The sequence below is a fragment of the Megascapheus bottae genome, chromosome 2 (assembly GCF_031878675.1).
Source record: "Megascapheus bottae isolate mThoBot1 chromosome 2, mThoBot2.hap1, whole genome shotgun sequence".
Taxonomy (NCBI): Eukaryota; Metazoa; Chordata; class Mammalia; order Rodentia; family Geomyidae; genus Megascapheus; species Megascapheus bottae.
In genome coordinates, this window is record NC_143510.1 from 36330422 (window position 1) to 36402510 (window position 72089).

Below are 72089 nucleotides of genomic sequence, written 5' to 3' on the forward strand. Positions count from 1 at the left end.
ACTTGCATATATGCTAGGGGACTTTAAATTATGTGAATACCTTTATATCTTAGTTAAGGGGCTTTAAATTCTTTTTTTTTTTCAACCGGGGATCAGTTTTCTCTGAAAGCCAGTATGTCTCTTCACTGCCTGAACTTTGACCCAAAGGTAGAGCCAAGTTGAAATAAGTTAGTCCTCACATATCTGCCTTATATGCAAGAAGACCTCTGTATCCTGTTTGTTACTCTCTTCTGGTTTGATGAACAGATTCACTATGTATCTAAGTACATTCTCAGTTCCCAAATTTGAGTTTAGTTAAAAGGGAAAAAAATCAGAGCACAGATCCATATTGAGATAGATGGTAAGACAGAGGAAAGAGTTTGTTGCACACCATGAGAGAGAAAGAGGAAAAGGGTGGGGGGGGGGGAGAGGAGCAAATGTGTCGCTGGTTCCCCATGGCACAATCACAGTCTTCTTTCGGATGTCATGTTGACAAGATTCCCAATTCTTAGTTCTGTGAGTTAAAGCAGATGGCTCTCCATGTTGGTACAGATTCTTATTTGAGGCAGTGTGGTTGCAAAGATGGGGTTTGGGTCATTGGATTTTCTCTGAAAACTGTCTTGTGTAACTGTCTTCACAGAATTTATAATATCCAGTAAAATAGATCAATTTCCATGCACCAGAATGGAAAATAAATAAGGATGCTGGTGTTTTAGATATGTTTTTCTGGATTAATACACCATGTATTTGGTCTGAGAGGTGTGCATTTGGCAGAAATGGACAAGGTTTGGTTTGTGAGTCTTCAGAAAGGAGTGGTACTGTACTGATTGGCCATTGAATGTTTTTGTTTTTGTTTTTTTTACAGAATCTATTTGGAACTACTGTGCAGCCAAATAGCTTTATGAAAATTCTACAATACCGTGGCTTGGCTAAAGGCAGGTTGCACTTGTTAACTCTGTTTAGGATGATTACAATCAACCTTCCACTTACATGTAAGTTCATATGGGAGTGACTTTTAACAGTGAACCCTCCATTTTAATCCTTTTTGCTTGTTGCAGTGTGGCACTCCTAAGAGTTAAAATTAGATTTTAGATTAGATTTTTAGGCAATTGTAAATTAAAGATGTAAAAGAAGAGTGAAACACTGGATGAGGAAAAGTTGAAATTTGAAGTATTGGCTTTTACTGAATTACTGATTTGGGACGATTTGCTAGAGTAACTGCACTCAGTTACATTACCTTCACGAAGAATATTTACTTATTTATTTGGTGCCAATCCTTGGGCTTGAATTCAGGGCTTAGGTGCTGTCCCTAAGCTTTTTGTTCCAAGGTTAGTGCTCTAACACTTGAGCCACAGCTCCACTTTTGGCTTTTGGGAGTGTTAATTGGAGATAAGTCTCACAGACTTTCCTGCTTAAGCTAACTTTGAATTACTTTGAATTATGATATTCAGTCTCAGCCTCCTGAGCATTTAGGATTACGTGTGTGAGGCACCAATACCACCTAAAACAAACTTTTGATGTACCATATTATACCTCTAACTCAGCTGATCAGAAGAGATGAGTGAATGATGTGTTATAGAACCTGGCAGACTAGATTCTCAGTGCCCTTTTCCTGTCCCTTCTAAGGAGAATGGTCACATTTGCAGATTCTATGTGGCAACCTCCTCTAACTAGATAGAAACATCCTGGTACTTTCGTTTCCCTAAAAAATTACAAACAAATTTATTTTTATTGTTTTGTCTTTGGCAGTGCTTGAGTTTCTGCTCACATCCTTGCATTTGTTAGGCAAGTAAACTACTATTTGAGCTGGTAACCCACCCTCCGCCTGTTTGTGCTTTCATTTATTTTTCAGATAGGGTCTTGTGCTTTTTATACAGGAAAAACCTCTGACTGCAATCTACCCATCTTTCTTGCAGCTACATGGGTGATGCCACGTCTGGCCCAAATTCATTCTATTGCACTCCAAAAATAAATGATGCATCATAAAACTATAACGTTTAAGTTTCCAGATGCTTCATTTATGCTGTGATCTTTTCAAAATAATAGTATATTTTTAATAAAATTGCAAACTGAAAATAATTGTGCCATCTTGGAAAGGTTCAGATCTTAAGCATCAGGTATCAAAACCCTTGGACTTGTTCTGATTCCCCAAAAAAGTCTTATTTGGATTTTTTTTGGGTCAGTTTTAGGACTTGAACTCTGGGCCTGGGTGCTGTCCCTGAGCTCTTCAGCTCAAGGATACTGTCCTACCATTTGAGCAGTACACTTCAGGTTTTCTGGTGGTTAATTGTAGATAGTAGTTTTTATTGACTTTAATGCCTGGGTTGGCTTTGAACGGTGATCCTCAGATGTTAGCCTCCTGAGTAGCTAGGATTGCAAATGTGAGCCACTATGCCCAGTTTTATTTTGATTTTCACAGAAGGGTATACCGTATTAAAATTCCATCCTCTGGCATACATGTTTGCACCTGATAAAAATAATAAAAAGGCCCAGGAAATCCTTTCCACATGATGAAATGTTTACCTGAAGCCTTCATACAGGTACTTAGCTGTACCTGAGGGTGAGTCTCTTTAGATCAAGGGTCATGAGGCTGAGAACTCCAGAGATTAGATTTCCCCCATCATCTACTAAGAAGAAGTGGACAGTGTTGCAGGGAATATCTGAATATCAATTAAACTTTAAAGAAAATAAAGGGCATGACTCATCCTTGGGTTTTCTCTCAAAAAAATTTATTTTGAAACTTTCCTCTTAGGGTGAGAAAAAGAATGAGAGGATTACCATAGGTGTGACAGATGCAGAATGTACCCCTGAAAGTTGCCTTCCATCTTTTACTGAAACTCTTCCACAGAACATTTAAAAAGATTATATCCCTCATACTCACTACCCATGTGCCAGAAACTCTCCACACAGCCTAAGGAGATCTATTCATCTCACAACACCAGAATTCACACACCTAAAACAGACCCTGTTCTCATTATGGTGTAAGTCACACCAAGCTTTGCCTAGTGTGTGAAGATTTATTACAATTAGAAGATTTATTAAAATTATAGTTTTCCATATAGGACTATATAAACATCTGTTTTTAAGAATAACTCAAAACACCCTTATACTCTCCCATTTTCAAGTTCAAGTTTCCACTCTACCCACGTATTGCTTTGGAGTTTAGTAAATTAGTTGTTAAGCTCTCCAAGCCTCAGTTTTCCTCATAAGTAGAAAGGGAATCACAACACCTTCCTGGGAAGTTGGTGAGTTGTTCAAAGAGGTAATGAATACACCAATAACTTTTTACACTGTGCATGGCACATGATGGATTCTCATTACAATTACCTCATCATGGGCTGAAGTGTGGTATTAGTAAAAGTAAAAGAGCTATTAGAATTACAGGGTAATATAAGCCTGAGATTCCAGCACTTGGGTAGTAGAGACAGGTGGATCATGAGTTCCAAGCCAGTCTGGGCTACATAATGAGACACAACCTCAAAGAACAGACAAAAATGATGGAGACTAAAATTCTCATTTTCTCATTTTCTGGAGAAGTAACTAGGAATCATGCAAATAACAACAACAATAATAATAATAATAGTGTACAAATGAGTCTCAAAATTTGATGTTAGAATATTATAGAAATGAAGTCTAGATGTCTTTCATATGTATGGAAACCAAAGAACTGGATGTTGGCATGATCTTACTGGTTAAAACTATGATTTAGTGAGTATGCTAAAACTACACTGTGGCCTGACTGAATTATCTTCTTTTCTGATCCTGGAGACCCACTGGAGTAGAGACAGATGGACTACATTGATCACTGAGGCACCTCAGAGAGGTTTAATTGCTACCTCCACTTGTAAATGACATCAGTACTTGAACCCATGTCTGTATCCAGCCTATAATCTTCTTGTGCTATTGCATGGCTAAGAGGACACCTTTCATGGAATGTATCCGCTTTGTAACAGAGCATTGGAGAGCAGACACTTTATCATCACTGAAGAAGATGAAAATCCAAACAAATGTTTACTTGGAACTGTGGACCTGTAGAATGAACCTTGGATTCCTTTTATTTCATAGTATTGATCTCCTACCTACAGAGCAGTGGACCTTCCTAAGGTAGTTTTAAACCACGGGAGAGCCTCCATTCCCCACTTGTCTTAACTGCTAAAGCAATCTTGCCTTAGCAGTACTTGCTGTAATGACAGTGGATGAAACCTGAAGAGTCCATGAATTTTGTTTTCTATGCAAGTCATATGAGTATAAAATGTCTGTACAGCCAACAGTTTCACAGGACACCCAGACTATGGCAGAACTGTTTCCTTCAGGTAGAAATGTCCAGCAAGGACTAGAGATGTAAATTTCCGGCTGGACCAATAATATAGACACTGAATTCTGTGCCCCTTCAAATGCACTACAGCTTCTCCACTGATGATTCCTGCTGAACCAATTCAGAGATGGAGAAATCTCTTTCTATTACTCTTCCCAGGCAGAAGTTGCCAGGCCTCTGGATTACAATTTAGAGTACAGTCAGATGGGATTTGCACTTCATCCAACCTTGCAAAAGTCTCTTCTTGACTATTATTTGTCATTCTATTGTAAATAGCAAGAGGCAGATGAAAAGATAAAAAATATGTTGGTTGGAAGATACTTATTCTTGCCTACCTAGGGGTAATCAAGAAGAAACATCAGCTTCAGATTTGGTAAGTAATAACTCACATTTGACTTTAATACACCATGATAAACTTTGAGGAATATATCTTTTAAAGCATAAAATGCTTTACCTCTGATTTAAAGTTTGGGGGATTGGTCTTGCTCTGTAGGCAGGTTAGATTTAGCATCTCTGGAAATTCCAGAGCAATTTTAAAATACTCCTTTTTTTTTGATCACTTGCTGGAGCTGCAGCTTTCAAAGAGAATGAGATGTTTGGGGAATGAATTGTGATGGACTTATATGAAAATTTATATGACCAAGAATTGGATTTGTTCCCCTGGAATATTATAGATTATGTTTTATGTTGGAATTACATCAGTGTGCTGAGCAGCAGAAGGCTGGCTTAATGTAGCTAAAAATATACCTTGACTTTCCACTTGGAATAGAACTCCACCCCGCTCCCCAACCCGCTCCTTCCCTAATGAAAATAATGGCTTCATGACTCATATATGTGATAGACAGTAGGGAATATTTGAGTCTTAAAATAAGAAGAGTTTCAAAGAGGACTAATGGTCCTTTTCTAATTTCTTTCTCATCCATCTCTTACCTGCTGTTTTCCCTGTCACTATCCTATTTTAAACCTTGAGTACCCCAGGCCTTATTGCAATGGCTCTTTTCTCAGTTTCCTTTGCTTTAATTCCTGTTCATTGTTACAAGGCCAATGGCTAGTACTCTGTCTTCCAGGACTCTTTTCACATTATCCTCTGCCATTTTTTAAATGCCAGCTTAGGTCTTGACCTCAGGGCTCAGACACTGTCCCTTAGTGTTTTTTGTTCAAGGCTGCCACACTACCACATGTGCCACAGCTCCACTTGTAGCTTTCTAGTGGTGAATTAAAGATAAGAGTCTCATAGGCTTTTCTGCTGGGCTGGCTTTGAACCCAAATTCTTAGATTTCAGGCAGCTCCTCTGTCAGTTTTTCCTTTTGTGCCAATCCCAAGGCTTGAATTTAGGGCATGGGTGCTATCCCTGAGGGTTATTTATTTATTTATTGCCTCTTCTGAAGCTTGAACTCTGGGCCTGGGAACTATCCCAAAGCTCCTTTTGCTCAAAGCAAGTGCTCTACCACTTGAGCCACAGTGCCACTCCCAGACTTTTCTGTGATTTAATTGGAGATAAGAGTCTCACAGACTTTCTTGCCAGGATGACTTCAAATTGAGATCCTCAGGTCTCAGCCTCTGAAGTAGTTAGGTTTGCAGATGTGAGCCACCAGTGCCTGTTTTCCCTGCAATTCTTTAGTATAGTTTCTTCTACTAATCAATAAATTATGAACTCATTTCACAACTGCCATCTTATCCAGGACTTTATGAGAAGGTAGTAGCAGCTAACTGGCTCCCTACATGTTTTCACTCTCACTTTGACTTAACCTATTGTTTCCATCATTGGTAGAGTACAGGGGGATTTTTGGTGCTACATGGACACTTAATTCTCTAAATTACATTATTGCAAAATGTAATTTGTAAATCAAAGCTATATCTTCATGCACATTGCTCTTTAGAGTGAAAAACAGTCATGCAGATTCATTGCGACCCTTGTGTCCATCTAGGCCTATAAATAATTTAACTCCATTTCCACCTTCTGTCCTTGTAGATAGTTCTACAAAGACATCTGGTTGTCCTGATGCCCACGGTTGGATGACAACCCTGGGCTGGTAATGATGGTAGAAAGCCATCTTGGTACTTTTCTGGTTTCTTGCCTTCCTTCCAGTTGCAAGGCTCTGCATCTTGCATTTCAAAGCTTTACAGTCACTTGAAATATTAATGTGGCTTTTTGAAGAGCCTCGATGACAAATGAGCAGTAGCTCAGCTACTGAATCTTGCTCAATATTCCTATTTTATTAAATTTTTTTTCAAACATTACGGGAACTTGCTATTAAGTGAGTATCTGCAGACATAAGGCGCTGAAAGAGAAAACAAGGAGGGTGGTAGGGAGTGCTGAACCTAATGAAAGCTCTGTATCCACAAAATAAGTTGTGGCTTTGTAAATTCACTCTAAGTACATTTGAGGAACAATAAACTATAAAAGAGGTTACCATGACCTTGGATTCTGCACAGCTTTTGAGATAAAAGGTCCAAGTATCAGAATGCATTTGGTCGACTATAGTGTTGTTCACTGATTAAAAACCATCGGGGCCCTGGAATCTTCTGCTGGAATACTGATGAGAGGCTGGTCTGGATGCTGTGTAGAAGAGTTCTCTTGCAGCAGAGAAGTAAAGTTGCTTTGCTAAAATGGAACACTAAAAGGTAAGTTTTCGTAACCCTAGCCCAGTGAGACAAAGCCACTGACATAAGGATTAAATTGCAATACATTGACTTTGCATTTAGTACTTCTTGGATACATGTCTTAAAAGCATTTTGAAGAGGTTCCAAATTCTAATCATTGCCTGGGGTAACAACACTTAAGATACTCACTACTGGTGAGTGTCCCCCAGTCCCTTGGGTAAATGCCATTATGTTTTTCTGATTGTGTTATAAGTGAATACTTGAGCTTGGCTTTGATTTGGATATTTTTCCCCCCACAGGTTATAAAAAAAGAAAACTTTTAGTCTGAGTAATTCCTGGGACAGTCTTTGGAACTGAAGACCTTGGTTCAATTTATGGCAATTGTTCATTTGCTGTGTGATCTTGGACAAATAGCTTAATCTCTTTTAGGCTCTTTTTTTTTTGTAAGAAAAAGCAAATAATAAGATAACCTATTTCAAGGGCTGGTCATAGAAGAGAATGATGTTTACAAAGCATTTGTCTTTGCGATTGTTGTTCTTAATGTACTGTTATTTGTTTTCTCTTTGTTTTCCCCTAATGGTTAAGCTTATGTGGTTACTGTATCTGACTGTTACCTGGTATATTGTATATTCGTTTATTTGATAATTTGAAATTGGGAAGGGAAGGGGGAAAACAATTGGGAGAGGGTGGGGGGAGAGAAACAGGAACAAAAACATGAGAAGGGTATCAATGTGTGAGAAGTAATGCACCTACTACCTGACAATGTAACTGTAATCCCTCTATACATTACCCCAACAATTAAAAAAAGCATGTAAATATTATGATAATTTTCTCACATAAAATAAGTAAATGTGAGTAAGAATAATATAAGAAGGGAACACATGAAGCCCCTCTGATCCATCCCTGACTATTTATTAAGAGAACAATGTAAATTTATAATGTTAGTAGATAAATTGTAGTCTCTGACCAGGAAATGTCTCCATCTCACCCTGTCACTCACTCTTCTGACACAGGTATGTGATGGAAAGGAAAACAGCTGTTTTATTGTGACCATCAGCTGCATTTCCAGGCTTATCACCCCCAGTGGAGAAGCACCCAAGGCTAAAGCCTTTAGTTGGAGATCTTCCTATCAATGGGGTCATGCCCTTGAAAAGGGTCAATTTCTGGTCATGATGGAAACAATTCCACTTGTAGCAGACCCTGATGGGACTGCCATATTCCAGGTCCACAAGTAATGGAGCCAACTACTTCTGCACCAGCACCTTCAAAACTATGAGCCTCAATAAACCTTTTCTCCTTAGAAGCTGATTATTTCAGGATATTTGATATAGTGACAAAAGTTACCCAAGTAATTATGATTCTTTCCCTCCAGTTTGTGGAATAAAAGACATATTGGTAGTAATTAAATCCGATTTTCCACCATTTTCTGTCTAATATTTATCCTTGAAGAATAGTCTTCCTCATATAATGTTTCCTATTTCTGAAGTTTCCCTGACTGTGTTTTCTTATTCTCTTGGAGAATAAAAGAAAAACAGAAGTGACTTTTACTCTATTAACTTTGATTGTCCCACCATTGATAATTAATTTTGTAGGCCTATCAGTTCATGGGAAGATTCCATTAGCACGTTAAATGGAGTTGGGTTTCTCCACTGCTTTCTGTATCATGTTGGCTTTTAGGGAAGCAATGGTTTTATGATAATCCATTGAGCCAAGTGAGGACAATGTACCTTTATAATTATACCACTGTGGGGACCAGCGTGGGGGAAGAAATCTCTGTTCTTCATTCTCTAGAAGAGTTCTATATCCTCAAATCCTGTTTTTTGATATGCATCCATAAATCAGAATTCTCTGTGATGTAAGTTGCTCCATTTTTTATTTATTTACTTGTGGGTTTTAAGGCTTGAACTGGCCTGGGTGCTGTCCCTGAGCTCTCCAGCTCAAGGCTACCACTCTACCCCTGGGCCTGGATGTTGTCCCTGAGCTCTTCAGCTCAAGGCTACCATCCTACCCTTGAGCCAAGCCCCACTTCCTGTTTTCTAGAGATTAATTGGAGATAAGAGTCTCAGGTCCTTTTGTGCCAGGGCTGGTTTTGAACCTTGATCCTCAGATCTCCTGAGTAGTTAGGATTACATCACGAGCCACTGCACCTGGTTAAGCGGCCCTATTTTTAATGAACGATATTATCTTTATTTGTAATCACATGCCCTTATTATGTAAAACACCAAAGCTTGCAGACCCTGATATTCATAATTAATTGATAATTACATTTATGTTTCATCTGTCCTACCCCTGTGACTGTATTTTCCCAGCTATGTATGTTTTATTGTGTAAGAATTCAATTGAAACATCCGTTCATGTTTGCAAAAAGGGTGATGTTTTATTATTGGTTATAAAGAAAAGAAATTTCACACTGTATAACTATCTTTTTCTGTTACAGCACAGTAACTTTTGAAAGTGAGGAACAAGTTAACACACTGTGTAAAGCAAGGCCACAGAAAGAACTTGGAGTTTTCTGACCACATTATAAAACAAGACTTGGTGTAAACTGATAAGCTTCAAATTCACATTTGAAATGTACTATCTTTGGATTACTTTAGCATTAGAGAGTCAAAAGGATAAGGTGATGATGATCAAAATATTTAATATTAATAGAACATGGCTAGATCAATGACTGCAGGCATAAGGTTATTGAGAGAGGTTAGACCCACCAGGTCATTAACAAAGTATTTGGATAGAGGCTTAGTGATTGGTGTGGAAAAACACAAGTTCCAATTTTCCTATACTTAGGAATCAGTCTGATAGGGTGTGTGTGTGTGTGTGTGTGTGTGTGTGTGTGTGTGTGTGTGTGTGTGTGTGTGTGATGGTAGTGGGGCTTGAATTTGGGGTCTGACTATTGACTTTGAACTTTTTTCACTCAAGGTCAGTTCTCTTCTACTTGAACCACCCTTCTCCTTCTGGATCTTTGGTAGTTCATAGGAGACAACAGTCTCATGTACTTTACTATCCAGCTAGAATTTTAGCTTGTAATGGTTGGGTGTTGAACCATTGTGCATGCCTTAAGACAAAGAAATGGAAACAGTGCAATCAGAAAACTAGAGCCCAAGGTAGAGTCCTGATGCTGCCATTAGCTTGCCGTGCGGTCTTGAAGCAGTCAGATATTGGGCCTCCATTTCTTCTTATGTGAACTCTGAGGATCTTGAAGGTTAATGTTAGGTTTCCTTTCCAGTTCTCTGAATCTATTTTACCTTTGTGAAAAATGATCTTCAAGTTGTATGTACAGAGTGTACATGCAGATCAATGTCTGCGTTTCTGAAAAGTAGAGAGGATGAGAGGTTTCAAAAGACATGTGTAAAAGGCCCTCCCATGCCCCATGGTTAAGGAATAACTTGACAGTCAAACAGGAAGAAAGTGGGCATTACCCATGATGCATTGCATTCTCAGAAGGAAACCAAGAGCAGCCTTGTAGAAACAGCTTAATTTTTTTTTAAAAAAAGCTAAAACATTATTTCAAATTTGGGGATGTTCATTGCAGATTGGAAAAATTTGCCTGTTTTACTATACAAATAAGCTTTTATCTCAAATTACATGAGGGAGCAAAAAAAAAAAGGAAAGGAAATAAACACCAAGTGTTTTATATTTCATTACTGTTAATCCTTTCCTAGATTGTAAAAATTCCCTCTCAACTTTTCTTTCCACTTCTCTGTCTATTGTCTGGTAATTGATATCCCTTTTCTCCACCCAGGTACCACTGGTTTATGCCTGTAATACTAACTGCTCAAGAGTCTTTGATCTGAGGATAACAGTTCGAAGCCAGTCCAGACAGAAATGCATGTGACACTTTTATCTCCGGTTAACTAGCAAAGCTGGAAGTGGAGCTGCTTCTCAAGTGGTAAGAGTTCCAGGCTTGAGTGAAAAAGCCACATGAGGGCACAAAGCCGTAAGTTCAAGCCCCATTATCATCACACACACACACACACACACACACACACACACACACACACACACACACACAAAACCAACTCTGAATATACTGACTTAACACCATAGGAATACATAAACACAAACTAATGAGCAATGTATTTATTTCCTGGCTATGGCACTATTCCTATAGAAACTAAAGATTCCAAAAGAACATCAGCCTAGTTTAGTTTTCCTAAAAGTTACTCATTATTAAACTTGAAAATTGTCTTTTAGTTTCTACCCTATTGTATTCAAATAATTTATGCATACAGAAATGCTCAGCGTAGTTCTTACTTGCTTTAATTATGAGAAAAAAGAAAAATTACAAAGCACATGCTGTATTAGGGCTGAATAAGTATGTATATGTGAATTTATTTTGAATGCCTATATGAATGGTAGTTTATAAAATGAATGGGTTCTCTCAATATCCTGTTGCTATTTGTACTTGACATACAGAAATGAAGAAAACGAAGAATGGATTATCAGAGATCATTTGCTTGAAACTTGTGCATTATTCCCATTTATGCTTATTAGAATAAAGGGAACCCTTTCTATAAAAAGTTGAGAATATGTATAACTGGTTATGACATAGTCATAGACATATATAGTAGACTGTAGAATTATAGTCCTCTCTTGAAATATACCAGATTCAAAATTCACTGGAGAGGATTTAGAGACATCTGTTGTAATTACAGGAACATGGTTTCTAATTCATTTAATTCCCTTTCCTACCTAAACTGTACATATAAGTGAATTTTAAGAGACTGTATAAATAAATTTTTAATTACAAAATGATGTTATACAATACATTATTAATAATAACCAACAATGCATAATGTTTATGCATGAGTCCATTAGAAAGACAAGCTAATGTATGTCAATTCTAAAAGAAAGCACTAATTTATCCTGAATTTGTGAATGAGGTTGAATTCACAAGGCAAGCTGCTGAGTGCAAGCCGTTTTAGCATGCTATTTGGTAGTCAAGAAACATCTTGTACCTGTGGCATTTAGGAGGTATTTATGAATTGGTTCATCATGTGTGATGATCAAGAAGCATATCATTTTTTTTTCTTTTTAGCGAGCCATGCGGTTGGGAAATTTGGAATACGACCATTAAGTTGACAATGTGAGCTTTCCAAGACAGGTGCGGAATAAAATGGCCTAGAGCATCCAAGAAATGTGTGTAGACCTTGCATTTGGGCCCATGGAAACCACAGTTGCATTGTAATAGAATTTCCCAGCATGGCCAACAGGCCTGCTATCTTCACGTGATGCCTTTTCCACACTAGCGGTAACAGATTTCTGAGATCTCCATAGCCAGCTCCAGGCACTCACTAGTCTCGTGGCAGGATTCAAACAGGCTGCAGTCCATGTCACAGTTGCAGGAGCAGTCACTGCGAGGGTGGTTTTCATCTGAGGTGTGATAGTACCAGTGGGAAGGGCAGCACAGGTTGGTACATACTGTTTCACAGGTATCAGGAAGCATTAGGAGACAGTCCCAAAACTGGCAAAACAGACAGGTGAGGATAAGGGAGGCGCACACCTCTGCATAGAGAAAAAGAAGGTATTACAATGTGGGCATCCACACCACGTGGGAAGCTATTTATAAAGAGATGAAATAGATTAGGTCGCAAGTGGTTAGATTGCTAAGGATGTGGAATCACTGTGACGCTTTGATTAACCTGTACCAGATTATCATGCCCTATCCTAGAAATACATACAGTTCAAGTAATCATGGAAATGATTATGAGTGAGAATGTAACCCATGGGACAACTGGAAAGGGCAGGTAGGCGTAGCTGTGTACCTGATAAGTTTATAGCCAACCCTTAAAGATGAATCTGCAGCAGAGGTAATGCACACTGTTACTGTCTCCAGCTCTTCCATCCCCACGCCACTCCTCACTCTACTTAAGTAATTGCTTTATTAACTTCCTGAGCATTTCCTATTGATTCCACTAATCTGGTTATTTAAAGTGCTGTCACTTCTCTAAACCCCTTTATTTACTTTGCCCGTGGAGGTGTGCTGGGAAGGCATATGATGAGCTACCTCTCTGGAAACCTTACAGCTCTCTGAGTAATAGTGGGGCCTTCCCAAATGTAGCAGCCTCAAGAGCAATTAGAGTTGGGAATATGAGAGGGAAGGGAAACAAGAAGAGACTGCAAATGTCCTGCTTCTTGTCACTAGGCTTTGTTATTTTGTGCATCATGGTTTCCCATCAATGTGCCACGCCCATATTCAAATGAAAGTGAAAAGCACATTTCCAAACTTAATATACTTGCTTTTTAAAATAAGCCCGTTTTTTTGGTTGTGTTTTATTTTTAATTGCTGCCTTCCTTTTCCCCCCTTCCAGTTATGCAAAGCTTTGATTTTTATATTAAGTGAAATACGTCATCACATGCCTAAAAGGTTTTAAATCTTATCAGTCTTCTTTAAGAAAATTGGTTTAAAAATTTACTATGCAGACTTGTAAAAATCTGGAAAGTATCTGTAAGGCATTGAAAGTAATTGGTAATTCCAGCCAAGCAGCTGGGATGGGTTATAGATTATTATATTTTTTGCTTCTATAAAGGGAATTAGTTCGAAGACGTAGCAGTTTTCTTGTTATAATTATAACTTATTTTCAGGTTTAAAAGCTTATAAAAAAGTGGGAGTTTTTTTGTAAAAAAAAGTAGGTAAGTATTCATAGAATATGCCATATAATTAATTGGAATAAGCAATTTGAATATTGCTGTTGTTTGAAAGCAACCATTCTAACATGAATTAGGGGGAAAATCCCTCCTACACGGCCTTATCGATTGATTCAGATTTGACTTTCATGAAGATCTTTTTTTTTCTAATAGAAAAATGTTAATAACTTCTTGATTTATAGAATTTTTAGACCCCAGTATTTGGAGTCAGTCATGGGTTTTGAACTCAAGAGCCTGGGTGCTTTCCTTTACCTTTTGCTCAAGGCTAGTGCACTATCACTTTGAGCTACCTTGCCACTTCCAGTTTTCTGGTGGTTAGTTGGAGATAAAAGGCTCAGTCTTTCTTTTCCAGGCTGGCTTTGAACCATGATCCTCAGATCTGAACCTTCTTAAATAGCTAGGATTACAGGCATGAAACATCCATGCCAGGTCATAATTTTTTTTCTTTTATCACGCAATCTTTAAAAGAAAGGAAAACTTGGAAAAGACTGAAAAAAGAGCAAATATTTTAAGGAAAGTTGTTTTAATTGGTTATAAGAACACTGACTTTCCGAAGTGACTCTTCAATACAGGTAAGCAGCAGTCTTCTCTCCTTCTTTCCTCCCCTCTTACTCTCCCTTTCATTTTTCCCAGTAGGAGGGTAGTACACACACACACACACACACACACACACACACACACACACATGCGCGCGCGTGTGCGCGCACGCGCGCATGTGCACACACATGTGCATATGCACACACGTGACTTTTATGATAACTTTAATCACTATATATTTTTGCAGGTGCTGTGGCCCATTAGTCAGTATTTATAGTTTAGGCAGCATATCCCATAATTCCTCTGTGGTATACATACTCATCTCTTTGCCACACTGGGTATATTTTTATTCACTTAACGCCAGCTTCTAGCATATGGCCAACTCACTCATATCTTCTAAGTCACCACAGAACACCCACAGAAATTCAAGAGTGAGTTAGTACAGACTCTATTTCATGCAGGCTTTTCTGAAGAGGACATGTTGTTGGTTAAAATGTGGGCTCTACAACTTCATCGAGTTTTACCAGTGTCAAGACTGCTTCTGAAGCAGCTCCAGGCAAAGAAGTTCTTCATAGGAAATATTCTAAGGGGTCACTCTTGGGTGGGGGCTCAGGAGACTGACTCAGACTTACGGCCATATGACAATGACCCCAGTGGATGCTTTATACATGAAAGGCTGGAAGTCTTCACTGGCCACAAGATAACTGTAGGTAGAACCTGTTTATAAAATGGCCTTACAATTTTTTGAGGGCATATCTAATTGTAATTGCCAAATTTTCCTACAAGTGGCAGACTCTAGAGATCTCAGCCAGTTGTAGATTTTTAGGCATATAAAAAAAATAAAGTTTTGGCATAATTCTTTGGTCAAATTTGTATTTTTTTTGTCACCTCTCTATTTTTTACTTGAGAATAGAGCTCATTATCTCCTGTTTCTAAGTCAGTCCTTTTTATTTGGTTATCAAAGGCAGACTTTTTCCACCCATTATCCCCCCCAAATCCATGATAACATTAGTGAATTAAAGACAGATTTTATTTCCCCTGAACTTTTCAAGTGTGTTCCATACTTTTCCTAAGAGGCATATATTGAAGAATGCTACCCAAGCAGGCATAACTATTTTACATATGGACAATTTTTGCTTTTGTTTTGTACCAGAAAGCAGTTAGGGGACAGGAAGGATTTTTGCAACTGTTTGCAAAGAGCTGTGAACTTCCCCTTTTGAACAGGTTTATTTTCTCCTTGTCTTCCCTGTATCCTAGGACTATAACAATAAACGTCGTAGTTTGATTTTGTCACGGGATCAACATTCCTCTTCTGTATTCAGTCTCCAGCTTCCTACCTTATCTCTTCTGGGAGAACTTTAAGGATTATGTTGCAATCTAGGCTGGCCAGCCTCACCCCACCCTCCCCCACCCTTGTCTTTTCTCACTGTTCTGACTTATGACTCTTCAACATTCAGATAAATTCACCAGTACTTGAGGTCTTGCTTTTCATTCATTTCCTTTTTCCTCATCCTCCTCTGTCTACCCAGTTCATCTTTGAGTCCAGCGGACCCTACTTGTGCTCAGATGAATTTCAGTATTTGGAGCAAACCTAGCTCACGATTTAACCTACATGCTGTGCCTGCTGCTTGAAATGCACAAGCTCCCCCACTTTATTCCCCCTTCCCATCTTCCCCAACTTCTATTCAAATCCTTAAGTCTTCAGCAGCTTCCCCCATCATACCACGGTAGCGAGCTTTATTTTTAATTCATATCATTAATCACAGAATGGCAATGGCCTAGTTAATTTTTCCTCCAGCTAGAATCTAAGTCATGGGAGGTAGTGAACCTGTATCTCTTGTTCAATGAATCAGTGAATGATTCAGTCATCCCCACTTGCTCAGATGAAAGGTTTAAGGCTGAGAGACTAGTTGTCCCTAGCTGTCCTCATGTCTTCCTGGCTGTGAGGTAGTTGAGCCAGGACTCCTCACTGACCCTTTCATCACCCATAGCCTACGTACTGTGTCCTCCCCTGTTGTATGTGCCCCAAATCTATGTGTTTATCTAAAACCTGTTTCAGTGCTATTTATTTGCATTGTACAAAGGCCTGGAAAGAATGCACAGCTCAGGATTCTTATAAACTTTGCTTATAGATGAAGAAACTGGAGCTTGGAGAGGACTACTCCAGGACATGTGGCAAGGGGCAGAGCTATTACATGAACCCAGATTGTCACCTATACCATCTGGCTCCTTTGTCACATGCTTACAGTTGCTTTCTGCTGGATGTTTTAGTGCTGGACACTGTCAGCCTACTAATGACCTGCCTTCCCCTGTCCCTGTGTCAACCCTGCTCTATTTTGTAATCCCAAGGCTGGCAAAATCCACCGTCCAGGGTCCCTTCTTTAGTGATTTCTGTCTGGCTTCAGTCACAGGTGACAGTAGTGGCTTTTACAAGGCTGGGAGGAAGGGAAACTTGGGATCTTTGTTCCGTCTTATCTCTACTATGGGTGACGTGGGTCTTCTCTTAGATTTGTGTGTCTCTGGACAACCCTTCTGACTCATGCCAGGAATACTCTCTCTTTAATGGGTGTTTGCTTAGTGGGCTAGGAGCTAAAGGCAGCATTGGCTACTCTGAAGTGTTCTGGAGGGACATGGGTATAGATAGGTAAAGCCTTTCTCTTATAGCTCATTCTGGGGTCGCCTCTCTGTCACTGTGTTTGAGTTCTCAGCTTTCTCCCACCATCCTTAACAAGTTCCCCATGAGGGGACTATCTCCACAGAGTGTCCTGGCTTCCACTGCCCAGCTAGCTGTCTCACACTTCTTACACCTGGAATAAAGGTGAGTTAGATGGAACAGAGACCCACAAGCCTTCCATCCCACAGTGATGCTTAGCTGAGAGCTAGAAGCTGTGACAGAATATCTCTTAAGGTTGTGCCATTACTATTCTTTAAATATCTCTTGGGTATCTTTTGGACACCTAGATGCTAAGTGACAATTCCGTTATGACACTGAAGAACCAATGTGGCTTCCAGAGGTGCTAAATACCCTACTAGGGACTGAGTAATTAAGAGGGAGACTGTCTCATTAGAAAGGATCACGTTTAATTATAGCATAAAAGATACCAATGAAAGGAAGTTCTACAAATAGATGTGAGGTCAGGCTCTCAGTCATGGTGGCACATTCCTTTGCCTTTGTTTCTCAGCTTTATGTCTTGTCACATGGTACCCATGGTTACAGAGAGGACCAGAGGTATTTCTAGCTGCCAAATGCAGTTCCTGAAACATTTTTTCCAATGTCTAAAACATACCCTTTTATTTCCTTGCACATCATTATACAAAGCAGCAAGAATTTGGTTCCTGCAGATGTAACCCTAGATACCTAAAAACTCTTCTTTCTCTTCTATAATAAAGTAAGATTTAAAATAATAAAAATGGTAAGCAGAAAGAGGAGGAGCCAGATCAATTTGTTCCCAACCCCATCTTCTAATGCATTTTTGTGCCATCACAGGAAATGCACTGTATCATAAGATTCGTGGTCCAGTGGCTCTGATGGATTATTGTATGATTTTGGTCCTAAAGTATCAAAAATTAGATCTCCTGCCCCAAGTTCTTAAGACAAATACATCTGTAATATAGAATGGGAATAAATAAAGTGTGACTGAATGCTTGTCTCTAGTGAGGCTATCATCTCTGATGTTATCAATTTTAATAGCTACTTAAATATGTCAAGATCTATTTAAGCTCAGACAAGCACAGCTAACATCTTAAGTCAGTTCTTTAGAAAGTAGAATGACTGGATTTGGGTGATACTTAGGAAATTTGTGCTTATGTGTATTTTTTTTTCTGAGCAAATGAACTGAAATAATTACAAAATTGAAACATTTTATAAGGTGACACCACGGCATTTAATTGTGTGAGATTTACAGAGTAGGAAAATGTAATCATTTTATTCAGTAGTCCATGGTGTAATTAAGACTATTCTTTGAGGTAGCTCATATTTATGATTTTCCTTTTCTATCTGGGTGACAGGTCTCAAATTCAGAGTTATACATCAATTAGGCATATTGTCAGGGTTCTTCCTCTTCTTTTTTTTGGATTCTTGTTTTCCAATGTGATATATATTCTTTGCTTTTTTTTTATCCATAGAGATGCTTTTGCAATCAGAAGCAGGTGTACAGCTAGTTCTCTGGACTTTTTCCATGTTACTGGAGGAATGGGCCACACAGGATGAACCACAATTCAGTAATAAAGTAATGTGGTAGCACATGGCATGTGATGTTCAGCAAAGATCCTTTTAAATTCCCATCAGAGCACACACCATGAACTGTGTTAATGGATGCCACATATTTTACAAAATCTGCATGTGTGAGCCTTTTCCATCCTGTTTTAAGTGGGGAGATGTATATAAATAATAGATATTAGCAATTAAGCATCCGTTTTTATGCACTCATTTATACATTTGAAAATAAATTAGCCACAAACTACATAAAAGTGGATGCAATCTTCGCTTTTCCCTTCTGTTTTCCCTGCTGTTCCTAAAAGATATTTCTGTATTTATCTCAGTACGAACAATGACCCCAGTTCTCAATTTCTGCATCCTTAAATTAATTACTATCAAAAAAATCTCTAGAATGAATTGAGTAGGACTTAACTCTTGATTTCCTTCATTTTTGCTTTTCTGGATAATGAATGTTTCTTGGCATTATGTGTGGGTATTTCTTTGGATTTTCTACTTTCTATTTTATCCAGGTAGGGAAAGCTCTTATCCTGGGAGGGGATTTTGCAGAAGGGGGTTTAGCATGGGTGGGCTATGATCAATACTTGCAGCTTAAAACCTGAACTTCCTGGAGTACACTGGCTTCTGGCTGCTTCATTTGAAAACAATACGAGAGGTGTTTAGAACGAACACTAAATAATTTTGAAAAGAAAGAAGATAAAGAAATCAACTCAATTCACCCAGGCTTGTGGCTCTCCTTTGATCCACAGAACAAAGAGTAATCTGTCACTTTTTTTGCATGAGGCACCTGAGCAGTGGTTACCATTTTAATGGAGTAGTCATTTGGGATTCTTCTTTTGAAACTTGCTGCTTTGTTTGCCCTTCTCCCAGCATTACTGAGGAAATAGATGGAAGTGATACAGGGGACACATTTGTTTTCCTCTATGTGATGGCAAATCATAGTTTAAGGGTCCTGACTCTTCAGCACAGATGAGTGCCACTGGAGAATTTCTAGTATTTTTTTCCATGAAATGCTCTATTGTCAAGACGTCTCTGCAGAGAATTGCTACATTGCTCCATTCTTGGATTTAGTGTTCATTGTTACCAAAGCTAGAAATTTGAACATCATCCTAGATTTAGGCCTAAAGTTGCATTGTTGGGTATATTTTGAGATCCCTAAAAATAAATAGGAATAGTTACCAACACCAGGAATTTTAGATATTTCACATAATAATCTGTGTTGTGTGTGTGTGTGTGTGTGTGTGTGTGTATGTGTGTGTGTGTGTGTGTGTGTGTGCGCGCGCGCGCGTGTGTGTGTGTGTGTCTGTCTGTCTGTCTGTCTATGTGTATGTGTGCTGGCTTTGAATTTCAATCTCCAATCCTGTGATTACAGGTGCAAGCCACCTGGACCTAACTCACATATGAATCTCAACCTTTGGCTATTCTTGAAAAACTTTTAAGATCTGAGAATTGGTATGGAAACCATTCTATAAAGCTGGACAGGAGCAGTGACCTTCAGACGAGACAGGTGTTCTTCTGGTTGCCATGTTCCTCACCATTCCCTCTGCGTATTCTCCCAGCTTGTTATTCTTCACAACCTCTTCTGGCAATGGCAGACAATTGAGTCTGTAGTTTCTAGTCTAGGGCACCCATGTCAACATTTGCTCACAGAACCACATTTTATGCCATGTGTTAGAAGTCTTCTCTCTCCTTGCTGTTTAAAACCATAAGCATAATAAAAGCTAAATTGAGTTTTGACTCTGTAACAGACTTCCTATTAGGTTCTTATATGTGCAATTTCATGTGATCCTTTCAATGCCTCCTGGTGTGGTATTGTCCTATTAGATAAATGAGAGATGGATTTTTAAAAAAAGGGATCCAAACCAAATTTTTCCAATTTTATGTATTCATAAAAAAGCAAGGGTTAAACTAATGTGATTCCAAAGCTGATATTATACAAAATTAACTATTTTCCTCATGTTTAAAAGTCAAGTATGAGTGTCAATGCCCAATGAAGAACAATGCCCTAATAGTACAAATCTCTTTGAGAAATGCTAACCTTTCCTTCTACGTGCTTGTAGATACTGAATGTTCCAAAACTCTTGCGTGGCATATATTTCCTGTACATATCATTGCAAAATAGTCCACCTGAGTTAAACTCTACATGCTGTCCTGGACACTCTTTCAACTTGACTGTAACTTGGCCTCATGTCAAACAAATAAGAATGGCCCGGAAGTTGGGCCGGGAGTTTGGCCTAGTGGTTAAAGTGCTTGCCTAGCATGCATGAAGACCCGGGTTCGATTCCTCGGTACCACATACATAGAAAAAAGCCAGAAGTGGTGCTGGGGCTCAAGTGGTAGAGCTCTAGCCTTGAGAAAGTCCAAGGACAGTGCTCAGGCCCTGAGCTCAAGCCCAGGACTGGCAAAAAAAAAAAAAAAAGAATGGCCCGGAAGGAACCTTACCCGGAAGAGCCAGTCTTTCTACAGATTGCTGAGGGAAGCATCTCGATATTTTGTACAGATTGTCTCAGCAATACTTTAGTATTCTCCCAATCTGCCTCTTTCTTACTGTCTGTCTAGAGCCCCAGGCTGAATAGCCCAATAGATGAAAAAGAGAGGCTTTACTATTGTCTTCATAGTCCCACACAGAAATGGTGACACTCCACCCCAGCTATTTAAAACACATTGCTGCTGATTCCCAGCTTCGAGAGCAAACAATCTGTCAAGCACCTCATAATTGCAAAGTGACCTTGACACATGTCATTCAGCAGGGTTTTTAAATCTAAATCATCCTGTTTAATATTCATAAAGATTTTTTTCCCTACCAGCATATGTGATGCTTTTACAGGGGTTGGGGGTTTGGGAGCTTTATTTAGAGATGGGTTGAATTCTGAGAAACATACCATCCGTGTCTCTCTGATGAGCTGAAGTATCAGTTTGGAGGTAGGAAAATTTTGTTTGGCATTCTTCAAGGGAGGACAGTGATGTGCTGGACTCTGACAGATTTTTTTCCGTGGGGCTTTCCTTGGCTGATCCATCTGTGATATTGAATTCGGATACTGAATTTATAACCATAGCATTAATAGGTTTCTCGTCTGCATACTTTTCATTTGTGAGTTGCGTATCTAGATGAAAAAAAAGGAAGAAAACACACATGCACAAACCCACTGTAATTTTACCTAGGGATCTGAGAATAGACATTGGCAGCAAAATGCACACTTGTAGACTCTGATAAGAATAAAACTACGGAAAAAGAGCTAAGTATTACTGAGCAGGGTGCTTTTGAAAACTAAAGGAGGAATAGCAGAACATACTCATAAAATTTTGAACATGCTGCAAGTTTCACCTATTACAATCATTTGCAGTGGAAATCTCTGCTATAGAAGAAATAATGAGAAGATAAAGAATTCCTTCAGTTGGGTTTATAAGACCTCATAGTATGTTGTTATTATACTTTCATAGTATGTTACAATTCTGATAAGCAAGAGTAAGGTTTTATCTTTGTCAGTTTTGGGCTTGAACTCAGGGCCTGGGCACTGTCCCCGAGCCTCTTTGTGCTCGAGGCTAGCACTCTACCACTTGAGCCACAGTGCCACTTTTGGTTTTTGAGTGGTTAAATGAGACTCTTTTCTGCCTGATCTGGCTTCAGACAGAAATCCTCATATCTCAGCCTCCTGAATAGTTAGGATTGCAGGTGTGAGCTACCACTGTCCAGTAAGAGCAAATGTTTAAATGCTGGGTAGTTCCACTGAAAGATTTACCTTGGTTCAATCAAATTACAACTTATTTCTACATTCTTTCCGCAAAGATGATCAGTTGCTGCCTTTTCTCTGACTTGGCTTTTTCTTAAGCTCCCTACTCTTGGTGTTGGTGATGTTTTTCTCAGGAACGTGTGCTTTATTCCATAGATCCAACTGACATACTTGTTAGAGATGTTCAAACAACTTCTGCAACAAGGTCAATGATGAATGTTCTGCTTTATAGAGCCATAGAGAAGGCTGAGAAGGTCAGGCAGTTTCTGTATTTGATAGCTCCTGTGTTTCTTCACTCATTCCATATAATTATCAGGGAAGTGTCTCACAGAGCAGGCATGGTGGTACATATTATGGTGCAGTGGTTACCAAAACATGCGTGGTCCCTGGTTTTCCCACTCACCAAACCAACTAGCAAACATCAGATTGATTAGAGTCTTGTAGGAGCATCTGGAAGAAAAGTATCTCAAGTCTTCCTGGGCAAGAGAGGAAGTCGGAATGATGGTACCATTAATCCATCACTTAACTAATTTCATTAAGCAAAGCTTTAAGATAAAAAAAAATAGTAAAAAGAAAAGAAGTAAACATTCTGAAATAGCAGCAATGTTTAGTTTTTATTCCCTCTTAGTTCCGATTTAATGCACCCTGACTAGAAATGGCAGAAATGGGGGCTTAGGCAAGTATCCATTATAGACATTAGCAAGTATCGCAATTAGCATAATATTGAATATTGAAATAGAATTTGGAACCAATTCAGAAACTCCATGTTTCCTCTAACCCAAGAGGGAGTCTACAGAATAGTTATATTAATTATATATTATTATTGTTAATCAATATCACAACCTGATGGATATTGAAATAACCATTTAGACCACCTAGAACAATAGTGTATGTAGAACATCTAGCATGCACACACACTGACCTGCATGAACTTTGAATTTTATGTCAAGGTTTGTATTACCATTTGTATACCTTACTGTACTTAAGAATCTCAAAGACTCAACAAAATAGATATTATTACTATACTTGAACAGATGGAAATATTAGAAATTGTTATTATCTTCAATGCACAACAGATGAATGTATAATAAAGACTTAGAAAATTCACTCAGGTCAGTTATCTAAGGTCAGTCTGAGAGCAGGGATTTCAATGGAGGGTTAGTGGATTTACAAAGCCTTGCTCTTATCCTGGTCCTGACTCTATTACGCAACACATCTCTGAATTGTGCTTTGATTTTATTTGGCAGCTGCAGTGCACCAGACCCACCTTTCCCTGCACAGGACTTGTGAACCAGCTTCTTACACACCTGTGTGTTCAATTCCAGCTGCTTTGTAATATAGGTTGGAGAAAAGCAAAGACAGAGCTAATACTAGGCAAACCCCTGAGGAGCAAAGAGCTTACCACAGCCTTTTATTTAACAGAATTAATTAACAATCGGTTCAAATGATCACACATAGTCAGGCTGCATGTAATTGAAATTGTTTTTGTACAAAGTAATTCTGTCACAGCAAAAAGAAATTGGGTACAAGTTACTGGAATGTAAGACCATGCTGAGATTATGTTATATAGTCAAGTGATATATGTGTGTGGGGGGGTTCTTTTTAGTTTTGCAGTAACTTTACATATATCATTTAAAATGTAGGTGATGTGCAACCTTAAACAACCATTTGGAAGGACACAGAGCTTTTACTGAGAAACGTTATGGAGAAGTTAAGCTTCCATTCATAAAGTTATTTTAATTCTACATTTCTGTTTATACTTTTATTTAATTTGTATTCCCCAGTGGGAACTATCTGTTGCTCATTAAAAAAAAAAACCACCTGATATACACGCACACATTTGGGAACCCGGTCTGTTCAATTCTGAATTCTGACAATTTGAAGGGAATCACAGTTTGGGGTGAATGTTACTGACATCTCACCCTACTTTTTAATAGATAAAATACTGACAATAATTCCCCAGATCTTGTCCTCTATGGCGTTCCTTGACATTGTACCCGAGGTATTATAAAGTAAGCATAAGCTGCAAGGAGACACATATAAAAAGTGGTATCACATCTTCTGTAGAGAGAACTATTTTGGAATTAAATAAGGAACTCGTGAAACTATATTTGGGATGTTATACATAGTTCTTGACATTAACTTGTAGAAAATAGGTTAAAAAGAAACAAAATTGAGAAAAAATAGGAGCTCATCAATAGTTCTTCGAAAAAATTAAAGTGTATCTTCAAAGTCAGTGAAATAGAAAATTCATGTTTGAGTTAGAAGTAATTTCGAGAATCAGTAGGCATAAACTAAGGAACAGAAAGATAGACAGTTAATTAATTTTTATTACCATTGAGTAAATGTTATTAATTTAATTCAATTAACATTTATTGAGTACCCACATGCAATAGATGAATCAATGTGACAGGAGCGATTAATTTATTTACTTTAAGTTATTAAAGAAACATCTTAATGCTTTTCAATTTTGTTCACTAAATATGACTTGGTAATTTTCATATATATATTTTCACTTTGAGTCTTAGAGATACAGATATGAGAATTAGAACTAAGCATCATCTCTTCTGTGTTGGATCTTCTCATTCTGCTATTATTTATGCTTTTTCTTTTCTCTTTTTCTTCCTTCCCTTCCTCTACCTCCTCTCTTCTCTTCTACAATTCTTTCCATTCCTTTATCCTTTTTCTTTCACTTTTAAATTTCTACTCTTTTCCTCTTTAATATCAAATTCTTTGACACGTTTTCCTGTTTCTTTTAATTCTTCCTTCCTCCCTGTCTGGCCTTCCCTCAAAAACCACATTTGTCCATATTCTGACTCAATTAATTTTTGTGAAGTTGACCTCTACATCTCAATACACATTGCCTTCCAGCCAGCCACCAACTGGGCCACTTTTACGAAGCATCAACTCCTTGTCTAGCTCTGTCCTAACAAACCACTGGGGGATTCACAGAAAAATGACTAAGTCTTCTTTGGTTCTTAAGAAGCCCACTCGCAGCACGAATACTGCTCTCACATTTGCTACTGGCTATTGGATATTATCTTTAGGATACCAGCCAAGTCCTTTCAATTTCATGTCTCTTTAAATAAGTTCTTATTTCTCTCTCCAAACTGGGTAGCTTTGGTTATCACTTAGGAATACAAAATCTGAGGGTTTTTTTATTCTATTGTCATTTCTTTTCCAATCCATAAGGCTCAAAACAGTTATTTGGCTTGCCTCAATCCTCTAGTCAGTTATTATTTTTCCTGGTAAATAATCCTCCAGCCTACTGATGGCATGAGTTTGATTCTCCTCTGTGCTGTCGTATCTCCTTAGGGATTCTTGTTCTGCACCTGGTAACTACTCTTTAAGATACCTTCTACAATATAATAAAAAAATGCTTTGATAAACTCTTATCTTCTCATCACATCAAGCATGAAACAAAGGCGAACATAGTGAAAATTTTCTTGTGAGTGGTAAACTCCATAAAACTTGATGGAAATTTTTTAATTCAAGGGAGAGTGATTTTAACTTCAGTTCTAGATTCAAATGCTTAAACTGAGTATTTCAGATGTATAGACCATTTTAAAGCTATAATGGTGAATTACATTTTTCTTTGGATTTGAACTGTAAGGTGGCTTAGAATTTAGTATGGCAATTTTCTGTGGTTGAAATCAGATCAAGGCAAATGAGTGACATTTCAAGGTATAAGCCACCAACCCATTAACAAATTACTGTGGTTGGTAAAATAGTAAGTGAAGTGACATTGTACAGAAAAAAATGATAAAAATTCTATGAAGTTACCACAAATGTTAGAATGTTTTAAGGAATATGTGACCATAGTTTTCAAAGCTTGGTCGATAAAATACAATATATAAAATAAATGACATTAACATATCAAAAATGATGAATATTACATTTGGAATAAAAGTTTCAGCATGTATAGATCACTATTCTGGATTTTGTTTTTGTTTTTGTTGATTGTGGGGCTTGAACTCTGGGCATGGGCGCTGTCCCTGAGCTCTTCAGTTCAAGGCTAGTGATCTTCCACTTGAGCCACAGTGCCACTTCCAGTTTTCAGTCTTATGGACTTTAGTGCCTGGGCTGGCTTTGAAAGCTGGCTTTGAGACCTGATGAGGTCTCAGCCTCCTGAGTAGTTTGGATTACAGCCATGAGCCACTGGCCCCTGGCTTACTATTCTTACTTATTTCATTTTTTGAAGAAATATCTTACTATATTTATTGCCCATGATGCCATCAAATCTTCAGCCTCTTAAGAAGCTTATGTCACAAGCCTAGGCCACCACACCCATTACTATAATTCTTATATTGATTAAAATTGGAAAACAGCTAAAGACAGGACTGTGTTAGGAAGATAAGGATTTGTTGGCAATAATAAAAGCCAAATAAAAAGTGATGGATTCTCAAAGAGACTTGGTTTGCAAGAAAAATCAAACTTTTATTTGGAAGCTAAGTGGAGAACTGTTTTTCCATCTGAAGGATAAAGTCTTCCTAAAATATTGTCACTTTTTGAAGTTGAATGAGCATAAGGAGGCCTGGAATATTCAATGGCTATGGCCTGCTAAACTGGATAAAACAGAGCCTTGGGATTCATTAAATCTAACTTCTTAGGGGAAATAAGTGAGATACATATATCTGAAGTTTTTCCTCTTTAATTTTCAAATGTCAGTGCTGGGTAGTAGATGTCCTTTAAAAACTTTCAATTCAAAGAAGCAGATTTATACATCATTGTTTTATTTTGTCTTTGGCAGCAAATGTAACTCAGTCTTAAACACATTAGACAAAATGTTTATTGAGGGCTATGGCAAGAAGACATTTTAAAGCTTTTCCATCAGCCTTACAAAAATCTTTTCAAAAAATCAACAAAGAGCAGAAGTATATTATTTCCCCAGAAACTGTAGTAGTGAGTGTTCCAGGTGAAAAGGATTATGGACTGAGGAAAGTTGAACATAACTCCTTCCCTTCTCCCCTTCCCAAGCTTTCTGGACTTCAGAGCGAATTGTTTTGTTTTTCAGTTGACATGTTTTGTTGTTGTTTGTTTGCTTCTTGTTTAAGATTTCTAGATAATAACTTGTTTTCTGGTTATTACCACACTTTGGACATATACTGAAGACATTAGCTAAGTGATAATATTTTCATAATCAGATCATAAGCTGGTAAAAAGTGCCATTCAATCCTAAGAGGTAGTTGAATCGTCTCCAGACATGAAAACATCTTGCAATTACGAGTCTCTGTGTCATTTTTATGCAGTTACATTGAGTTTAATGTTTGTCTTAGGAAATAAAGATTATGTTACCCAGGGGGGGAAGGAAAAATTGGTTAGCAATTTTTATAGTTGGATGCCCTTGGATGAAATGGGGAATAAATGAAGCCACAGAGCCTGTAAACTTCTGCATAATTGGAATCACAGTTGATTTTGCATAGCTATTAGGATTGCATTATAAATGCTAAAAATTAAATTCTAAATGGTTGAAAATACTTTCTATTGTGTTCAATCTATCACTGTCCATTCATTCCCACCATTTGAATATCACTTACAGTTTCTCATGTGTACTATCACATTTGAAGTTGACCACAGTATAGCAAAGGTTTGCCCCAGTTGACATGAGTTAGGAAGTTCCATGAGGCTTAGTGGTTTACAGGTAAGAGGCAAAGCTGGAGCTTGAATTTACCTGTTTTCCAGTTCCTATGGCTGCCAAAGCTTGCATTCACAAACTGCTTTAGAATCCAAGTACTGTGCTATGAGGTTGAGCTGTGGCTCTGAAGTTGAACTCTTATCTCTGTAGACTATCCTCTTTCCTAGTTAACTGATCTTGTTCAAATGTATTGTGGGTGAGACTAGTAAGCACATTCTGCCTATGTTCAAGCCAGAACCCCCATTTACTAACTAATGATTTCATTGTCCAAACTTAACCCTAAAACTCCATGCATGAATCTTCCTACACATGTATCCCTAGCCCAAGGAAAGCTGCAAAGATGTAGGTTGATATTCTTATTAAAGCTCTTTCTTGAGTTTGTATTGTGATTCATTTTTGTGGTTAGATTTCCTTCCCTTTCTGTGGTGAGTGCCTTGAAGAAATGCATGTCCTATCCATATACTACTTCCCAGAGGTTGGCACAGCATCTGGCAAAAAGCAAGTGTTAATACTTTGCATTTGGCTGATGAGCTGACTGACAGATTAAGGTAGGGCATCTCAGGATTCTGAAAGGCTCTTCCTCAGGAGACATACTTTAAACACATTCCATTGGCCTTTCTCTTCTACTAATTGTATCCCAGTTGTTTCCGATAAAAAAGAATCTTCATATTTCTCTCTTATGCTAAAATACTTACCAAAATCTACTTTGATTTAAAAGCAATATTGAAAGTAAATTTACATCTTCCTATGTATGAAAGACTTTAAAAAGTGGCGCTGTTGCTCAATGGGTAGGGCAGTATCCCTGGAGCTGAGAGCTCAGGGACAGCGCCCAGGCCCAGAGTTCAAGCCCCAAGACTGACCAAAAAAAAAAGACTTTCAAGAACCTAAAAATATACAAAGCAAATAATGCTATTTTATATGCATTGTTGTATATTTCTGTTACAAAAATGTATATGCATATATATATGTGTGTGCGTTAATTAGAATTAAAGTATATGAATTAGAATGGATACTATAATCTTATTAGTAAATATTAGCATACTAAGTAGAATACAAGTATATTAATATATTTGAAAATCTAATTAGTATTAAACATTCCACTTTTAATATGTAGATAAAATAATTCTCAGATATATCACTTATTCTTTTAAGAGTTTTACATGTGTTATCCCACTTAATATCCAGCACTCCTACATGGTAGATGTACTAATGTCATCTTCTGTTCCCACGAAGGCTCAGGAACACCAGGATATAAAATAAGTTACCCAAGGTCACACTATTCCTAAGTGATAGTTCTGAGATTTTAACTAAGGCTGCCAAGCTCTCAGACCAGGCAGTTAACCAATATGTTTTATCATCTACCTAAATAGATAAATGAAAACATGTATTGGGATTTACTATATACATTATTTTAGAAGCATATTATAAATATTACCCTACATTCTAAAAAAAAGTTGAGAAACATACTCAGGTCAAGTATCAGCTTTTAAAAGAAGTTTTTCCTTTGGCTAAGATTGAGACAGTCAGTCTCTGCTGAAGTAGATTTGTTCCCTATAGAGACATGCAGCAATGGCCAGGGACATTTTTTATTGTCATGACTGGAATGGGCTCTACTACCATGATATAGTCAAAGGCCAAGAAGGCTGCTAAGCATTCTAGCGTGCAAAGGCAATGCCTCTTCTTAATACAAAATGCAGAGTATGCAAATACCAGTAGAGCCAACAGTAAGATATTCTTATAGAAAGGCACTGCTGGTGCATTTGTCTGTTTCATATTCCTCAAAGGGCTTTTCAACATCCTGAAAATGTTTATTCATTTGTTTACTTGCCAAGGTTTGCTTGTTTACTTGAGAAAGGATGGGTAAACTTTTAGGAAAGCCTTACCTGTGTAACTTAATTACTGTATGAGGACCTCGAGTATAGTAAGTACTTCCATACATGTGTAACATTTCTTACATGATATAATTTACTTCTCAATTCCCCATATCATAAGAAATGTAGATTGTTTCCAAGTTTTGCTATTATAAATAATCTGGAAGCAAACATTATTTTTTTGTGACACTTGTCACCTATTTGTTTCCATAGGTTAAGATACACAGGGAAGGGCTTATTGAATTTCTAAAGCTCTTAATATAATTTGCTAATTGCCTTCCAGAAAAATGGTGTCAATTTTTACTCATACCAACAGTGACTGGAAAGAGCTTGTCTGCTGATCTCAAGCCAATTCTAGATTTCACCATTAAAAGAATTTATTTTTATCAATTTGGAAGGAATTTGGATTCAAGTGCCCCATTTCTTACAGCTGAACAGTCTTTCACTACAAACCAGGGTAGTTGTGAATTTTTCCCCCCTATATCCACTGCTTTTTTGTAATATTTTTGTACCTGGACTCTACCCTGGGCAATTTAGAGAACTCCTGAATTTTATGTAACTGGGTACTTTAAAACATTCATTATATATTTATAGATCATTAAGTTCTTGTCGAAACTATTTCTTGCATTCCGATGATTGAATTTTTTTTTTGGTAGCTGATTCTTTGAATCATGAGGGTTAGGGGGTGATGTTTCAGTTAATGGACTTAGAAGACTCCCTAATAAAGCCTAGCCCTTGACTGGTTAAGCTCCATCTATAATGTATCTACATAAGTACAGACTCAAAGAAAGATCTATACAGAGGGTCTGAAAAGGCCAGAAGTCATGCCACACTGGCATAAGGGCAAGAGATAATGGGAGGGAGGGAGAAATGGCTTAGTGAACCACGCTATTCACAAGTCCTGTTGCCCATTCTGGACCCCATTGTATTATGAAGTTGATTAAATATAGAAACTGAGAACTTAAAATCTATTTTCTTGGTATCCCCGCTGGTAAAATTTTTAACCCAGTGGTTTCCACAGTGATATATGTGTCTCTGAGACAGGCACACATCTCTCCAATTAGAGGAAAGCATCTATGACCCTTTTTAAAACTTTAATAGCTATTTTGAATGTTTTATTACTATCGGTATGGTTACATACACATCCATTGTGGTTGTCTGTGTGTGTGTGTGTGTGTGTGTGTACGTGCACGCCAATACTGGGGCTTGAACTCAGAATCTCACACTCTCACTTGGACTTTTGCTCATGGCTGGCACTGTGCAACTTGATCCACACCTGTGCTTCCAGATTTTTGCTGGGTAATTGGAGATAAGATCTCATAAATTCGTCTGCCCAACATAAATCTGTGAATGGCGATCCACAGATCTCAGCCTCCTGAGTATCTAGGGTGATAGGCATGAGCAATCAATACCAGATGTGTTTGAGTATGGTGTGTGTACATATATACTGTGTGGGCTTGCTATCATTCCCAAACATTATTATTATTGTAGTTGTTGTTGTTGTTAGCTATTAAAGTTTTGTAGTATTTGCAAAAAAAGTTTTGGAAATCACTGCCCTCAGTGGAAAACCGGGGTCAGTAACTTCTTATCTAAGGGATTCTGTTTTCCCAGCTTCCTTTCAGTACCCAGGGTGTGTCTGCTGGAGCATGTGCAGCCACCACAGCTGCAGCAGTGGCCTGGGTAGACTTTTCCTCTGCGTTTCTATAGTGGTAACAGGATTAACAGACTCTATTCTGGAAGTACTTGGGTGGCATAACACCTCCCAGCAGAACTATTCCTGACAAGTTTGTGCAGATGGAAATGCATATTTATGTCACTTAAAGCCTACAAGAGACACAAGGATTTGAGCTATAACAATAAATAGAAAAAAATTCTTCAGCATTTTTGGTAACCCATACTCAAGTACATTGACTGTGCTTGGCGAAAGACCTACAGTTTGCTCTTTGTCCAAGCATAAAATATTCAGCATTTAAGCATGTCGAGGTGAACTCTTTCTGAATATATTTTAGAGTGTTAAAATAAGCTATCACAAAGTTTTAAAAATTCAGGTCTTAAAAATAACAGGACAATTTTATGAAGTGTTTGGGCCATTTCAAGAGAAATGGGGGAAAAAGAGTCTCCTTTTAAAAAGAATTCTCATATGTTCCATTATTAATCACGACAAGTTTAAAGAATCATTTCTAAAAGCCAAAGCCATCATTGTTCAGGTTTCTAAGTTTAAGGTCTTAGCAACAGTTGATACAGCTTCAACTTCTAAACAACTCTGATTGTTCGCCTCCATGAAATTTGGGATTAAGATGTAGGAAAATTTTACATGTATTTTTTAAGCCCATTAGAATTGAATGAAGGGTGCAGTCAGTCTAGACCTTATCTTAGAGATTCTATTGAAAGTAAAATGCACTGATTTCTACTTTCTCTGAACTCAGGAATCTTAATTTGTGGCAACTAGATTGTCATCTCAGCTGGCCAAGATAGATCTACTGCTGTTTGACATAACCAAGCCAAACATGAATAGAAGAAAATTTCCAAAAATGTTACATGGTTTTCATTAGATTATGAGAAGAATTTTATATCTAAAAAGAGAGAAATAACCATAAAGAGCAAAGAAATTGAGATGAAAATGAATATGTCCACAGGGACATGTGCAAAAAAGACAGGATAAGAGATCAAAAGTATTACAAAGTTTAAATCTGTTTTAGAAAATATAAAGAATAGTAATGAAAACACAGAAAACGTAATGAGTAGTACAGGGAACAAATACCAAACATTCTCCCATAGTTCCAAAGATAAGATTAATAATTAAAGTACCAAAGGTTAAAAAAGTTAAATGCACTCCTCAGAACAAATAAACCTCACTTGAGTGGTTAACCATTTAGGTGGCTCATACCTGTTATCCTAGCTATTCAGGAACCTGAGATCTGAGAATCCTAGTTCAAAGCCTGCCCAGGTAGAAAAATCCATGAGACTCTTACCTCTGGTTAATGAATGAAAAGCCAGAAGTGGAAATTTGGCTCAAGTGGTGAGGTGCCAGCTACGAGCAAAAATTAGCCAAAAGAGGCCACAAAGTCCTGAGTTCAAGCCCATGTATTAGCACAAAAACACATCAAAACAAAATCTATCTAGAAGTTTGGGGAGGGTCAAAATGATTCCAAACCACGTGCCCTTAAGAAGTTTTCAAGATGAGACCCATTGTTTCAAATTTAATCAAAGGAGTCTTACAATCTTATCAAATAGTTTGAGTTACAAAAATAAAGATTATTTTTAAAAGCATCCAAGCAAGAAAAATCTAGATTGTAAAAGAAAGAACTGTCCTGAGTTGGGCTTCAAATGGTTTTTGTAGAAAGCTGTCAGAGAGTGGGGGTATCATGTGAAAACTTTTGAGAGATCATATCCCAATAATTTTATCCTCAATCAACTTGTCTTTTCTGGGTGAAAGTATAATAGTTTCCTCATGTATTATGAGAAAGAAAATATACTACCTTAAGAGTCTTCCTTGAAAAAAATTATTTAAACATCTTACATGTTTTGTTGATTGAGAAGGCAAGGATTAAGAAATCAAGTGCTAAGAAACTACCAACTGGTACAAAACGGAAATATACAGAAGAACCGAAATGAACCTGAGAGCACATTGCTGACTGTAAATGGACTCAAGGCATCCAGGAAGCAAGAATTAAACAGTGATGTGTGCCTTCATTTAGCATGGCCTCTAGATATAATCATTACGAATACCTTAGAATTTGTTGCTAGCTCTCATCATAGCAATGTCTTGACAATTCACCTGAGACAACCCTTAGCTGAAACCTTCCCACCAAAACATTTCCTGTACTTTCCAAATATTTTCCCAAAGTATCCTTTCCACATTTTTTTGAAATTTTTTACATTTTTTTAAATGAATGTGTCAATGAGAAAGGTTTCAATTGAAAGCTAAGAAAATACGTTTGCCAGTGAAGAATCATTCTTGTTTTTTAAAAGACATTCAAATAGAACTATTTTTTTATTTTGGAGTAGCAACATTTAGAAATATTCGCTGCTTGCGTCTGAGCTTAGAAAGTCTACTATATAGGAATCTTTCAAATGAATACTGTAAAGTGCTAATATGATGTTATGCATTAGAAACCAACTCAGCCAGGTTACAAAAATCCCCATGGCTCGAGGAATCGCTGCACATACGGTGATAATTTTATTCTTTAGAAAATTTTATAAATACTTTCTATTTTAGTGAAAGAAATGAAAAAGACAAATCTAGTATACTTTTTATCCTTTTTTATTACTATCATTATTGTTATTTTCAAGTAGTTGTACAAAGGTGTTGCCATGTAAGAAAGTAGTTTATGAATATAATGCATCTTGATCTGTACCCACCCCGTTCAACATCTTTATCCACCCCTCCCACTTTTCTCAATTTTGTAGAATATGTATTTAATTCTCCTTTTTTTTTTTTGCTGGACCTGAAGCTTGAATTCAAGGCCTGAGCACTGTCCTTAGGTTTTTTCCAAGGCTAAAGCTCTACTACTTGAGCCACCACATCACTTCTAGCTTCTTCTATGTATGTGATACTGAGGAATCGAACCCGGGTATTCATGCATGCAAGACAAACACTCTACCACTAGGCCCTATGCATTTAATTCTTGACTATATTCTCCTCCCTTCACCTCTTCATTTGTCTACCCTTCACTCTCTGACCCCACTCTAGCCCTCTCAAGTACCTGTTTCCTGGTGTTTATTTTATTGAACGTATACCTTGCCTTTCTAAGGAATGCCACTATTTGAGTTCTCCTTTGAATGGATCATGTTGTGGTGAATGCATATTTTTATCCTTTCATCTCTTAAAAATGTTTTCAGAAAAAAGGAGGAATCCTAAATCAAAACACCTTGGAGAAGTCTTCAGAGGCTCAACATGTTTTGACAAGGAATGTATTGTAAGACTTTATGGGAAGTCAGGGTGGACAGAAGAGAGATGGAACATAACATCTCCAATCTATGGGGTGCTTTGCTAGCCACTAGATCTTTTATGGGTAGTCTCTCCTGATGGTACTCTCATACCGACACATGCATGTCCGTGATAGTTGTGAACCTGCTAAGCACACTTCTTCTGTTTAGCATTGCCTCTTCAAGTCTTATCTCCCTGAGGCTCCCAAATCACCACACATGGTACATTGTTCTTTCACCCAATGTTTGTTAATTGCTACTGTGCTCGAAAACTGCTGAGTATTAAGCATATTGGGATGAATAAAATCCAGTTTTATTCTCCTCATGGAGAGCTTACTTCTCCAGAGCCCTTGCTTGAGTTGAATTGATTCTGTTTTCTTCATTTCTATGATATTTTTGCCAGTCCTGGGGCTTGCACTCAGGGCATGAGCATTGTCCTTGGGTTGTCTTCAAGCTAGAACGTTATCACATGAGCCACAGCACCATTTATGGATTTTTCTATGTACATTGTACCAAAGAATCGAACCCGGGTCTTTGTACATGCTAGGCAAGCATTCTATCATTAGGCCAAACTCCCAGTCCCTGATATTCTTTTACATGTGTGTCTGTCCTACCATAAAGGAAAAGACCCGTGCCTTAGTCTTCCTGAGATTGGTACAAATTTTGGTATAAAGGTATGAGTGTAGATAGATATGTGTCAGTATAGTTAATAATATATACAAATACACACATAGAGAGATGATGTATTATCTATATTAATTGAGTAATGTAATGTTTTGGTTTGAATTCTCAGGCTGCTAGTCTGATCTACTTATTCCTATATTATGTTGTGTCCAAAATAAGCACCTTAATGGCCAATACTAGTAAAAATATTTTCAGATGATTTTTGATGGGACATTCTTTAGAAATCGAACAGAATTGCAGCATTTCAAATATAGAATAAACCATCAATTGTGGGGCACGTCACATCAAGGGTAAAAGGCCTACCCTGTGGCCCAGTGCCACAGGAGATCCAACCTCCTGTCTCCTGGTTGGGAGGTTTGGCTGTGATTTGTGATGTAAAATAAGGCTACCTCGAACCCATGGATTGGCCCTGCTGCCCTCTCTGACCGCACCTACCTCCCCCTGTCCTGCCTAATTTATGCTAATAGACAATCCTGCTTCTTACTTTAGCCCCTGGTATTTCCACATTAAACGAGTCTGCCTTGACATGCTTCCCTCTGGAGAGGGAGGACTGGGTGAAGGCGGCCAGCCGGCCCTATCCTTTCTCGGTCTCATCTTAGTCGGGGCGTGTTCTCTTTGCCCTTCCTGCTGGTCAGGAGGCAAAGAGTTCTAAAAACCCCGACAATCAATGTCACCTGCTTTTATCTCCCGCACACCTTTCTATCCATGCTTCTTATTCTTCAGTACCTGCTCTAATACTAATAAAAATAATGACGGCTAACAGTCACACCACGAGGAAGTGTGGCTAAAGTGCTTTAAGTGAATTCTCATTCCATATTCACAATAACCCAATGAGCAAGTTATTGTGGACTCTGTTTTCCTAGTAGGGAAAATATATCTTGGAGAGGAAAGGGAAGCGTGCCACGTGCATTGTTGTTTGTACAAGAATACAGGTTTTGTGTCGGAATCTGAATTTAAGAGTTTAGAGTCTACAGTGCTTCCTTTTAGCCACTGTGATACATGCACGAGCTACAAAGATGAATGAAGCACACTGTGCCTCTGGGGACAGGATGTGCTATGTAAATCAGGCAGGCATGTCAACAACCAAGACTGCTCACAGCATCCCGGCTAGGCTATTTCCAACCTGATTTTTGTGAACCGTTATAATTCTTCTTCATGACTAAGAATTTCCCAATGAGGCCAGTTCAAATGAAGGGATAGAGATGAGACTAAAAAAGATTCTGTGTGATGGGAGTTAGGGCCTTTTGGCTGTTGTTCTGCTACTTGGGAGACTGTTGACTATGATTATGTCCGGCTATCTCTGTGAGGCAGTTTTCCAAAGTTACTGGGCCTTGCTAAATTAGATGATGAGTGTTGGTTTTCATCCCATCAGTTGGGCAGATTAATCATCGGATTCTCCTTTAAGAATCTCAATCAATTAGATTGTCATAGAAAAAGAACAATTGAACCTGGCTGAAATCCCAAATGCCTAGTGGCTGAGTGCTTTCTCTGGCTCTGTCTGACAAAGTAAATAACAGCAATGAGAATAATAGGAAGAGGTGGTATGCCTGGGGGAAGGAGAGGGGTTGGTGGTTCATGCCTGTAATCTTAGCTACTCAGGAAGCTGAGATCTGAGGATCACAGTTCTAAATGAGCCCTCAAGATTCTTATTTCCAATTAACCTGCCACACGTCAGAAGTGGAAGTGTTGCTGAAGTGGTAGAGTGCCAGCTTTAAGTGAAAGAATATTCCAGGTGAGAGTATGAGAAACTGAATGCAAGCAGTATTACCAGCACAAAGATAGACAAACAACTCTGACGGTACAAGCCAGAACGCCCAGTTCCAAAGGATATGTAGATAGGTGGGTTGTAGTCCAAGGAAGACCCCGGATTTTAAAAAAGTGCAAGATCCTATCTGAAAGCTAACTAAAGCCTAAAGATGTAGTGGCATGCTCAAGTGGTGAAACATGTGCAGGGCACCCCAAGTTCCATCCCTGGCACTTCAGAGATGGATGAGTTCGGGAGAGATGAGGGAGAAGAATCAAAGGGGTGACATTAATCAAGATGCATTGCAATTATAAATGTACATGGTGAATTGAAATCTCCTGTGCAACTACTTAAAGATTAGAAAATGTTTTCACCTGTTATTCTAACTACTCAGGAGGCTGAGCTCTGAGGATCATGGTTCAAAGCCAGCCCAGGAAAGAAAGTCCACAAAACTCTTATCTCTAATCAACCACAAGTAAACCAGAAGTGGCACTGTGGCTCAAATGATTAGAGTGCTAGTTTAAGCAAAAAGACCTCAGGGATAATGCCCAGGCCTCTGAGCTCAAGACCCATGATTGACAAAAAGTCCATATGGAATATATAATCAGGAATAATGTTACCATATGGTGAGATCGTTGCTATAGTCCATGCATGCTTATCAAATCATCCACATATCAGCTTTACAAAGAAGGCTATTACCCTGAGTTCAAGTCCCAGTACCAGAAAAAAAAGAAAGAGTTTGGGTAGCCTTACTTGTTGGCTTTAGGTTTCTTCAAGTGTTTTATGTTCCACTAGCTCCACCCTTTTCCCATGCAGACATACAGTGTGTTAGTTGTTAGTTGATTGCTCCAAAAATCGAAGGTAGATCAAACATAGGAAGCTGGAGGTTTGGCTAAAATAGTTTTTGGCAACCGGAGATAAGAGTCTCTGAAAATTTCTCTTCTTCCAAAATTATTTTTACCATATAGATTAGTCTATTTTTGTTTATTGTTAATAGCTTGTTGGTATTTTAAATTTTGGGGAGGGGAGTTATATGAAAGTCTGCATTTCAAATCAAGTTAAATAATTGATATGTATGGATTTGTTTGCGTCAATGTGCTCCTAATTTAGTAGTTGAGATATGTAGAGCAATTCTTTACTATGGTTCAATGTGCTTTGGGCTAGTCTCTCTTTAATTGAATGCCAAGTACATTGCTAGAAGCTCAAAAAGTCGACAACAGTAATAGGAACTCTAACAGAATAACACTTTAGATCTAACAGCAGTGTATCCTGGGTTGTAGAAACTTCCTTACCACTTAGCTAATGAAATAGTTAAGTCAGAAATGAGCTAGCCATATTTGCTTTGAAAATTATCCCTTGGTGAAACCAACAAGTATAAATACACCAGGTGACTGAAGCTCAATAGGTAGTATTATTATTAATTATTGTTGTTGTTGTTGTTATTTTGTTCTTCAAGCAGTTCCAGAAGTCCTCTGAACATACTGCTGTTGATATACAGGTATCACGTTGGCTATCTTCATTGTCATCTATAAAGCATTCCTTTACAAGTGAGCCGGTTGGTGAGTTGAACTGGTTTGTGTCTTAAGTGTAAGTCATTGTGTTGGCACGAATGCATGTGAATCGTGTTCTAGAATGCCAGCAAGGTTTGTTAACACTTTAGAAGTCCTTGTTCTGTAAAGTCTGCGACAGGAGCAGCCTTCATGTTTTGACTACATTGCACAAATGAAGATGAGCATGGCATTTTGATGGCTGACCTTCTGCACTTGCTTCAGATGATTCTACTTGCTCTGCCCTCTCCTTTTAACCTGATTGGTTACTGTAAGGTATTAATATGTGAAGGCCTCCTTTCTGCCAAAGTCCACCCCCCCAGCACCTTTTCAGAGCTACAAGGCAAACAGAGAGAGAGAGAGAGAGAGAGAGAGAGAGAGAGAGAGAGAGAGAGAGAGAGAGAGAGAGAGAGAGAGAGAGAGAGACATAAATCAGCTTGCTTATGTCACATAGCTGAGACATAACCTGGTTGTTTTTGATCTCTAGTAAGTCCTATGCCTGGTTGTCACCAATTCTGTAATGACCCTTTAACACTGAACAAGATAAGTCAAAAACATTGTGCAATGGCCAGTAACCTGAGCCTGTCATGTTTAAGATGACCCTTTGAATTGGGAAGGATCACATCTCTCCTTTCTTAGAACAACTTGTTCTAGATTTCAAGGAAATGGATACAGTGCCTCAATTTGGAGAAGTCAAAGTCCTTTCCCCTTGAAAAATGAGAAATCTGTTGATTTCTCTGTTGGTGGCTTGTGCCGCCATAATGATCCTATATGGCGTGCCTGATGTTTAGTTAGTTTCAGGTTAAGATCCGAAAGTGAAGTCTGCATGCTATCTATTCTTAGCATTCTTTAGACTACCAAAGAATAGGATCATGTGACCCTCTGAGGTTGCAGACAATCAGAGTCATTCACATGCCAGTGAGCACAAGGCTTGCTGGGGATCTTTTCTCAGAGATTAATTTGGCCTTGTCTTATTTCTGCCTTCCCCTGCCTTCTTTCTTTCACACTGCTTTATCAAATCGACTTATCTTTTCTTCCTTCTCTTCTTTCCTTCTTCCTTCTCATCCTTTCCCATTCCTCTCACCTACCCTCTTCTCCCCTCTCCTCATCTTTGCTCTCCCTAATTTACTCCTTCCTTGTCTCTTTCTTTGCTTTGGTTTTCTTTTCTTCTTTCTCAGCAATAGTGTACATTGAACCCAGGATCTTGTGCATGCTAGACAAATGCTCTACCGTTTAGCTATATTTGTAGCTTTTCTTTAATGATGTGCTCAGACACACCTCAAACTTGTCATCCTTCCGCATCATTCTTCTCAGTAGCAGGGATTGTTGTCCTATACTGCTTTGCTGGCTATTAATCTAAATTGTGTATGTTCTGGGGTTTTGTTTCTTTAATCGCAAGTTATTTAGAGAGTACAGTGTATATAGAGCTTGTATATTTTCCCCAGTAACTTTATCTCTATTCTGTATCAAAACACACTAAAAACACCAGGTAGTATAAAAATGAATTCCTATAATGTGCTTGAAGATCAAACTTGATATAATGTGCTTGATCTTCAAGTACATTATACTCGTAGAAAAATAACCCCAATATCGCAATAAAGATGTTGCTTGCCATAGCTGACTTTGTGATGTCCAGTGGCAGTGCTGTTTTGTTTCACTGTGTCTCACTATTTGGGAAGCCCTTTAAGGCATTCCATAAAAGGGGGTCAGTAAGAGTTGCCACTGAAATCAAACCAAAACAGAACAATAACATGAAAAATCTTTCCATTCTGTCATGGGTAGCTCTTCATGAGTGCTCTCTGAAGATAGGAAAGCTCCCTGCAGAGGCCACATTGAACCCAACACTATAATTTCTGCCCTGCTCACTAACTGTGCCACTTTACAACTGCCCCTTTGCCTTTGCAAGGGCCAGAGGCAGTGATGGGGTCAGCCAGAAAGCTCTCTGCAGCACTTGAGAATCCACCTTCTAAGGCCAGTGAAGTTAAACATCAGGAGAAAACACCCCAAGTGTTTCCTCATTCGTTTAGCCATTCACTCTGGAACATGTGATTCCTGCTATGAAAACAGCACACTTGATAATATCAGCCCAAGTTTTTCACATTCCCCCTTAAGCATCCAACAAAGAAAGGAGATGGCTGAAAAACTGTATATTCAATGAAAACAGCATATTACATCTCCTTGTACTTCTGCAAAGGGTAGGGAAACAGATTCATTAGTTTTGATTAAATACAGTGTTTCAAGCAAGATTTTATTAGGTGGCTCAACAATGTTGATAGGCTCTCTAAAGACGACGGAGATTGAAGCTATTTGGGATACATTTCTCTGCTATCTCTTGGATGTTGGAAAAGTTACAGAATAAATATATGGTAGATATATTTTCAATGTAAGAAAGGGATTTTTAAAGTAAGTATGTCTGTTTATTGTATACCCTTTGTATTCTGATGAGCTAGCCCACAAAAGAAAGGTCTTTTGGGGGGAGGGGTTAACAAGAAAGTAATTTATAACACTGATATGTCAATATGTTTTTCAATAAACTTTTCCTTAGACTTTCTTGAATTCTCTTCAGTATGAGAATTATAATTATATATCTTCCTCCTTCTTTGAAAGTGGTTACAAGGTGTTCATTTGCTGAGTTCTGCCGCTCAAGTCATCACCAGAATAGGAATGTCATGACTCAGTTAACAATGCTTTATTATTCACGCTGATCTTTTTTTTACAGTGTGCTTCATCTCAAAAAAAAAACATTGTAAATCAGATATCTACCTCCTACTCTTTTGTTCGTTTGCAAAGTTTTATTATTCTTAAGAACGCAGTGGCCTGTCAAGAGTCCGTGTATACTGTTCATCTTCTCCCCCCTGCATGAAATCCTTTTCTCTGCACAAGTTAGGATGGCAGAAACATGCCTGCCATCCTACGTTTTCTGTATAACAGTTGCGAAAATAAATAAAGGGTTCCTTCTCCAGACCCAAAGAGGCTTAGTATTCCTTGAGCCCACAGAGTTGAAACAATGGAATAAAAACATATTTGAGGGCTGGGAGTTTGGCCTAGTGGTAGAGTGCTTGCCTAGTGCTTTCCTCAGTACCACATAAATAGAAAACAGCCAGAAGTGGTGCTGAGGCTCAAGTGGTAGAGCTCTAGCCTTGAGAAAGCCCAAGGACAGTGCTCAGGGCCCTTGGCTCAAGCCCAGGACTGGCTATATATACATATACATATATGTATATATTTGAGTTGTAAAAGCACATTCTTTTGAGGTTTGTCTTCTTTAGAAAGAATCTTCTTTAGTGCAAGATATATGATCATTGTATTTTTGAAATAAATTTTAGTGGGGCTTCATTTTCTCCATACTGTAGAGTATGAGGGGTATATTTCCGAATGGATTAATCAACATGCACTTTTTAAGAGATAATAGTTGGCCATATTTCCTAGAAAATATCACTTACTACCCCTCTAGTATATAGATAGGAATAAGGGAACATAATCAGAATTTCACTCATTTATTCAGTGAAGGAGACAACACTCAGGACTTAACTGTCATTTAAGAGGTTTTAGGCATGAATTAAAAAAAAGATCAGTTTGGCTTTGAAATGTCATCAGGGAGCCCAGTATGTTGATACATGCTGTGATTGTATCAAGTCAGAAGGTGGAGACACAAGGTCATGAGTTCAAGTCAAGGCGAGATAAAATTAGTGAGACTATCTCTCATATATAATTCAAAACAAAGTGGCTTAGAAAGTGGTTCAAAACATAGAATCTTCATACCTAGAATGCATCAGACTCTAGATTTAAGTTCCAGTGCCACAAAAATCTCTTAGGAAAATAAGATAAGACAACATGAAACCTGCCTATATTGGAGGTTTAGGAAGAGAGGAAAGTAGACTGGGCATTCTTATTTGACCACTCACCTGTCAGTCAGTTCTTGTTGTACTCTTTTTCATTTTTGGCTTTCCACACAATATCATTTTCTATTTGGACCCACTTCCCTATACTCTCAATCTTACTCAAAGAGCTAAGGATATTCCAGCAGTATAGGACTGAATGGACCTGGTGGTACCCAGAAGGCAAGAGGATTTAGGGAAGGAAGAGAAGCCCTTGACTTTGGTATTGTAAAGGCCACTGATGGCCTTGGTTAGACTGATTCCAATTGGGTACTAGGCTAGAAGACAGATTGAGTAAGCTGAATGGGAGGAAGTAGGTATGTGGAAATAGGAATATTGGATATTATTGCTTTTCCAACAGGTCCGAATAGTTAAATAGTTCTAGTGACTTTTGATGCACTTGTGTGTTAAGGTTATCAATGCATAAGCTTCTATAATCCCCACAAAACCCTAAGCACTATTTTACCTACATTTTACAAATGAGAAGGCTGAGACAGAAAGGATATGTATGTCCTAATGCAGTGTAGGTTGGTGATAATAATAGTATAGTAGCAATATAGCAGATCATATAAATAATATGCTAAAGAGAAACTTTAATTATGTCATATTTGAATAGACTATCATTAGAAGACAGTTCCAAATGTTTGATATTTAGAAATGAAGGAGAAGCTAACTTTCATTAACCTTAATTCAGCTATTTCAACACAAAGGAAAACAATTTCCAGGTAAATATTTGTAACAAGCTCTAAAATATTGCAGTAATACCAAAATACTGAAGAAAATATAACGCTATTATTTTTATGTTTCATTGTTAGTAGAAAAGCTTCGCAAAGAAAAATAAAACCCTTTCAATTGAAGTTTACCTTGAAAAACTAAACAGAATCACTGTCCTTTCCAAACTCTTTGAAGAAATTATAACTGAGGGTAGACCATAACCCATGTGCAGCATGGATGGAGGTTTGTAGATGGATTTTTTTTTCATTACAGAAAGATTTTGGAGGAAAGGTCCCTGTTACAATTGTTCTATATTCTCTGTGCTTTTTTTTAAGGTTTTATGCATTATGCAAGTAAAAGGAAAATGTTTCCGAAGTCCAGTTACTGGAACTTGATAAAACACTGAATATTTAATTTCATCCTACCATTATAATGCTAGATGTTGACAACTGAAAAATAAACAAAAAGAAATGAAACCAGGAGTTTTATAGTGCTTTAAAGGACAATGTCTGTATATACCCTCACACCAGTTTTTGATTGACCATACCTCCAAATTAATTTATGTTCTAGTTTGCTTTACCTCACACATTAAACAATGATACTTGAAAATTCCTTAACTCTTCGGTGGATGGTACTGTCATGTATGTGACAGATATTGTACTGTGTAAAGGGAAACATAGATAAAAGACCTGTATCACATTTCAGAGAGCTTCTAGTCCACAGCCAACCCTAGCATGGAGCTACCAAGAACATTATGTACTAAGCACCATGCCTAAGGTTGTGGGGACTTTATACACAGTGCCCAGCTGAGCTACTAGTCAGGATATTCCCAGAGGGGAAGCCAAGAGCTGGCTCTTGTACTCAAAGGATGCATCTTTTAACAAAAAAAAAGCACAAAATGTTTTTGTGTAGTAGTATTAATAGTATTTGCAATTATCAGCATTCCACTATACCTAGAAGAGCAGGAAAGGAGTACTGGGAAAAATGGTTGGAAAATAGAGAAAAACAGAGACCCCCAGGTGAGTGACTACCTGTGGTAGTGAGGATCTTAGAAGAAGTAAGTATGGGACTGGGAGTTTGGCCTAGTGATAGAGTGCTTGCCTAGCATGCATTAAGACCCAGGTTCTATTCCTCGGTACCATATACATAGCAAAAAGACAGAAGTGCTGCTGAGGCTCAAGTGGGAGAACTCTAGTCCTGAGAAAGCCCAACGACAATGCTCAGGCCAAGTTCAAGCCCCAACACAGGCAAAAAAAGTAAATATCTAGCAAGATCCTTACTGACTATACCTCCAAAGCATAAAATATGGCTAAAGGAGATCCTTGTAATTCTATTCTCTTTTGCTCATGAAAATGTATGTTGGTGAAGGAAACTGAACAAATATGCATCTAGCTGAAACTTTTTTTTTTATTTTGGGGGTGTGCAATTCTGGCCCTATGCCCATTTCAGACAGAGATAGTATGTCTCCATTCCCATGATTGGTCAGACATCTCTGCCTTTGGTTCTGATCCATCAGCAGAAGTCAGAGTGTAGGGTGGAAAACTCTGACAAACTCTCTGGGACACCCAAGCCACAGCCTAAATCTTGGAGTCACCGTGTGATGGAAGGAGTTAGGTCAATAAAATTCACAGGTTGTTATTTATCACTCTTATTGACCATTCTGGCTAATAACATCTTTATTTGGAATACATGTCATATACAAACTAATAAGAATATGCATTTGTATCTATTATGGAATTCTAAGAATAGAAATATTTGATTTTTGTTATATTGCAGGAGTTGTACAAAGTCCATGTTTATATCCCACACACATACCCACACCAAAAAATGGAAATATTATTGATTTTGTTACTGCCGTGCATATTACAATGGTTAAGAAAGTCGAGCTCAGAGTGCTGGAAATGTTTCTTTAGGATCATAGAATTAGTTGGAAGGAGGGAAAGCAGGAGAAAATGAGGGAGGGGCCATAATATTTGACAGGAATGATACTCATATCCTTACTTATTTATCTGTAATCTCTCTGTACATTATCTTTACAATAAAAAAATTCTAGAATTAAAAGTGGTAAGGTCAGAATTTAAATCCATGCTATCAGACACAAACAGTGTCCTGTCTCTAACATCTCATATTATTCCTTTCAACATGGTATCCTTAAACTAGTATTAGCAATCCATTTCAGTCAGCGTAGTAATAAAAATTGTTTTCAGGATATCCTTTCAGAAAAATCTGTATTTATTTGTAGACTGCCTTTAGAAACTTTGTATTTGAACCTAGGACCTCAAGCTATCTCATGGCTTTTTCACTCATGTCTAGCATTCTGCCACTTGGGCTATAGCTCTAGTTCTGGATTTCGTTATTTAATTGAACACAAGAATCTCTTGGATTTGACTGCCCTGGGCTGGCTCTGAACTATAATTCTCAGATCTGAGCCTCCTGAGTAGCTAGGATTATAGGTGTGCGTGACCATTGCCTATTTCTATACTTTAGAGATACTTTAGAAATTCTAGTAAAATAGATGCTTGAATAACAGAAATTGACTTGACAGAAATCTATTTATGTTTATTGTTTAATATCTAGTTTCATTTAACAAGAACAAAAAAGTTTGATCTGTGATGAGAGAAAGCTATAATTTATTAGTCAAGCCTTCTAGGTTTTTGCCTGGATTTGTCTTGTAAGTGATAATTTGTCTATGGAACTTTCTCCCATCCTTCCCTTGATCTTTGGAGGCAGTAGCCAATGATGAAAGCAACAACTAAATTTATGAGAACAAATTATTATTAAATATATGGGCTCCCCCCTCCTCTCATGCATAGATGCCCCACAGCTCTTTATGAAAATTACAATCTTCACTTTGAATAAGAAGAGCCCAATGTGATTCTATTTGGCTCCATTTCTCTGTTCAAGAGGCACTGGATTATCTTCTGATGGGTCCAGCAACCATGAAGCACAGAAACCTTTGTGCATCCTCCTTTTTGTCATTTTTCTCCATTTGCAACAAATACCTTCCTACCTACCTTTCCTGACAAAACAGCCCTATTGTTATCAGCAGTAAACGTATTAAGAACACACAAGGGCATTGTAGGATGTGTATCATGCATGAAAAAAAATATTGCCTGACAGGCTCCAATTGACAAGTGAAAAGAGGTTTTGTTGAAGGAAAGAAAGAGGCAGGTAATTGTTCCCTTCACAGGGGCAGCACGGGGCTCCCTTAAGGCATGGGCTCCCACCCCTGGCAAATCCACACCCAGGGGACCTGCTAGACAAGCAGCCAGCCACCTCTCTCTGGGATCAAGCTGTCAATGTAAACTTGCATTCTCCCTCATTTTCTGTGCTAAGCTGGGCCCCCAGAGCTCCTGCCTGCCAGTGTGAAAGCTCTGAATGAGCTCCCTTCTAAATTACATCACACATGCACCCTGCTCTTCAAACTGACAGAACAAAAGAAGCAAATTCCAAAAGTCTGGTGGGAGTGACTTGTTTATTGTCCTGGTTGATTACCACTTGGTGGGCTCTGGGAGCTGTCTGGGTAGCTTGGGTGCCGAGGAACATAACCTGGTTGGAGTCCTTGCCTGGTTAGTTATGGATTCGAGGCATTCTGCTTGATCAATGTGACACATATCAGTACTGGAAGGACAATGGGAAAATGGGGGTGGGGGAGAGAAAGAGACAGAGAAAGAAGAGAAGAGAGAAAAGGAAAGGAGAAAAATGAGAGAAAAGAAAAAGGAGAGGAAAGGAAGGGATTGGGGGCGAGGAGAGAGATGGGGGAAGGAAAAAAAGAGGAAGAAGAGAAAGGAAATGGTGTAAGGGAGGGAGAGAAAGAGAGTGGGGAACAAAAGGAAATTCCATTATCTCTTTCTCATCCTTAACAATTAAAGACAATGAATTTTTTTGTGCAATGGGCACAAGTAATTGTTTGTCTATGGCACATGCCGTGTGTGTGTGTGTGTGTGTGTGTGTGTGTGTGTGTGTGTGTGTGTGTGTGTGTGTGTGTGTGTGTGTGTGTGTCTGGGGCTGTGCACCTCTTTCCTGCAGTCCTGTTTGTTTTCGATGGCTATTTAGTGTTGTACTCTCACAGGAGTTCTTCTTGTCTGCTCTTTTTTCCCCATCTCCTGCCTCACCACTGATGACTGTGTTGCCTTGGTGTGGATCACTTTATTATCTTGACATAATGAATGGGAGATGTGATTTCTGCTTTCCGAGGCTGACATGGCGGCAGGACAAGTGATGTTTTCATCTTGAGGTGCCACATCTTGGATGGACACATATTGAGCTACTTGGAGAAGATAGAATGTGGGTTCTTGGGCTGCACAGGGAATCATGTTTGCCATACAGAAGCTCTGCCTCTCAGCCATGTCTCCACCTCTTTATTTTTGAGTGAATACATGTCTCTGGTTACCAAATCAGTCATCTCCAATCAGTTTCTATCTTTCTTAATACACAGCCAACCAGACCCCGCCTCCCTCTTCTGTAGTATGGAATCCTTGCTTTAGCCTTTTTCTGAATAATTATCTATGACCCCTTTTGGTGATCACTTTCAAATTCCATGTTGCACAGTATTTAAGGAAGGTCTAGAGAAGCAAACAAACTTGAAATCTACACTTGAATGGTCCTTGGCACATTCTAGCTGTAGGATTTTTGGACTCATGGTCTTATCTCACAAAGCTGCTTATTTCTTCGTCTACAAAATGAAAAGCAAGCATTGGTGGCTATAGCTTTTATAACACCTTGACAAACACATCTCATGCTCAGGAGGTGTGAGTAGACATCACGTTCTAATGGCCCTCATTTCCCCCTGGGAAATCTCCATGGCATTTCTTGTTTCCAAACATTTTAAATTTGGCCTCAAACGTATACAGTATTTGGCACAGGGTACTCAATATTAGCAGTGTATAAGTGAGCAAATGCATCGTTTCCCTTCTCTTAATGGACAGTATGATCTACCTCCCCCCACCCCTGAAGTAAAAAAAAAAAAAAAACTTCTATCATGTTAAATTCTTCTCTTTTTTGTATATGTGCCTGTACTGTGGCTTGAACTCAGTACCTCACAGTACCTCAGTCGAGTATTTTTGAGGTTCCTTTGAAGATGGAGTCACTCAAACATTTGCTCCAGGGCTGGTTTTGAACCATGACTTCAGCCTCTTGAGGATCTAGGATTACTGGCTAATGTTAGCAAATGGCTAATCTTTCATTGCTTAACACATGTATAAATACAGGCTCAAGTACCTATAATGTAAGATGGAGCCTCACCATGCTTTAGATAATATGAAGAGATGTTTGTTTGAATGCTAGTGCAATTGCAGCTCTTTTATAGACATATACAGTGTCAGAGTTCTTTCCTTAACATGTAGTTCCTAAAGCTCCATTCAGTCAATATAGTAAGCTACCCCAAGGGAAAGAAGATAAACTCACCAGGACAACCCAAAAGATAAAGGGGATGGGAGGGGGGCCAGGAGTTTAGCGTAGTAGTAGAAGTGCTTACCTAGCATGCACGAAGACCTGGGTTCGATTCCTCGGTACCACATACATAGAAAAAAGCTGGAAGTGGTGCTGAGGCTCAAGTGGTAGAGCTCTAGCCTTGAGAAAGTTCAAGGACAGGGCTCAGACCCTGAGCTCAAGCCCAGGACTGGCAAAAAAAAAATTAATTAATTTAAAAAAAGGGGGGGATGAGAGGGGATGAGTAGTTCCAATTACTTCTTGACTACATCTGGGATTTGTAGACCTTGGAGTCTAAATTCCTTCTTTATCTAAACTGGTTGGGTCATTGGTGGTAAACAATGGAAAGAGTAACCAAATTCTATAGAAAAGTTAATTCTTTTTAACAGTTCCTCTGGCTCTGTTTTCTTCCTATCTCTTTTTAAAGGATGCACAAATCTAATTAAAATCTAATTAAAATCTAATTAAATCTTTTTAAAAGATGCACAAATCTAATTGTTTAGCTTCTATTTACTAGTTCCAGAAATAGTCAGAATAGAAATATTTAATTGTGTGAAGGCATGCCAAAAGTGATTTACCAAAATGGCTTAAAACTGGGAGATGAGGGGTGCGGGTCGGGGGGAGGGAAATGGGGGCCAAGACATGTGAAAGGGTATCAATGTATGTGAATTAATGTACCTTCTATCTGGCAAATATCATGTAACCCTTCTATTAATTACAATAAAAATATATGAAAAAAAGAAGAAAAAAAACTGGAGGATGAATCGTATGCTAAAATGAATGAAAGAAAGAATGAAAAGCTGAGAAGTGGTCTCTGCTCCTGATCCGGTCTTTCATCTTTTTTCAGTTCTGATTGGTTTACAATCTGCAGATGAGTAGATGGGACTTTATATTGTGAACCTTACTCACTTCTCTCAGGAACTTTGCCTGTGATTTATTGGTATTGTCTTCTCAGTTGGAGAGATTCTTTTAAATGAGTCTGAGTTCCATTCTTGCATAAGCTCCTTTGACCACTCAGCAATTCCTTATTGCTGTTTAGGGTACCATGAGATTAGATTGGATCTACACCTTTCCCTCCATTTTTAGAGTACATTCCCAAGTTCAGCCATTTACACCTTGACCATTTTCATTTGGGGGAAAAGCAAAACAATTTTCCAGTGAGAAGCACATTGCTGAGATTTGTATATAAGGACATGGATGCTAATTCTGTATATTTTTTTCTACTAGAGAATATTCTAATTATGAAGGCCAATTCTTTGAACTCTTTTTGCTCTTTGATCTAACAGAAAGCTTGAAAGTGAAACATTTCTGAAGACTCATTGTGACTCAAGTCTCAAGTAGAAGCAGCATTCTTGGTATGATTACATGCTAGACTCAATTTAGTGTTCCCCAATAATGAGCTTGGTATCTGGCAAAACTAAATGACCATCAATAAACATTTGTTAAATAAATAAATGAGGCCATGAGATCAATTTTCTCTTCCATGTAGAATATTACTTATTTTTGTGATTTATTTTCTATTTTTCTTTCACTAAAAAAGAAAGCATCTTTAATATGGCAGGAAAATCCCTCTAATTTTGGTGGATAGTTATAAAAAATAGATGAATGGTAGATTTCAGCACTGTAATATTCTATGTATCAGCACTGAATTAAAATAGTAGAACATTAAAAGTGCAAGATAATCAAGAGTCAGCGCCAATGTTTAAAACAGGAAATACATTTTTAAGTTCAAGTTGGTTATTAGACATTTGTAATTCAACTTTTAAGATTTGGTAAAAACCATCCTGGTGAAACTTCCGTGAGAAAAATAGGGTTTTTCTACATCGTCTCATCCAACAAAAGAAAAACAGTCACTAAGCAGAAACAAACAGAATAACAAACAAAAGAGAGAAAGAGACAAAGAGGCAGAGAGAGAGAATGAAAGAAAGAGAGAAAGAAAGAAGGGAGGGAGCGAGGAAGGGAGGGAGAGGAAGGGAGAAAGAAGAAAGAGAAAAAAAAGAGAAAGAAAAGAGAGGAAGGAAGGGAAGAAAAATGGAAGGAAGGAAAAAAGGGAAGAAAGAAGGAAGGGACAAAACAGAAAAAGAAAGAGAAAGAAGGAAGAAAGGAAAAAAAGAAAAAAACCAAGAGTCTATGGCCAAAGCATCAGAATTACAATTTTAAAAAAAATCAGTTCACTTGTATTTGTGAGAGAAGTAAGCAACTTGCTTTCTTGTCTTTGTTTAGACATTGAACAATAAAAATCATAAGAAAATATATTTTCGACATCCTATTTTTTCTGGCGTTCTTTGGAATTTGGACCCTAATTAAAAAATATGTGTTTCCTAGCCCTTCTTACTGTGAAATCCTTGGCAATATAAACAGATGCACTGGTTGGCTTTTAATTCTGACACCAGACTGTCTGAAATAATAGCTCTAAGAAAGTGTGAATTCTTTCATTCCTCAAGCTTCAATTATAAGTACTTAATTTGTTTCTCTTTCTATTGCTGACTGTAGTCTCAATCTGCCTTATTTTTCATCTGGCTAAACATGGTACACTTTAAAAGCCCCTCACTCTGAAAAGTTTATCCTACATAGAATCCAGCAAGCTACAAATTGGAATTATTTTCATCTACCAGAGCATGCCACTGTTATGTAGCAATTAAGATGTAAAGTAGTATTCCAAAAAAAAAAAAATCTCACTGATTGAGTTAGTGAATCTGGACCTTTGATGAACAGTTTGAAAACACTGATATTTTTTTCAATAAACTTGAAAAATATTTATTCAAACACAATAGGATGCACACAGAATAACAATTTAGCAAGCACAAAAAGTCTAATGAAATGACCAGTGACTAACAGAACAATGAAAAACACTGATATTTCTCATAAAATGTAGATGTGTCATTGGACAACCAAGTTGAGTTAATAGCTTACCAATCCATCTGGACCTTTCACAGTCAAAAATACTCTTTTTTTGTGTGTGTGTGTACTATTGTTTTTTGCACCTCATAGTCCCTTGGTTGTCATGAAGTTTCAGTCTCTGACATGCCTCTGTGATACTGATTTCCACACTTGGCTGAGGTATCACCAATGATGTTATTCAAAAAAGTTATTAATTCCTGCCATTTGGGTTATTTCAGAAGAACTAGGGGTCTTATCTCCATGTATATTGTTCCATTTATACATCCGAAGCTTCTCTCAGTAGAAGTTAGATTTTATTTTCTAGAAACCAAAAAAAACCCCACCCAAATCAAAGAAAGACAAATTATTGTCTGAATTCATAGCAAACATAATAAAGAATGTGTTAAGCTTCAACAATGACTGTATATATCTCATATGCATTCACAGTTTGAAGTTTTTAATCAATTATTTGATGACTACTGCTGAAGATGTTTAGGTTTCATTTGTAGGTATAAAGGAAGGCATTACTAGAGCTAGAGTGTAGTAAGTCTCAGATAGATAGAAAGATAGATAGACAGATAGATAGATAGATAGATAGATACATACATACATACATACATACATACATACATACATAGATACATAGATAGATGCATATGTATGTGGTAGAAATTAACCCCTTTATTTTTATTATCTTACTTGACAACATCTTAAAGAGGTTGATATTAGTGGTATTCCATTTTAAAGATCAGGAAAATGAGCTTTTGTATTGCCAGATCACTTACTCAAGACAAAAGGGTCAAGCATGATGGGAGAGAAGCTTTGTACCAATCATGTTTCCATGAGTATACCTAATGCTTTACATTTAATCTTTTAAAACTACTGGGGCTATTATACACATTTTACATGTGGACAAATTATAACTCTGACCAAGTGAATTGTTTCAAGCTTACATGATTCATAAGTAGAGATGGGCATAGAATGAAGGAAGATATAGCTAACTCCAGTCATCTTGTGCTTAATATCTTAACTCCAAACTCCTAAGGCTTGCTAGGAGCTGGAACTGAATATCCAGTCTTAGAGGATGTTATCAAATGAGTTCTTCCATAGACAATGACTAGTACTGAGGAGACCTGAGACATTTTCTTGGTAAAGATTAAGCCGATTGTCCTCACTGCTTTTCTTGGCATATTTATGGGGTGAAGAAAAGGAGTCTTGGGATAATGTGGGAGTGGATTCTTGGGTCCCTGGAGCAGCTCACTAGCCTCATAGGAAGATTTGCCTGCCATCAACTTCTAAACCCAACGTGGTCATCTTCAAAAATGATAGGAAAAAGGAACAGTGACCCGGTCACTGTTTTTTTGTAAAAAAAAAAAAAAAATGTTCCTGTGATCTTGCCATCTTTAGATTGTTTTTCCCTTTGGTAGAAATTTTGTTTTGGTTCCACGGGCTCTTCTTTGAGGCAAATGCTTAGACCAGCATACTAGCTTCAAAATTGTTTCCTGTTTTTCTTGGCCTCATTGCAAACCCTGCCAAAACCTTCCCTCCTTCTCTGCTGCATTAGTAATGCAGAATGAAATTCATTGTGCCCATTATATCTGTTAAATGGTTTCCATTTTAACTCGAGAAAAATGTATCGACGTTCATGTGCTTGGCATGAGAAATGTGTATATGTATGGAAGATAGCAACTTGTCTGTTGGAATTACAGTGCATTATGTATAATGCTGCTTTTAGCTGTGTATGTACATTTCCTGGAATCTTATTGTGTCAGAGATTGGAAAATTTACACCGGCATTGGTAATCTAATTTTTGTCTGGTGGGTGGCTATGGGAAATATGGAGTATTTGACAAAGCAAATGTCTTGGCCATCTGTGCCAGGAAGGAGTTTGGTAGCAGAGTGTCTGATCAGGTAAGTAGAAAAGAAATCTATTTAAAAAATAAAACCAGATTTTAAAATTATTACCCCAACCCTAACAAGATTGAAAACATATTGCCTCAAGCCTAACCTAAATATTAATTTCTCAAGAGCAGAAAGCCACAGCCCTGTCACATTCCTGCCCCCCCCACCCCTCCCCTGCAGTTTAAGTTCTTTTCAGGAGTTCTAATTGTAAGTGTGAAGAATCTGCTTTGTCTTTCTCCTGATTTTTAAGAGAATCTTTCTGTGGACACCATTGTTCCCTGTATCTTTTGTCTTTTTCAGATATGAGTCGGTGACTCATGAACATCTTGTTAAGGTCTGTTGAGGCTTAAGGGCCGTGCCACAATTTTCTAGCTGAATCTTTTGGTATGGAAGAGACTTCAGTGGATTTGTCCTGGAGATCTTTGAAATGTCTTCTCTCAAGGGATGGTTTTCACTTTTCTTTGTTCTCTTCAAACTTGGGGTTGTATTTGTGCTCAACTCTTTCTGGGGACCAGGTCATGACTGTATACTTAATGGGCAAGTGGGAAATTCTGAGAGCACATTCTCCATCTCTCAGAGTTGCTTAAATCCTTCTCACTAAGCTGGGGCTGTTCGGGAACACAGGTTTTAGTATAAACTCTTAGGTGTGTTCTAACTACTCATCTAATGCAGTTTCCTAATGTGGGCACTATTATTTGTGGCTGCAGGAATTTTTGTTGGGGAGAGCTGTGCTTTGTGAGTTGGGGAACAACATTCCAGGCCTCTCCCCAGTGGGTACCAGTAGCTCTTTGTCCATTGTGTCCAGATCATCTTAACCTCCCTTGGTGGCTGAAATTACACCCCCCCCCCACAATTGGAAACCACTGACCTAAAGTCAGGTTTAAAGACGTGGTTGTAGAGAAATTTCCATTAAAAATACTTAACTAGAGCGATGCAGGCATGATGCTGAGAGGCCTTGTGTCTTGTAGGATACCAGGAAGCAGTGTATCACATACCTCTGGAGAAAACACCGAGATAATTGTCTGGAGTTTCTTAGCCTGAGTAACAGAGGAGGTAAGGGTCACCTTTTAACTGCTTTGCCTCTGATCTGCTAATTATCTCCTCACCCCATGATACCTTTTTTCTCCCCTCCATGCAACTTGATTCAGGGAAGGAAGATTCTAATTCTTCTCAAACTCTCCTCCTTAACTACTTTCCATCCCTAACCTCCCTGCTCTTTTGTCTCTCCCTCTGGTTTTCTTTGGCTCAAATGGGAACAGGGTGTCCATTGATTTCTTTAATCCACTTTGCCACCTAATAAGACATCCCTTTTGAGCACCAATTTTAACAAGATGCTTCCTTCGTCTGGAACGTGCTCTAGTAAAGAACGCAGGTTTACCCTGATGAGAATTCTCTGTCCTAATCCAATGCTGCCAAAGCCTAGATTCTGTTGATTACTGCAGGCATCTTCGTGTGAAACTTTTCCCCAATGCCCCTTCCAGGGAGGCACTTCTATTGTATTTAATAACAGTATTATGGGCCTGTCAAATAGGAATTCTATTTGTTACCACAACAATAACATGCAATCAAACGAAACTCATGATAATAGATTGTTGGTACTGTTGTTATTATTTTTAGTTTTGTGCTGATACTATGGCTTGAAACCAAGTCTTGGATGCTCTTCTTTAGGTGTTTTGCTCAAGGCTCTACCACTTGAACTATACCTCTACTTCCCCAGATTTTTGGTGGTTTATTGGAGGTAAGAGTTTTGTAGACTTTCTGCCCAAAGTGGCTTTGAACCAAGATCTTTAGACCTCAGCCTCCTGAATAGCTAGTATCACAGGTGTGAGTCACTCTGCCCTGCTTACTGTTATTGGATTTTTTCATGCTCTGAAAGCTGTAGATGTATACTCACAAATCTATCTGATCCTTATGGGGGATGTGAAAAAAGAAGAGACAAGATTGAGTGACGAATAAAATGAAACTGACACAAACAGGCTGACAGCCAGCTGTAAGTCTCTTTAGGGCAAATGCAATTAACTTAGAATAATAGACTCAAATTTGATGGGTAGAAATGCATTTTTATTAACAATCACAGGCTGACTCATTATGCTCTTATGAATAATATGGTACTTACACTTGGTGCATGTGTGTGCGTGCATATATAAAAACATACACATGTGCCTCTGTACATATACGTTCTTGTTTTCTACATTCCTATGGGGTCTGCTTATAATTTGGGTGGAAAGGTTGATTTTTTTTTTTACAGAAAAGGAATAATGTACTTGAAAAGGGAAATTCATTCATAAATTGTCTCCAGGACTATAAATTCTAAATATCCAGCCAAATTACATATATAAAAAATTATGCTACTTATCTGGTGCTATTAGACATGAAGCCAGTGAGTCCTGGTCCCAGAAATGCTGGGCCTATGAGGATTTGGAATTGCAATCAGGGATTTACAGATTTCATTTTGAAGAGGAGAAGTCATTACTAGAAACCTAAGCTCATTTCCTCTCCTTTAATAGCTATTTTAAATCATTCATTTAGAAAATAATATTAACTATTTAGGGTACTTGCCATGTTAGAGATTCTTTAAAGAGTTTTTTTTCTAAAATGATTTCAAAAGAAAATGGAAATTAGAAAAAAGCACAAACAAAAATTTGGTAATATAAAAGTTACTTCTGGATCTCTCCCTTTCTCTCCCTCTCCCTCCCTCTTCCTCTCCCTCTCCCTCTCTCTCTCTCTCTCTCTCTCTCTCTCTCTCTCTCTCTCTCTCTCTCACACACACACACACACACACACACACACACACACACACACAGACACACACACACACACATTACCTAAGAGAAAAACAGCTTAAAATTTGAACAAAATATTAGCAGACTCTTTTCGTATTTTAATGCTAACTAGTTGGAAAAAACTCTTTGACCCTTGAAAAACTATAAACTGGACTACTGGACTTAGAGTATACTTAAGAAACCTCAGGTGGTGAATGATCTCTTGAAGTGAATTTGCTCACAATTTGAATAGAAAACAATTTTAATGCTCTGCATGTCAATATTGATTCTTAACTGAACTCGTATCTGGGTAGGAGAAGGGTTAAAGAGTTAAAAAATAAGGAACTGAAGATATGGAGTCTTGCATAATACTTTGAGAACTGTAATATATATATATATGTATTTTTTTCAAATGCAAAGTAAAGCTCCCTGAGTTATGTAATTGCTATTCTTCAAAAGGACACCCAAAAGGTTGACACTTCAAAATGTGCTCTTCTTGTCACCATGGAATGTTTTTTAACGTCTATGGCTGGTATTAAAAACAATCTCTGCAGAAGGCGGCGGCAGTTGCCAATTTAGGACACTGGCTTTGTTATTAGCGTAGGCATATTAGATCCTCCTCTTAGTCTTCCTGCCTGCTTTGTTCTTCTGATATGGCAGGGAACTGAAATTGACAACAGCCTACATTTATGTAACAATAACTTGCATTGTTAAATATATATGTGTAGATAGACAGATAGAGAGTTCTTTTATTCCCCGGTGATATCAAAGTTCATTCCACAGTATATGCAGATGTTACTGAGGTGAACTATGGCAACTATTTAAAAGTGCAATGTATTGACAGCCTCAAGAGTCTTAGTACTGTTCATCATTTTAAATTTCTGATATTTTTACTCCCTTAGAAAATTTCTGTTTTCTTTCAAGAGGCGGAAAGGATAAAGGTCACACTTTGTTCCTTGTGCAGTAAACCATAGCAGTTTAAGAAAGTAAGCTAAGATGTTGAACTCTAAAGGCTTGAACAGTATTGCTGTTGCAGACCCAGGGAAAGCAGGCTGGGAGCTTTTTCCCCATGGATTGAAACGATGGATAGTGAGTCAGGTACTGGTGGTTCACACCTGCAACCCTAAGCTACCTGGGAGACTGATGTCTGCTGATCATGGTTCAAAGCTAGCCCTGGCAGGAAAGTCTGTGAGACTCTGTTCTCCCATTAACCAGCAAGAAGCCAAAAGTGGAGCTGTGGTTCAAGTGGTAGAGTACTAACTTTGAGGGAAAAATCTAAATGACAGCACCCAAGCCCTGCGTTCAAACCTCAATCACAGCACCAAACAAAAATTTTACGTATAGTCACATCAAAATGAGGGAACCTCAGGATTGATAGACACCAGTAAATATAGAACACACAGATCAAATTTCACCTAAATGTCACAGAGGTTTCTTTTTTTTATAGCACGGTAGCTCCATATGGAGGATATAATACTGAAAGTAATAGTAGGCGTCCAATTTTATAATGTTGTGTGGGAAACCTTTAATATCAAAAATGATTATATCCTTTGTCTGAAATTTAAATGCAATTGGTCATATGGGGTTTGACATGACAAATTTACATAGTCTTCAGGAAATACATTATAATCAAAGTGATGATTGATCTGTTTAGAAAAAGTCAACAGTTCCCTCACGTTGCTATCCTCCACACAAACCCACAATTTTAAGTATTTGTAAATCTAGCTTCCTTCTCAGAGTGACGAGAGCCTGGATCATAGTTAGACATGACTCTTCCAATAATCCACGACTCTGTCTTGGATGGAATATTCTTAGGTAGTACAAGGTTCTGGTCATACCTTGATTTTTCAAGGAGACTTCTCCGTAGCCTGAGAAAGGTGGAAAATTTCATGTCTTATTCTTTCAGTTTATTATCTGAGTGTTTAAGGGAGACCAATCCATGTTACTTGAATGAATTAATTTTCTAACCATTGGTTTCTGTTTCTTTCATTTTATTCCCCTCAAACATCCACTACTTCCTTCCTTTTTCAACACACAAAGAGGAAAGTTGGTACTGGGAAGGCATTCTTTTTCTGACTTAACAACAAAAGGAACAGGGGTGGTTTGGAGGGTTGAAGATGTCTGAAGATAGAGTTCCTTAGAAAGAATTGGTAAAAGTACTTTTTTAAAACCCCGGGGAAACATAAATAATAAAAATTTAATTGTACTCTTAGTCACTTCATACTTGTTATTTGTCATGTGATATACTTTATAAATTAGTATAATCAATTACATGAATATATTGCAATTTTTTTCCTAGAGTTAAATACATAACAATTTTAACTTTGTCATTTTATCAATTATTTTTGGTGTTACTGGACTGAAGCCTGAAATCAGGGCCTTATGCTCTTACTTAATTTCTTTGGTCAAGACGGGCACTCTACTACCTGAGCCACACCTCTGCTTCTATATTTATGCTGGTTAATTGGAGGTAATAGTCTCTACCATTTATCTGCCCAGACTGGCTTTGAGCCACAATCCTCACATCTTAAGCCTTATAGTTTTGGGGCCTTTCCTCCCTTTAACTAATTGTGCCTAGAATTACCAGTATGTACCATGACACCTGGCTATTTGTTCCTATGCTAGTAAGTTGTATTTTTCTTTTTGGTTCTCGCTGGTGTTGAACAGTGGTCTTCTTTCTTTTGAGTAACTGGTATGAACCACCACCAGTCAGGAGACAGAACTAGATTCTGTCCAAGTAATTCCATTTTTTTTATATATATAATTGGGAACTATGAGAGGTCTTTGTGTCTTGGTATGAACCTTAAGACACTGTGCAGGAATGGGCTTTGTTATGGACACAACAAAAAGGGAGTAGAAACTGACTTGCTTTCAGTATTTCCTATTTTTTTAAAGTTCTTTTCATTATCATCCTTTTCCCTTCCCACTTCATACCCACCCCTCCTTTTTTTGTCCTAAGTGATTTTTTTGTTCTTTCTTTCTTTTTTTTTTTCTAAATCTCATCGCAGGTGCCCTGCTGTGAAAATGGAAACAAAAATTTAATGTGTTTGGTGTTGGGAAAATTGCCAGATTCACAGTACCAGAGAACATCTTCCGTTCAGATCACTCCCCCCAACACCTCTTCCCCTTTCGAATGTTGATGAGAGATTACTATGGCTGAAACTTGTTTGCTCCTTGCTGTATTTATTTGGTTAAGATTACTGTTGCTAAGATACGGTAGTTATTTCAAATTGTAACTACCAATGCCAGTGGTCATAAAATAAGAGTACTAAAATCTCTTTATTTGCTAACTCTAATAAAAAATTTCTTCAGGGGCCAGGGAGTTTTCTGGCATAAGAAAAAAAAAGAAGAACAGCACACCAAGTGGGCTATATTATAGGATAGAATTCAATTTACCTATGTAGCTGATGTTGAGTTATTTTGCTTGAAAATCTACAGAGAACTTCTGACTTCGAGCCATTTATTAAATTATTGCTTTAAATGCAAGGAGTGGTCAGATGGTGAAAATTTTATGCCTCCTCTTTAGTGGTTGGAATCTGAGCATTTCTTTTTTCAATCTGTTACTAGTTATTCTCTGTTCAATAAGAATTTTGAGGGATTTGGAGTTTTTAACACATGCATACAACCTCTTGAACTGTATCTGTCTTTCCCATTCTGAGTATATATAGCATGAAATCTCTCAAGCTCAGTTTATTATCTTAACACATAATTGACCACTTAATTATAACTTTAATGTCATTAATGACTTTTTTACATAACCGAAAAGAAGCCACACCCTATTCTTTTATTGTGATTAGCAACTAAGTTTTTGTTAATTTTATTTTTCCTCATCATGACTTAAAAAAAACAAACTCAGTATATTTTCCAGCCAAATTTTAATAAGCTCCAGGACATTCCTTGGAGTTATGTCGGTAAATATTTTCAACTAATACTTAAAATAAAAACCATTAAACTGGGCAGGAAAATGACTTACAAGAAGCCAGTTTGGCAAAGGTTTGCTCAGTGGATGTGTGTAATTTCAAATTACTGTATGTTTTTACTTTATAAAAAAAAATCCAGCTTCTCCAGAACACTTGAAATACTAATATCCAGAGTTTCTTCTGGCAATTCTTTCATTTCTCCTGGAAATGTCTTGCAATTTCAAACCAAGAAAATATTGTGTTCCTTTTGGGTTTATAGACATAAACATATGTATTTCTCTCTCAGTTAAGTTCTGTTTCAGGGCAGAGCCACGTTTCCTAGACAGACTTTCACAGAGTTAGAAGAGCTCATCCAAACTAGATAGTACCATTTGACTGGAAATTAACCTTCAGTACAATTGAATCTACATGAAGAATGATAAACTATTAGATAATGACATCCTTATGTGATTCGATTCAAAGTAACATTGTATGTGATTCAATTCAAAGTATTCATTGTATGAATTCACCATTTAAAAGGCTTTCAGGATAACATGTACTGGAGGATTCTGGGCATTTTCATTCAACTCGCTATCTTGAGTGAAATCTCATGCCACAACAAGCCCAAGGTTGATGGTAATTCCATTTGAGAAATGGCGGAAAGGTACTTGCTGCCCACATATTCAGTGTGATATTGAGTCCTCAGGGTCTGTGGATGGTCCTGCCTTTGGAGTTTGAGACACCAGGAGAAGTTCAGTTCTCATATCTGAGATCTTAACATCCAAGAGGAAGAGCTGTAGCCTTCAGCCTTCAAATTCCTTTTTTTTTTTTTTTTTGCCAGTCCTGGGCTTGAGCTCAGGGCCTGAGCACTATCCTTGGACTTTCTCATGGCCAGAGCTCTACCACTTTAGCCTCAGTACCACTTCCAGCTTTTTTTCTACGTATGTGCCAAAGAATCCAGCCTGGATCTTCATGCATGCTAGGCAATTACTCCACCACTAGGCCGAACTCCCGGCCCCAAATTCTTTTTTAATTTAAATTTCATTATAAAGATGATATACAGATGGTTTAAGTCAGGTAATGTATATACCTCTTTTTGAGCCTTTCTCCCACATTTTCCCTTTCCCTATCCTTCTCCCCTCAAGATGTAAAGTGCCTTTCCAACATAGTAAGCTTTTGAGTATCACTGTTGAATTGCTTCACCCTTTGTTCCGACATTTCTTCTTCACCTACCCTGTCATGATACTGGCATCATCTGAATTTAGTTTTATCTGACTAAGCAACATAAAGGCAAGATTATGTCTATAAAGTCTCTTTCTAGTTCCATGTCAGGGCATATTATGGTAATTTCCTAGATTAAGTTTTTACTCCTTACCCCTAGAGTTGGCGTACATAGCCTTAGGGGTACAGTGCTTGTGTAGTACAAACAAGGCCCTGAGTGCAAATCCAGAAATAGCAAAACTACATCAATCACTCTAGTTTTCACTGTTCCAAACAGAATTTCTATGCATGCCTGACTCTGGCCTTACCGTGGTAGACTGCATATCTTTGCTCCTTTGGGGATGAATTGATGACTTCACCTGGGCCAGATACAATATGGTAAGTACAGGGGGGGCTTGCTAGTTCCCTCTTCTGCCTCTGTACTGAGAATAATACGTCTTATTTGCCACTGTTCAAGAAAATCTTGAGGTTTCGATTGACATTCTCAGTAATGAGATAGGGACATTGTGCCAGATTAACCAGATTTTGGCACCTTGCTCAGATGAGTCACACTTTGGTTCACTCATGGTTATATAAGCAAGAAATCAATGCATTTTGTCATTTGTCCTTGAAATGTGGAATAATTTGTGACACAGTACTGTCATGCCAATATCTAAACTTTAATTAGTTTTCAAAAGGACAGTCTGGAGCTGGGAACCCTAGCTACTCAAGAGGCTGAGATCTGAGGATTATGTTTCAAAACTAGGCCAGGAGAAAAAAAATCTGTGAGAGTCTTATCTTTAATTAACTATGTAAAAGGTGGAACTCAAGCTGTGGCCCAAGTGGTAGAGCACTATCCTTGAACACAAATGTTCAAGGATAACGCCTAGGCTCTGAGTTTAAGCCTTATAACTGGCATAGATGCACCCTCTAATGTGTGCATGCGTCCCCTCCCTACTCACACAAATGACAGTCTGTAAAAAAAATACAGTCTGCAAGAAAGGGTACAGGGAGTGATCTCCTCTATTGTCAATATGGCTTTTGATGTAATACTAGCTCTGAAGCTGCAGTTTGATTTGGGCTCATATAGATCTGAATAGTTTCAATAAAGTGATGTATTGATCACCATGTAATTGATCCATGTCCCAACTCTGTTCCTTGGTGACATCGAACAAAATGGAAGGATTCTGTAAACTTATCACATCAGTGGAATTCTTTCACAGTATCTTGTTTAGGTTTAAAGATATCTCTATTCGATACTATGATTTTCCAGTGGGGCATAGTGTAACCTGCCAGTACCCCATGAATCTTTCATGGGTATCACCCCACTGGCAGCAGGGAATGGCTATTTGCTGATGACTAGAGGTTGGAGTCTCCATCAAGGAGAGAAGCTATTCTAAGTAATAACTGCTAAAGGAATGTTCAGTTCAGTAGTTCAGTAAAGGCAAGTTCAAGAGAATAGTAATTTAGGAACATGACCAGAGGTCACAATCTCCAAAGCTAAGCTAGTCCAGGCAAAGCACAGAAACCAGTAAAGCTGGGCAGGTAATAGAGCGTGCCATGGGGTGAACTGGAAAACATATATCCCCACGATAGGAGGGAGCTTCTTGTCTCTCTGATTGGTTTTGTCATGATTGACTGTATTGTCTTTTAGTTGTTAGTTATTGTTATTTAGTTGTTTGGAAGACGTAGTAGCTACCAGGAGCTGTTCTAAGACCCATGGATTCAACAGTATAACAAAACAAACTACACTATAGAGACACAACAAAAAAACTAAGAATGGAAAGTATTTTCAATTGTGGTAAGTACAAAGGAGAAAAAAATGTAGCAGAGGAATGGGATTTTAGAAAGAGATGAGTAAAATTGCAGGAAAGATGTCAAGGCCCAAGTCATTAAGAGTTGTTTCTTACTTAATAAGCTTAAATTCCTGGGGACTTAACTCCTAGGATCAATAACAACAATAATAAATATACAATCATTTCTAAAACATAACAAAATCCAGAGGCTTTCCCAAGTGTAGTCATGTGTGTAATATTGTTTGTTCAGCAGAACAACAGCAAGAAGATTAACAAATGAAGATGTAAGATTAATTATGAATCAATCTAGTTTGATTCAAATAACAGCTATTTAGTAGGCATATTTATATTTTTAATATTCTTTTCAGAACCATTAAAACTTGGGGCTAATTATACATAACAAAACCCAACTTCAATTACAAAAATAAAATAGTATGCTAACTAGTAATGATGAAACATTAGTGTCAATTGCCTAATTTTAACAGGTAGAAAGCCCGTATTTGAATCCTGTTGAATTTAATGGATAAATTAAAGTCATATTTTAAGACTACTTAAAAGAATCTTTTAAAAAATAGTGAAACCCAAACATTCCAAAGTTGCTTATTTTATTCAATCTGTGCAATTATTCTCAATTATTATTTTGTTTTGTACAAGGTTCACATTATTATAAACAGATGTGAGCATGAACTGAAATAACATAATCCATCTTAGATACAAAGGGTATGAAAGCAAAAATAGACATTCTTTGGGGCTTTTCTTCCACTAAACTTTGGGGAAAATTAGTTTTCACTTAAGAAACTTTTGGAACCATAAATAGCAAGTTTATTTTCCCTAATGGTAAGGTGGTAGAGGTATTATGTTTAAAAAACCCAAAGGAAAAGACAGTTTCCCTCCTTGAAGTCAAGAAATACTGAGTTTATTGCTTAAGTTTATCACAGTGTAGAAAAAGATAATCTTCTTCTCAAGACTGTAATATCCAAAGAATGCTTCACACAATCCCACCTTCTCCATAGAGACATTCAATCACCTCCTCATGGTAGTTCAACTCTTGGCAGTTTTTACCACATTCTTCTATGCAATGATTTATACATAGATATCATCCCTCTTTTTGTAAATTGAAAATACAGAGCATATTATCTAGGTCAGTTCTTATTTTTCTTTTTTCTACCTTAACTTTTCTCTGTAATAGTGTGCTAATATTCATACTCTGAACATGCCACATTATGTAAAACTTGTAATAATGTGATGGGAATTCTGAGTACTTTAATAAAAATAACAATAATAATAATCTTTGGTGGTAGAGGTGTGAATTCAGGCCTATATACTTGAGCCATACCCCTCACGTTTTTGCTTTAATTGTTTCAAATAGGGTTTCATGTATGAGCCAGACCAGTATGGCACAAAATCCTTTTAGTGATACTTAGTTAAAATGGCAGGCATTTACCATCATTCCCAGCTTGTTTCTTAAGATGGGCTGTTTTCCCCAGGCTGGCCTTAAACTATAATCCTTCTACTCCCTTCCTCTCAAATAGCTAGGATTACATGAGTGGGCCACCATTCCCAAGGCAATAATAAACATTTTTGAATGAATGGGGGAGAAGCATGGACAAGATCCATGTATAAGTGAAAGCAAAGATTAAATCAAAGGTGTAGTCAGGTACCAGTGGCTCATGCCTATAATCTTAGCTACTTAGGAGGCTGAGATTCAAAAATCACAGTTCAATGCAAGCATGGGCAGGAAAGTCCATGAGACTCTTTTTTTTTTGTAGGTGACTATGAATATAATTTTATTTACTTTTTTAATTTAAATTTTATTATAAAGGGGTTGTACAAAGGGTTTAAGTTAGGTAATGAGTACATTTCTTTTTGAATAGTGTTACCCCTCCCTCATTTTCTCCTACTTTTCTCTATCCCAACTCCTCTCCTCTCAAGATCTAAAGTTCTTTCCAACATAGTCTGTAGTGCATATCATTGTTAAACTGGTTCACCTGTTGTCCAATTGTTTCCAGGATTTCCCCTTCCTTTCCCCAAGTCAGATAAACTATATAAGATAAAGGGCACAGAAATAAAAACAGTGACAATGGGAATAAAAGAGGGAAAAAACTGTACAGAGTACAGTAAAGAAAATCTTTTGTTTCTATTTCTTGCAGTTTGTTTCAATAAGCATCATTTTATATGGTTATATGCTCATAGCTGTTGAGCCATTCTGATCCTCTCCTAAGAATATCATCTTTTGTTCTCAATGTGAAAATGCTTAGAATGCTGTGTGATTAAACATGTCTAACTGTAATTATCTCCAGCGAACTACTGAAACATCTCAAAGTGGGGCGGTGGCTCAAGAGGAAGGGCAACTAGCTTTGAGTCAAAGAATCTCAGACAGGCCCCAAGCTCTGAGATCAAGGTCCAGGACTGGAGTTAAAAATAAGTCAGAAGTGCATAGAACATCGAATAAAACCATTGAACAAGTAGAATTCTGTAACCCAATTGGCTCCTTGGTGCCAAAGAAGTTGAATTATATTGTTTAGAAAAATAGTAAAGGCACTTTAAAAATGTCATTAACTATAAGTTAAGAAATAACATAGACTAATGACAGATTTTTTTTATAAAAATCAAGCCTTTATTTTACAAAGCCTATATTGAATTTATAGGCTTGGCAATCAACCACAAAAGTGCTAAAGGTGAGCCTGGATCCTTGACATTTGCTTCATAATGAGTGGCTATGTGGTAAGGCAGAGAAGGAGGCCTGTTCCCAAAGCCATGGCTCACGAGCCTTTTGAACATTGGAAACTGGCCACCACACAATGCACATAAATGGACAGAGACCTCCATGACACTGGAAAGTTCATTAAGGCCTTGATGATGTGCAAACAGAAGATTCTGGGCATTTTACCAGAAATATTGTTAATTACATGGAAAACTTGTAAAATGTCTGCAAACATGTAATTGAAAAGCAGAGTCTAACCCTTCTTCTCTTCCTTTCTAGAATTATACCTATTCATACTTGGAAAAAAATCTGAAATTTCTTTTTAGTACAATTACTAATAATGTGCTACAAATTTTGTGTTCTCAGTAATAGTAGAAAAACTAAAAAAAATTTTTTAGTTAGGTTTCTCCTTAAGACAGGTCCTGAAACTATTTGTTTCCAATAGAATTAAAACCACTTTCAGGGAACCAACTTAAGAAATATTTGTGCTATGGTTTTTCTAAGTCATAGAGAGAGAAATGTAATTTGTGAGACGTGGTTTTACCTGTTTGCCAGTCTTCCAAATGAGAGCACATAGTATAATCCAAAAAGCAGTGATTTCTTGAAAATAAAATACTGATGCCTAATTGCAATTAATAAAAACTATGCTCTCAGTTCTAGTTTAGAAAGTTACATAGAGTCTGAAGATCACAGATTCAGCTGTTCAAATAGCCCTGTATGCTTTCTAAGTGTTCATTGAAGAAGAATAAAGACAAAAGAAATTATTGCTATATTAGAAAACATATATACATATTGCTCCATCACTAAAATGAATGATACATTAGACAGGAAAGCCAAACATTGTGTTGTCCTTTGCTCAAAATATACAGAAACAATGATAAGGGCTAAATAATGATTCTTTTAGATTATTCTGTGAGAAATTCCTTTACAACTCATTTACTTCCAAGTGAAGACCTCAAAACATATTTAGCCCACGAATATTATGAGTTATGAGTTCTTTCCCCTATGCTACTGGAAGCTTATATAAACATATTTTACATGGATATTTGGAATTTCAGCATATGTTTTCTGTTCCCTGGGAAATGGATTAAAATTTCTCCTCACTGTGAAAGCCAAGGAAAGACTAGAGTGTGGATTAAGTGAATGACAGAAAGGCAAGACCAGTGGTGGAGAGAATATTTAGTCAGCAGTATAATAAATCACAGATTGGATGGAGAGCTAGTGTAAGAAAACATCATGAAGAAAAGAAAGAAAATGTACATAGTCCTTATAGAAAGTGAAGCCACCACAAATTCTTTTCTAGAAAAATATTTTTTTGTGTGTGCGGGTAATGGGGCTTGAGTTTGGCCTGGGCGCTATCCCTGAGCTCTTCAGTTCAAGGCTACCAGCCTACTCCTGGGCCTGGGCATTGTCCTTGACAAGGCTACAGTCCTACCCTTGAGCCAACCCCCCCGCTATTTTCTAGAGGTTAATTGGAGATAAGAGTCTCGGTGAATATAATGTAACCCTTCTATTAATCACAATAAAAATATATGAAAAAAAGAGAGTCTCAGGTCCTTTTGTGCCTAGGCTGACTTTGAACCTTGATCCTCAAATCTCAGCCTCCTGAGTAGCTAGGATTACAAGCATGAGCCACCGTGCCTGGCTAGATGATATTATATATCATCAGAGTGTAGCGGACTTGCTCTCTTCCAAATGTGCTTTCATTACTGGGGAGGAATTGCTTTGAAAAACTCTTCTCTTTTTCTTAAAACTTGGTACATTGGGCTGGAAGTGGAAGAAATGTCTTTGGGAGTTTCTCAATGAAGCTTTAAGGAGTTAGAACAGGAATATCAGTGCCCATTACTTTTCTTGGAAAGAAAACCTGTTTCTATACGGAGCGACTGTAGCTACAAAGTATGGAAGAATCATGGATGAGCAGTGCTGAAAGATGAAAAGCGAAGAAGGAAAGGGAGGAGGAAGAAGGAAGAAAAGGGTCAGGAAAAGAGCAAGAAAATTGGAAAAGGAATCAGAACATATAGTATAACATTTAAAAGGGATGAAAGTCCACAAAATGCTTGGGAATTGGTTAAAGGAAGGAAAAGCCTGGGTACACGGAATGTGTATCTCTGGCTCATCACAAGGAATTTGTTATCTGGGTTTTCGTTTGGTCACCTTCTTCCAAGTTCACCAGTCATCTTGAACTGTCTTTTCATATTTGAGTTTGGTTAATTAATGCAACTCTCAATAACACATTCAGCACTAGTTAGGAATTACCACCTGGGCAGAATCTTTCCCTCTCCCCAGGCTTTTTCTCCTGATATTCCATTCATGCATTTTCTTTTTGCAAGTACAGCTCTCTTTCTCAAACCATTAAAATTCTAGTATCCTATTTTTGGCAGCTTATTAAAAATGCTTTCCTCAAAAATTTATTGATTCTTAGCTGGGCACTGTTGCCTCTCAGAAGGCTGAGAGCTGAGGATCATAGTTCAAAACCTCACGGACTTCCTGCCTAAGTTAGACTTTGAACTGCAATCTTCAGATGCAGTATGAGTTACCAGAAACTGTATCAGAAAATAAATATTCTTTTTAAAGTCAATATTTATTTGGAATATGCACATTTAGCATTCACCGAAAATTAATGATCACTTATCACGTGTTACATCAAAAGAAACTATCAATACATTCTATAAAGCTAAAAATGTAATAGGACACATTTTACTACCATGACTTAATCTCTCAAAGTGATTATAATAGTCTTAAAAAGAAAGTCATGACCAGTTTAAAAACTTAAAATATTTACAATTTAGGAAAAAAAATCAATGATAATACTAAATATACAAATTTAAGCCTGAGTCAACTATAACAAACCTCATCTCCATTAAAATTGACCAAAATAAGTTTTCAACAATAAGAAAGAAACAGAAAATGGTCTTCAGAAAAAAAATACAAGAAAGGAAATGTAGGCTGAGGCAGAAATTTAAAAACTGGACAAATGTAAAAGGATAAATAAATTTCTGAGAGTCTTTTTTCTTCAGGGAAGGAAGGGTACCAAGAATATAGAGTTCTGGGAAATCTAATAATGCGAACCACAGAATTAGCCAAATAAATTAGAAATTTTAGATTATTTTGAAATTTGGAATATTTAGACAAGTGGAATCGTGTAGCAGCATTGGAAAAAGTGGTTAACATTTCAGTTGACTTTTACAGATGAGTTCTTTCAAGCTTCTAAGGTATACCTAATTTGAGCCCATTACCAAACATTTTGGAGCCTGGAGAATAAGTAAACAGTTTCCAAAAGTAGGTTAATAAGCATGTATAGTCTTAATGACCTATACTGATATTAAACTAAAAGAAAAGAAGAAACAACAAGAGCTTGGCACTAGTTGGGCTCATAACTGTAATCCTAGCTACTCAGGAGGCTGAGATCTGAAGATCATAGTTCAAAGCCAGCAAAAAGTCTGTGAAATTTCTATCTCTAATTAACCTCCAAAAAAACTGGAAGTGGTGTAGCTCAAGTGGTGGACCGCTAGCCTTGAGCTGAAGAGCTCAGGGACAGAGCCCAGGTCCAGAGTTCAAGCCCCACAATGACAAAAGAAAAGAATGAAGAGCAAGAAAACATAGTTCAACATCCCATAAATACATGTGAGTCAAGGCCTGTTTGGGTTTTTTGTTTGTTGTGGGACTTGAACTCTGGACTAGGCACTGTCCCTTAGTTTTTCAGCTCAGGGCTAAAACCCTACCTCTTGAGCCACAGTGCCACTTCTGATTTTCTAGTGGTTAATTGGAGATAAAAGTCTCATGGACTTTGATGCCTGGGCTCGCTTTAAACCTCAATCCTCATATCTCAGCCTCCCGAGTAACTAGGATTACAGGCCTGGCTTTTTTTTTTTTTTTTTTTAATGTTTGCTGGTAAGGGCTGTCATATTGTAAGTTGAAGGACACTGGAATTACTGGTAACTTTTTCTAGTAGTTATCCGACCATTTTGGTACTTCTAGTAACGTCTAGTGTTTGAAGCTGCTGACAATGTTTCTCAGTCAGCTGAATGTCGACTTTGAGGGACTGATTTAGCTGTTTGTTTAGCTAGTAATGGAGTTTGAACTCAGGGCCTCACACTAGCTAAGCTGATGCTCTATCCCTTGAGCCACACCTCTCAACCAAGAAACTGATTTTTAAAATATGCAAAATTTACTTGTAGCAAAACTAGTTGGTGTACATCTGTAATCCCAGCACTCAGGAGTCTGAGGGGGGAGAATCATGATTTCAAGGCCAACCTGGATTATCTATCAAGACTCTTCCTCGAAATAAATTCCTTTTTTAAATTTGTAACATTTCAGTGTAGTCCATTTGTGATGACCGGGAGGTTATTTATATTTTCAAAAATCCTAGCTATTCATCATTGATTTAACTTCGGGTTTTTACACTCAAAATGACTGGGCTGGGCGTATATGGAAAGAGTAGAAGGTTCTGGAAGGGAGCAGAAAAGCTGGAAGACACAATGCCTGGGTAAAGAATTATGACTCTTTATCCTAGCCAAGGGGTGTCATTTCGTAGGCAGATTTGGTATCCTCAGGTATTTGTTTCTGAAAAAGAGCCCGATATCTGGAATTTCTATGAACTGTTTCTGAATTTTAAGTAAAAATTAGTGCAAATATTTAGCAAACACTGCTTTGCCCTTGCACATGCTGGCCACACGTGATCCTTGGGGTCTTTAGCTTGAAAATCCTGCCCTGGCTCCCTGACCTAAAAATTGAGACACTGAAACTCAAGAAAAGGTCTTAGAAAGAAGTAGAGGCTCAGCTGTGTCTGGGATCTAGGTATTTTGACTCACAATCGCCCCAAACGGTTAGATTGGAAATCCTTTATAAAAGCACAACTTGATACATTAGTCCTGTGTCACATGGTTCAAAATTGTGATGCATCAAATAAAATTCAGGGGTAGTGGAGGAGAAGAACCACAATCCTGACTTCAGGACACATATATCTTGCAATATATTTTGTGCAATTTTGTGTAAGCATAAACATATATACAATAAAATATACCAATTCAGTACTTACACTGGGCTCTTGACAAACGTTCACAGCACTCCTGCAACATGTGGGACATCTTCATCTCCCTAGAAAGTTCCTTTCTGTTCCATTTCAAACACCCTACCCTAACCAGCCAGCTACAGGAAGCCTCTGTCTCTGTGGATTCAATGTGTCTCTTGAAGGGTTTTCCCATTCTGTGTACTGTGTCATGTCTGGTTTTGGTTTGTTTGTTGTTGTTTTTGTTTTCATAGTGTCCTGCTTTTGAGACTCATCTGTGTTGTTGAATTGAGTCATTTATAATGCAGAGGCATAATCCATCATAGAAATAATGACAATTGATTTACTCGATGTCTTCAAGCACACAGATAGTTTGTGTTTTTGCCAGTATGTGTAAAGTTGCTCTGATCACTTATATAGAAGACTATATGTGGGCATATGGTTTTATTTCCCTTAGGTAAATGTCCAGGAGCAGAATTGTTGGACTTCATGATAAGTCTATATTTAACTTTATTTAAGAAAAAAACTGCTCAGCAAATTCTGAATTTTAAGTCTAGATTGAATATATCCCATTTACTAGAATGTACAAACTCCATTATCCTTTTGTTTCCCTTTCCCCCTAAATTCCCTATGCTATCCTCCAGCTTTTCATTGAAACAACATCAATGAATATTTGCTGTATCATTGAGTTAGACTTTATTTCTGGGCAAGAGTTTTAGAAGGAAAAGAAAAAATAGATGGAAAAATTACTGAAAGAAAAATTAAAGGAGAAAAGGAGACAGCTCACAATTAAGATAGTACAGAATCTGTCTGAGGAGTCATGCGCAGTTGTGTGCTGTAATTAGCACCTTGTAGCATCTACCATCCTCACTTGACCTCCATAGTTGTGAAAGGAATTCCTGCCAGAGACCCGCATTTTGTCTGAGAGAGGCTTTTCCTCACAACGGAGATGACCTCAATTGAAAGAGGACTGTCAGATCTAAGATTCACTCAGTGAGGCTTGAAAGATATGCATGAGATTTCATGCGGACGTGAACGCCTGTCCCCAGAGGTGAGCTAACCCGAGCGCTAAGCCTGGCTAGTTCATTAAAACTTACTTGATTCAACTAACTCTCTGAAGACTACTCTAAAGAAAATATGTGTTTATATAGTACTTATCACCTCTTTTTCCTTGTCAAAAATGAGATGCTAAGACTTTTAATCCAAAAGAAAGTCTTAAAAGCTTCAGAATGAGATCACAGAATTGTTTCTCTCCAGGAGTACTTTGGGATCAGTGCCATCACCTGGGACATGGTCCAGAAAAAGAAAAAAAAAAACTTCTCTCTAAAATATTGAGCTCAAGATAATACAGTAATATCACCTAACTGGAAAAAGGTCTATCCTGACGAAAAGTCTTGAGTTATGAGGCCATTAAAACAAAATGTGGCTCTAGTTTTTGGCTTATGGAAGTATTTGGGTAGCATCAGAAGAAAAAAAAAAG

General features: G+C 37.8%; 1 protein-coding gene across 1 annotated transcript; it reads right to left on the reverse strand.

Annotated features, from left to right (window-relative positions):
• Positions 1–12143: 12143 nt before the first annotated feature.
• Positions 12144–47378, reverse strand: Mdfic2 (MyoD family inhibitor domain containing 2). Its single transcript, XM_090353083.1, has 4 exons — positions 47100–47378; positions 29973–30060; positions 21182–21403; positions 12144–12403 (listed from the first exon to the last, which is right to left on the reverse strand). The coding sequence occupies exons 1-4, from the start codon at positions 47376–47378 to the stop codon at positions 12144–12146; spliced, it is 849 nt and encodes a 282-aa protein (XP_090209209.1).
• Positions 47379–72089: the final 24711 nt, after the last annotated feature.

Excerpts from the sequence above, each read along its gene's own strand:
- Mdfic2 (XM_090353083.1), bottom strand. The coding sequence starts at position 47,378 with ATGGCTGAGAGGCAGAGCTTCTGTATGGCAAACATGATTCCCTGTGCA. Across the intron at positions 21,404-29,972 it reads CTGGTTTGTAGTGAAAGACT|ATACGCAACTCACAAATGAA; the intron begins GTTCAGCTGTAA and ends TTTTTCATCTAG. Across the intron at positions 12,404-21,181 it reads TCATCAGAGAGACACGGATG|AGGTGTGCGCCTCCCTTATC; the intron begins GTATGTTTCTCA and ends TTCTCTATGCAG.